Raw genomic sequence first — 72,089 nt, 5'->3', positions numbered from 1 at the left:
TACTTGTTTACTTTCTTATGTATGGTACAAAGTAATTAATAATATCCAATCGGTGACCAAAGTTTTTAGAATACCGATTCACCACCCCCCGCCCCCCCCCCCCCCCCCTCAATATTCCCTATTTTTGACAAACCCTTAATCAAAGGGAAAACCTTGATGGGAATGGTACCCTCAAGATGATGTACTAATATAAATATTCCTTGTTAGAGGATAGACTCTATTAGGATTTTATTACAACATTTAGTACATATGAGTCCATGTTAGGAGACTTTGAATCCTTATAAGGAGATTCTGACCCTATTAGGAGTTGTGCCAACCTTATTAGGAGTTGTGGAAGATAGCTGGACCCACTACCCAAACAACTTCAAGGTTAAGATCAAAGAACTGACTCTCCAAATGATCTCTATATTATTCCTTCTATAATAATATAACTAAAAAATACTTCCTTCCTCTATCTCTATACTATCAACTAGACTTCTACTTCTTCAGATCTTGTAACCAGATCTCATACTGCACATTCAATGATCACTTACATGCATTCAGTAAGAATTCTACACCTTCTTCTTCAAGATACATTACAAATATGATAAAAAAAACTTTCCTTTAGACTATATCTTCATAATAATTCCTTGAGTCGGCCTTGAGGCTTTCCCAATTAATTAAAATAAGATAATTATTTAATTACAATAACATTGTCAGCTCACAGTCTATACCAAACTTCACATGTCTAAAACCACATCTTGTGCACACACTGGAATCATCACATGATTTTCCTCGATCATTGTGTAACTACACATCTCTTCATTACATCTTAGATAGATAGCGATAGATCATCATAACTCTATTTTCCAATGCTTTGCCTCTGCACTAATTCCAATAAATCAAATATAACTTTTGTATACCATCAACTTAGACATAGTCCTCTTAACCACATCATTAGGACAACCTCACAAACATGTCCTCCATTATGCATCATCTAAAACTTCCTCATCTTCTACGCATCATAAGATTGTTGGCTACTATTCTTCTAGTCTTTACAAAATTACTGCTATGTTGACATCAACGACAAATGTAGTCATGAATGCAACATATCAATACTCTTCAATGCTTTGGATACTCTCACAATGTAGTATCATCATAATTCATGCTAACAATTTTACGTTGCTTAGTTGCTAGACCTGAACTGTTAGTTTTTATTTTTATGTTCTTAACTGGTGGGTTTTAGGAACCCTTGTAAAAAACCTATTTTAACTAATCAAAAACATTCATGCTAACAAAAATACCCCCATCCATATGGGATTTCATAGGTGTAGAATAATCATAAGGTCCTAGTTAGTGAAGAATGCCTAGTGATGTTCTAGATTGGAAGCTACCATGATGAGGAACTCTATGACATCATACTGATAGATGTATGTTATTTCTTGTTGGGATGGTCATGATAGTATAATAGGCATACAGTACATGATGGTCAAGAAAATTCCTATTCTCTAATGAAATATAGAGTTCATCACAAAGTCAAGCCCTTAATAAAGGAAGATGAAAAGGTATGCAGTAGTACTAGGATATGTCTTGTTGATGGAGGAAAATTTATTGATGACATGAAACATAAACATGTGTGTTATGCTCTAATTTTTATAGTGGATAATGAAGGTGGTAGGGAAGTTCCGATAGAAGTATTAGTTCTATTTAGTGAGTATGGGGTTATCATATCTAATAATGTCCCAGAAGGTTTACCATCAATAAGGAAAATTGGTTATCAAATAGATTTAGTCCATGGAGTGAGTTTTCATAGCAAGTTTTCTCATAGGATTACCCCCACTAAGACTAGGGAGTTGAACAAACTAGTTCAAGGGTTGTTAAAGAAAATTTTGACTTAGGAAAACCTGAAACCATATGTAGTACCTATAGTACTAGAACCAAATAAGGATGGAAAGTGTAGGATGTGTACAGACTCTAGGGCTATAAACAAGATAACCATCAAATACTAATTTCCCTTGCCAAGGATGAATGATCTTATGGACTACTTGAGTGGAGCTCAGTACTTCACAAAGATAGACCTCAAGAGTGTCTATCACTAGATATAGATTAGAGATGGAGATGAATGGAAAATTTTCATTTAAGACCAAGGAAGGTCTATATGAGTGGTTATCCACACCCTTTGGACTGACCAATGCACCAAGCACCATCCTCATCTATGGTATATGTAGCTTAAAGCTCCTAGTGTAGCTTGTGGAAGTGATGATTGAACATGGTGATAGGCTCATGAAAATCCTTTTTAGCTATAATGAATTAATGATTTAAAGTAGTAGGATCCACATAAATCTTGAATTAATTTAGGAATTTTGTTACAAATTCCACACAGTTGGAGATGGATCCGTGTGATAAGTTCAAGTACCAATTGTATGAAAACTCTCCCAATGTACATGGAAATAGACAAAAAACCACATGTTGGTGTAAAATCTCCTTGTACTTACAAATTTCTTGAAAGGAAAGTGTAAAAAATTTCAAATTTTTTTGGTAGATCATGGAGCTGTCCAATAATTTTTGATGGAAAATATTGAGCATTGGTGAAGAAATTCATTACATGTGGAGGTGGTAGAGGTGGGTTATGGTTTGCCAGAGTGTCGGTAGAATTTTTTTATAAAGATTGCATAGCTGAACTATAGATATGTTGAAATGGATATCCTTGGAAAGAGTGGAACATAAGATGGAAGGGTGTGGAGCTCCCCAGATCATTTCAAGTTTTGTGAAAGTGGTCAATTTCTAAAAAATCTCCCTTATTTAGTGATGACCCTAGTACTTGTTCAAAATTTTAGAGAGATGATGACTCCAAATTCTACACCCTTACTTTTCTTTTTCACTCCTTCTAGTGCCACTTATATTGAGCATCATTTATACACAATAACAATGAAAAACTTTTGACACATATTTCTCTCTCAAAAGGATGATGAGAATCAACTGCCAAGTCCATCTAGGTTTCTTTTCAACCAATTGGATAAATCAAATAAAGATAAATGTTTCTCTTTACAAGTAGGCCTTTTGTGGTTCCATGAAAGCATCTATATAAGACAACATAATATTACAAGGTAATTCATTTTTTTTTTGGATTTTTTGATTTTATGATGAATGCAAATCTATCAATGCAACTAAAATATTTCCCTAACAACCTATTTCATAAATAATCAAAAAGAGAATAAGGGTAATGACAATGTAATAAAATTGTATAAAATAAACCTAAATGGGCATAATTTGTTCAATCACCTTGTGAATTAAATCATCAAGAAGATGATGAAAACCCACATAGCCTAGAGTAGTGCAACTAAAGCTTCAAAGATACAATCACCAAGGAATTTTTTTAGATGTATAATTTTTCAAATTTTATCAAATTGTGAGGCTACCTCTGATGTACACACAAATGAGACAAATTTACCTTAATGCATCGACAAAAAATCTTCTATTAAATTTGTCACAAATAAGTTACAATGATAGAAAACTCCAAAAATGATAATGATAAAAAACATTAATCACAATAAAATAATTGGTTCTTTCAAATTCGTAATTTTTGTTGTGCATAATTCATAAAAATGCACATACAAGTAGGAATAACAACCTCAACAAAGTGACCTATCCCATGATCCTAGACCCAAAAATAACTTAAATCACAAAAATAACAACCCAAAACCTATGAAACACTTGTTGCAAACTAATTTGAACTAATCTCAACAAGAAATTACAGCCTAGGACATAATGAGAAGCTAAGACTAGATGGATAATAATAGATGAATCAACATATCATAAGAAGGAATACATGTTGTTAATAAACAAAGACTTCTAAAAGGCTATGAACATAAAACAAAATGAGGTTTGTAATAATGGAGTCCCAAATGTCACAAATATGGAAGCTCAAGATTGTAGAGAATGGAAAAAATACATAATCTTGAAGGAAAAAATGACCAAAAAATAAGAAAAACACTTTTTATAGACCCTTTTGAGGATGATGTCACCTCTTAAAACCCTAACCTTAGAGTTTTAAATTGTAAAACTCTATCTAGGACTTATGCTTGAGGTAGAATATTGGAGATGTAAAGTTCTCAAACTTGTCAGACTTCAACAACTTCGACATTCCAAAAACTAACTATAACATGGAGAAAAACAAAATAAAGAAAACAAAAAATTCCTAGGAAATTACACATTAGATGTTCGGCAAGTTTGATCCTTGGGACTTCAAAAATAAAAAAGAGAAAACCCTAAACCTTCAGAGTTATTGGTGCTTTGAAGCTACAAAAAATTGAGAACTTTAAAAGTCTAAAAATAATCAAGACTTTGAAAAAAATAAGAAAAAAGGAAGAAAGGTTGGAAAACATGAACCCTAAGAACATGAAAGGCTCATAAGGGCTAGGAAGGGAAACCTAAGTCTAGACCCATCTATCAGGAACACTCAGAAGTGCACCCAATTTGACACATAAGGAAAGAAAAGGTAATTGAACCGAGAAGGACCAAAGATGTAGGAAGCAAAAAAGGGAGTCCCCATTTCAACAAATGATCAAAATGGGGCATGTGTTGTGAAACCATAACATAGATATATTACCCAACTCAAAAAATTTTAATTTTTAGTGTCAATTAGGATTTTAAGGCTTTAAATTAGTTTTGAATCTATGTTGGTTCAAATTTTTTCCCTTCATACACTATCTTAAGATTGAATCACAATGCCTAGGATGATGTAAAAATGAGAAATAATAGTTGAAGAGTCCTCTAGTAAGTAGATAAGCTTTCTCTAAATTTTTTGATTTACAACTCCCTCTTATCATAAAAGTGTTCTTTTGGGGGTGTTCTTTTAACTAGAAATAAGGAAAGTAAACTACCATCTGAGCACAACCATACCATAGGTACAAAAGAATAATCAAGCAATGCTTAGAATACAATGATTTGACACAAAGTTAAATTTAATTATATGACATCTTAAGAAAGAACATGGGGAATAGTTCATTCTGACATAGAACATAAATTTTCTATTGTGAAAATATTAGTAATCATTTTCATTAAGAAAGTATCATAAACCATTGTACATAATGTAAAGTTTAACTCATAGAAAAGGGAAAATATGGAAAATACACAAATTTGAACATATATATGTTTCCTTCTAATGTTGCTCAAAGAGAAATGCATGACAAAAAGTTTGATTTATTTCACTATCCAAAAATGACTACAATCCAAGGTTTTTTTATAGCTTTTTTTTTCATTTCCCAAAAGTAGGGGTGATCCCTTAAGTAGCCTCCCTAAGGCTTATATATAGAAAAAGAATAATAAATTAAATTAAATTATGAAAGTAATGGTCTTGAAAGTAATTGGTATCAAGAAATGAATTTAAAAATGGAAACAATTTCATCAACCCAAAAATTACTAATTACTAATATTTTATGCATCCTAAAATAGGAAAATCAAACAACTCTAATTTGTAGGATGTCTACAATCCTTTAATTCTATTAAAATAATAGATGAATATCAACAAGCTCTTCCTCTTCTTTTAAGATGAATATGTCTCTATACTATTCCACATGAATGGTCATTTCTTTCCATTTCACAGAATGTAAATAAGAAATGATGTCAAGATGGTCCAAATCAAGCCAATTTAAATTCAGTTACACCATGGGTGTAGGTTCATCCTTCAATTCTTCATAAGTAATATGAAGTCCTACTCTAGGTAAACATCTTTCATTATTACTAGAAAATAAATTAAACTAAAAAATGCCACCAATGTTATGTGTAAACAAGCTATAAAGTTCAGTTAATTTTGACAACATATGGTAATAATTAGTATTTAGAAAAAAAAATTTTCACCTTAGTAATTTCATTCCACCACACTTTAACATTCAAGAGGTTGTACTTTGTGAGATCTATTGCATAGAAATGTTAGCCTCATTTTTTGGTAAATTCATGTTGTTAGAATTTTTTTGTACTTTTCAAGAGGTAGGTAGTTGGGAGATGGTTGCCAATAGTTAGAACTCACACTCCCTTGACACCTCTATATATGTACATGTTAATGTGAGTACTATGGTTTTTATTGTTAAAGTACTTCTACTGTCATTTTTAAGATACATTGTAAGCATTGATTAGATTAATTAATTTTCATATGTGGGTTCTGTTATGTTGTATCTATTTTGTTACATTTACTTTACATTCTCATATTGTTAAACCTTACCCTATGGGGAAAATATTTGGTATCATTGTCTATATGAGTTTTGGAACAACATTAGGGTGCTACATGATATGAGAAATATAATGGGGCAACTAGTGAGTGAAGAAATCAATAACAATAATGAAGAAGGGTTTGAAGAATTGATTAAAGGAGAAAAATAATTTATTGTGGAGTGTACAAATGTACTACAAGTTTCCATTAAAATGTACATATTGAGGGAGGTGAGACTAGAGGAGGTTGTCAAGATCACAATGTCTAATTCACTAGGAACATTAATGAGGATGAATGGGTGGTGTAGTTTCCTACAACCATGGAGTGACCATATGTTGGTTCTCTAAGATACATAAGACAAAGGTATGCATATATGCTAAGTTGGAAAAAATATTTAAGAAAAAATTTAAATTACCTCAGGAAGATAATGAGATCATGGTTGAATCTTATATTGCAAATAAAGGGAAGAATGAGAGCATTAGAATGTATATTTGATGACTCAAGGAGTTTCTTGGAAAGATATAGAATCAACTGACAGATGGCCTAAACAAGTGCTACTTCTTGGAGTCGTTGAAAACCCCATTAAGAAGAAAATTGAAAATTATACCCTTAACATCATATGAGGATGTGTAAAACTAAGTGATATACATAGAAAGTGAAATAAAATATTGAGGAAGAAGAAGAATAGGTTGTTAGACAAGGATGATTCCTCTGGTGGAAGTGGTAGTGATGAAGACTCTATTAAAAAGGTTCAAGCACTCCAAAAGTATATACATTGTATGATGAAGAATTTTAAAGGCATGAAAGGGAGAAGCAATAAGAGTGATGGAGAATTATCATGCATAGACTGTAGAGAGGAGGATTAAAAAAAAGGTACATTCCGTAAGAAGGCCTTTTGCAACATTTTCCAAGTGATGAGATTTTCCACCAAGGAATTCCCATACAACATGAAAACAAGATGTGCACAAGTTATCTTCACACAAGAATAATTGGTGATGTCTAAAATAACAAAAACTTCTCAACAACAAGCCCATATAACAATATTTCTAGGCATATATTGGAAAAATCAACGTAGATGAATAAATAACAACAATTAAATTTGGATACAATATGATGCTAAGGATCAACCAATAATTTAGTGTCAAGCTTGAAATTAGTAAAGACACTTCCATTATTACCTGAAGTAGGAAACCCCACAACACTTGTGTCAACAGTGTAGTCCTAGCGATCATGAGGATACAAATTGTCCCAAGCCCAAAGTTAACCTACTAAAACATTTAGAGGTATAATGAAGAAAAAATGGGCAATAGTGATATATCATGTACAAGCCAAGAAATAAATATACCTAACCCCTTAAATAGAAATGGAGAGAGCATGAGAAGAAAAGGCCAACATTAAAAGGGAGATATGGGAGAAGAAAGGGAAATATATGACATCATGAGAACTTCAGTATGTACAAATCATAATGAAATATCATGAGGAAAGTTTTGCAAATGGAGTTCCTATGAAAATCAAGGACCTCCTTGAAACTAAATCATAGTTTAGGATTTCCATCCTAAGAATTGTGTATGTACCTTCTTGTATAAAAATTTAGTATCCCTTTGATAGACCCAATGTTACTAGAAGTAATTAGTAGGCAACACCCTATAGTGGTGGAGATGAAAATCTTAGGAACCATACTTACTAAAACCATTGTTAAATGCAGATCATAGTGAGTGTGCTACTTGAGAAAACTTGGAAAAAGCTCAAAAAAATTGATATTGTGGATGTGAACCTTTAATTTGGTGGGTGCCAAAAAGCATGACATCAAATTAGTAAGGACTCTGATGGTGAAATAGATAACTATTGGTAGACAACCCTTTGTTCTTGATTTCATAGTGATCCACTTGAAAATGAAAGGTTAAACTATTATCTTGGGTAGTGGTGAGTTTCATCATGATTTCGAATGATATTTTGATGGGGAAGTATATTAGCATTGCTGGAGACATGACTTAGTTTTTATTTCTTTCTTTCATGACTTAATGTCAACATACTTGTTATTCTATAAAGATTGGCAGAGTTACAAAGGAAATATGTTTGGCATAGTTCAAGGATTAAAGACAAAATTATATTTAATTGAGGATATGTTCAATAGTGTGTCTAGATACTATAGTTGTTAGTGTGTATGGAAATATGAAGAATGGTTCAGTTATGAGGATTTGACTAAAGGTAGCTTTCAGATAATGTTTCAAGAAAATATGTATTGTTGTTTTGATTCTATCTCCTCATAGCGATGGAATTAGATTAAAGAAACTGAGATAGAGGTTGAAGACATGTCAAAGATGCCTTGGTTAAGAGGGAATAATCATAAGATCATCATGTAAAAAGTTATGAAGACTATGGACTGACAATTTTCTTATAATCTTGAACAGATGTAAAATTGTAATATAATGTGTATTATAATATCTAAAGATTGTTCTATATTATTATTGTAAATTAGGAAAGCCTACAGTCTAATTCAATTATTTAGTTTAAGACTTAGTATAAAGGAAAGGATATTTCCTTGTGGTAGAGTGTGGTTTTTGATCAGTGTGATCATTTGTCAGTTATGGAAACTTGAAAGTGAGACCAATGTGGATAGTTATTGTATGGGTGAACCTAAATGTGAATTTATTTTTATTAGAGAAGAGATTGATTGATGTACTATGAGATTCAAAGGAATTGTATTGGCGAAGGAGTTACTAGTTAGTTAGTTCATAAATATTGGATATACATATCTAGAAGATTGTCTAGTGAAGACTATGTCTGAGGCTATTTGGGAAATGAGTTCAATTGTCCTCATTTTAACTCCTAATAGGGTTGTCACAACTCCTAAAAGGTTTGGAATCTCCAAATAATGACCCAAAGTCTTCGAACAAGGACTCATATGTACTTATCGTATTTCATTGAATCCTAACAGGGTATGTCCTTTAACAAAGAACTTTTATATTAGTACATCATCTAGTGGGCATCATTCCCACTGAGGTTTTCCCTATGATAAAGGGTTTCCATAGTTAACATATCTAGTGTAATTATGCATAATTATATTTCTATGGTTCATTCATCTACTATTTACATGTTTTAGAATTAATAAAGATATTGAGAGATGTTTTAGCTGCACAACTGATTCACCTCCCCCCACCCCCCCTCTTAGTTATCTTGGTGGTATTAGTTTCTAGCAATTGGTATCAAAGCATCAAGTATTTGATGGAAAATCTCAACAAATTAAGGAGATCCATGACATATTTCAAAAAAGAAGTCTGAAGTTTGATGGAGTTAACTATGATAGCTGAAAAGAAAAGATGAAGACACATATGCTATACATTGACCCCATATTTTGGTTGGTTTAAATAAATAAACAGACTACAACCAAAGAAGATAAGCTTTATGATTTATAAGAAGCTTAGAAATATCAATTCATGCAAAATATGCTTGCTAGAAAAACACTACTGGAAAACCTTCCTGAAATAGAACATGGAAAGGTAAACAATTTAAGACTTGCTAATGATATTTGGCTTACTTTATAAATAATATTTGAAGGTGATGATCATGCAAGAAAGCTTAGATTACATATTTGGGTATGTTCATTCCAAGATGCTAAGATATTGGAATATGAAGCTATAAGAGGTTATTTTTCTAGAATATAAGATATTATTATACTAATCAAAAATTGTGGAAGTGCAAAGATAAAAGATGAAGTTGTATGGAAAATATTGAAGACTTTGACACCTACTTATAAATAGATAGCACAGATGATTAAAAAAAGTATTCCTTGCAAACCTAACTTTACAAGAGATACTCTTCTTGCAAGATTACAAACATTAGAGATGTGGATGAAATAAAATTGAGAGTTTCCTAGAACAAAAGCTACTTTTAGTGTATAGAGAGATAGATATACATTGACAAGAAGTGCAAATACAAATGCAGATTATGCCAGTAGTAGCCAAGAAAAAAATGAAGAAGATGAGAAGATTAAAGAAGGTCTTTCCTTGCTTATGAAAAGAAGGTAAAAAATTCTTGTTCTTTGGGCATGTAAATAACTTGGTCATTATTCTTCTAGATGTCCTAAGTGAGTAAAGAATTTTAAGCCTAGAAAACCTTACAAGTCAAAAGTATCTAAGGATTATTTCTATGTTGATGAAGATGGTGAATTCTATTTTAAGATGAAAAATTTCTTAGAATATTTTCCTAATATTATGAAACCTACTAACATGATGTGCAAAGAACATATATTGGCAAATCAGAAGAAAATTTAATTTCTAAATGAGACATTTACTGCATTAGTGAAATTGGAGATTGTGCACACAGATCCAAGTGGTCCTATAAGAACAAGAACATTCTATCGTGAAAGGTATTTCATGCTTCTTATTGATGATTTCCCTACAATGATGTGGGTTGCATTTGTTAGAGATATATCTGAAGCTTTTGAGAAATTCAAGATATTTAAGAGTAGAGTTGAGATTGAATCTAGTTTGAAAATTAAAAGCTTGAGATCTATTAGATGAGGAGAATTCATTTCAAATGAGTCTAAAAATTTTTGCGAAGATAATGGTATAAAGAGGCAGCTTTCATCCCCTAATAAAATGGAGTAGAAGAAAGAAGGAACATATTAGTAACAAAGGCAACAAGAGAAACGATGTTTGAGAATAATGTATCACATATATTTTGGAGAGAATTAGTGACACAACAATATGCACTATGAACATAGTAAAAATTAGACAAGGCACTGGTAAGACACTTTATGAACTTAAGTTTGAACATACACCTTCTGTGAAGTACTTTAGAATCTTTGGAAGTAAATGCTCTATTAAAAGAGATGGTGATACTAGAAAGTTTTATTCAAGAAGTGATGAAGGAATGTTTCTTGGTTATTAATTAAAGAGAAAGATATACATATTTTTTAATCAAAGATCAAAGACTATTGTTGAAAGTGATAATGTAAGAGTTGATAGAAAGTTTAGAATTCAAGAAAGCATACTTGACTATGATTCTGATGGAGAGAATAATAAAAAAACTAACATTTAGAATATTGAGTAGGAATTGTTTTATGAATCTGACATTGATTTGTAGACTAAATTATAAGTACAAATACATAAATAATAACCTATATTTGAGCCTAGAGTAGACATTAGAATTGAACATGTGACATGTGACATAAATTTGGAAAAGAATCACCTAGTTGTATAGATAATTGGTAGTGTGAACAAAAGAGTTATGAAAAAGAACAAGGTAAGTGAAGAATTTTGTTTAATTTCTCAATTCAAGCCTAAGAATGTTGATGAAGCTTGTAAATATTATTATTGGATTAAATTCATGAAAGAAGAACTAGAACAAATTGACAGGAATAAAACATGGGAATTGGTTCCTAGACCTAAAGATAAGAATGTTGTTGGAACTAAATGGGTATCTGAAAACAAGATAAATGAAGAAGGTGAATTTGTGAGAAACAAAGCAAGATTGGTATGTAAGGATATTCACAACAAGAAATAATTTATTTTGAAGAAATGTTTACACCTATTACTAGATTAGAAGTGTGAATTTTTTTGGCATATATAGCTAACAAGAACTTTACGGTTTATCCAATGGATATAAAAATAACTTTTCTAGATCGAGAACTTGACGAAGAGGTATACATTGTAAAAATTGATTGTTTTCCTTTAAAAAATAAAGAGGATATGGTTTGCAAATTTAAAAAGACATTATATGGATTGAAATAAGTACCTAGAGCCTACTATGTAGGACAACACAAACATTTGACAAGTTTGGGATTTGTGAAAGGTAATGCTAAAAATAAATTGTATATGAGAAATAATGCTCATGGTTTACTGATTGTTGAATTATTTGTGGATGACATTATTTTGGACATAATGATGAGGTGTGTAAGATATTTTCAGACAAAATGAAGAAAGAATTTGAGATGAATATGATTGGAGAGATGAATTTTTTCTTGGGATTATAGATTTTACAGAGCTAAGATGAAATTTTCATATCGCAAGCTAAGTATCTTAAAGATTTTTTGAAAAGATTTGGATTGGAAAGTTTTAAATCTATTGGAGCACCTATGGTATTTGGTTGAAACTAGATCTAGAAAATATGAATCCCCTACTATCGAACATAAAAAGTACAAATCTATGATTGGTGGATTACACTATTTCACATGTACTAGAGCTAAAAACCATAAAACAATAGATAACATCAATGAGAGTCATCAAAAAATAGGACAAAATTGTACAATAATCCACATGAGAATCATGAAGTACTAACACAAAAAATTACATTAGAGAGGTACACTTAGACATGTGACACTGAGAAATGAGTTATACTTTCTACAATAACTTTAAAAAGATATTGATATGTAAATAAGCTCAATGAATTCAAAAAGAGGAAGATAATTGATGCAAGAGATAAAAATAATAATATTGACAGGGTGCACTATTAGTTCAACCTTAGTTTTTTATAGTTCTATCAATAATAAAGATATAAACCCATAAGTTGTTGATAAGATATACATAACCCGTCACACTTTAACCCGAATGATAATAGTTTTATCACATTGGCATTACATCTTCTCAATAAAAGGCCAATATTTATTGATACTAAAAAGATTTTCAAACACCTTATGATGTAATGAGTATGACACTTGAGAAATGGCCCTTCTTGTATTTTAAAAACCTTCTCATGAGATAATTTTTTATTAGCTCTTCATCAATGGGATGGAACCTGAATCTAGGAGGCATTTGTGCATCACCCTTATCATGATTGTAACTAAAGTTAAGGGCCTCCATTATTTGGATTGCAAAATTAGGTCACGGGGGGATAGAAAGGAGTTTGTGGGGCTATACCTGAGATAGATAAAAGATTATTTGGATTGCTTGCTACATGATCATATGATGTGCATGAGAAGGCCTAGGCCTAGTTATTATTTACAATCATAGTATAGTTTGCCTCTGCACAATATATAGTATGGTATAGTTAGTACTATTACTACTACCACCACTAATACTAACTAACCTAGCCTCTTGTTGCTATGCTAGCCACTAATGTGGTTGTATGTAAGCCACTTGTACTACACTATGTATATAAGACCCTTTCTTCCTTCTCCACTGAAAAAGATCACCATAGAGACATAGTTCACAAGGGTACAACAAGAGACAAATTATATATTCACTCATGAATCCTAAATAAATGAATGAATGAAAAACTAGGTGGGAGCATAAGTTATAATACAATCAATCAAAATTTAATAATTAATTTCCATTACATCCCCCCAACTCAACAAAGGATTCCATTATGTAGCCCCCTACTTTCTATTTATCATTGATTTTGGGTATGCAAAGAGGAGAGAGTGAAGAGCCTATGGTGTGAACACCATACTAAATTTGTGTACAACAAGGAACTACACTATTCAATGTCTGGTCATTCATGACTATTCATATTTTAACACACCTTCAAAAAATTCCATCTATTTCTCATCAAATACCACCCAGCTTTATAATTCAAAATCACACAAACTAAAATTTAAGGAAAAACATAATTAGGGTCAATGGATACTAAATAAATATATGAATGCCACAAATTGTACTACTTAAATGTGGGGTAGAAGCAAGGAGTTGGGTCTCAATTTCGTGGAAGTCTGTAGATTGAGATCATGCTCCTTTATAAATGGGTACCATTTTAGGCTCGGGCACCTAATCCTAAATTTAAAAAACGGGCACCCTTTTTTTTTAAATCGGGTACTCATTTTTTATTTTCAAAAAATGGCTACCCATCCTTGAAAATATAAAAAAATTGTATTTTTTAGAAATGGGTACCTTTTTCTGAAAAGTAAAAAATGGGTGCCCATTTTTGAAAAAAATGGATACCCATTTTTACTTTTAAAAAATAGGTACCCATTTCTAAAAATTTAAAATTTTGTTTTTTAGAGAGATTTTGTATGTTGATCTGACATTTTCAAAATGGGTACCCCTTTTTTGAATTTTAAATAATAGGTGCCCATTTCTTACAACATTGGGCGGGATTTTTTTTTGCCACCTCGAATTTTGGTTCGAGATATGCTTGGTGAGACTAAGCATATGCCTTGACCTCTTAAGATTTGGCTAAGGCATTGAACTGACAAATTCATGCCTTGCCATAATTTTTAGAGGGTCTTCCCAATCAAATTTTTTTTATGAAACAAAAACCCATTAGAACACTCATTGTCTTGATTTCAGAATATAAATTTTATAGTGCTATGAGTTTATTTACTATTTTTGCATTTTTTTTTAATGAAAGGTGGTAGCTAAATATAAAATAGTGAAGTTCACTAAAACTTTAATAACTTTTTATTTTATAATTTTTCTTAAATTAATTTATATGTCATCAATCTACATACAATTCTTTTGAGGTTAGAAAAAAGAATTTTTGGAAAAAGTAAAATTTTGATCAAATTATGGTGTCTATACACAAGAGGTTTTAAAATTTACTTTTATAGCCAATTAATAATTAATAATAAAAAATTATTTAATAAAAAATTAAAGAAAAATATTGGCATCAATCTTAGGTGTATTAGGTAACTCCCTTTAAAATGATTTATGAAAATTCATTTATTTGTGTCAAATTATGGTGTCCCTACATGAGTGTGGTATGGTCTTGAAACTGGCATTTTGAAAAAGTGGTTTTTAAAGATCCATACCAAAAACAAAATCTATCATATGGGTACACAAATAAATTACATATTCAAAAACTAGATTGCGAACACTAAAATTTTTATTCTTGAAGTTTTTTTATATTCAATCTCTAAATGCCTCAAATTTTGACATCAATTGGTCCAAAAAATTTCAAAAATAGGAAAAACACTTCCACTTTTTGCCCAAAAGTGAGACCCAACTTCTTGCACTTACCCTATGTCAATAGTCAAAGTGTTCTTAGGGCGTATTTGATGATATTTTTGCACAAATTTATTGTTGTTTTAAGCAATTCCATTTTGATATGAAATTAGGTTTCAAGCTAAGCAATATCTTTTTCAAAACACCTAAATCAAGTTTTAAACAATTTCATTTTCAAATCACATAAATTAGGTTTCAAGTAATTTCATTTTCAAATCACATAAACTTGAGGTAGTGCACATCATGACCTAGATAATGTTGATGATATGTTGATTTGTAGCATTGAGTTGCTAACAGGAAAATTTTGTGCTCGAATCTCATGTTGAAATAGTGTCTTTTGCACGTGATCGACTGTGAAAATGATTTGTTGTTTGGCTTTTTTTTTGAATTCCCCATTATTGTCTAACATCCAAAAAAAAACACCCTAGGTAGTCATAAATCTGATGACATCAAGGTGCATTATAAAAAAAAATACCAATTTCAAAAAATGTGCCCCCTTCGTCGAAAGGTAATATAAAAAAATAGGGTTAAATGTAGTAGTGGATAGTAAATTTAATCAATTTACTTCCATAACTCATCCTATATCAACAATCAACCATAAAATCTTATTAATCAAGGTCAATAAATTAATCAATTCTCTTATCTTAATTAATTAAGTTAAAGTTCAAAATTCCATATCTAGAGTAATCAATCAAAAGGATAATTAAATAAATTGTGCTATTTGAACACTCACCACTAAAGGACAAAGAAGTTAACTCCTTCCAATGAAGCTTGATCAAATGGATGACTTGAAGACTTAATCACAATTGTCTCTCAAGGATACAACTTAACCATTCAAATCCAATCCAATTCTACAAAAACAACTCAAACAAAGCTCCTTTAATAAATATAGCTCATTGTCTGGAAATAATGTTAAACTCATCCTAGAACCCATATTTGTATCTTGAGATAAGTTTAGTGTTATTTATGCATTTCAAAATCTATCTCATTGTATTTTTTTATCATATAATCAAGCATGTAGAAGCTAAATTCTTATCATTGTAGTTTCAATCTTGCATCTCAATTCATTGCTAGAATCATGTTAATGAACCTAATTTGCATTCATTTAGTTCCAATATCTTGAAATCTTCCATCTCATAAGTGTCTAGTCATTGATCTATGCACAATTTTGAGAGAAAAATTCATGAATATATTTTAAAATTTTATTATTAGAAAGCACTAAGTTAGTTTTGACTGGTAAATTTGATTCTTTTCCATTTTTGAACATAATGATTTAGTGAAGTTTTTGTGGTTCTAGAACAACAAAGAATTTTCACACACACAAAAGGAGTGGGTGATTTTTGAAATTTCAAGCCATCCTACATTTGACTACTAGGAATGACAAGCCCAATATCTCAATAAGACTTCTTCACTCTCAATGGATCACATGAAACTAGAACTATGAAACCCTATTGGGGAGTCTCTTGGTTTTAGACTGTGTAGAAAGATCAATTTCTCGACTATATGGTGAACTTGAAATCTTTTGGTTCTTATCAATGCCACATATTAGATCTAAACCCAAGTTGTAAGCCAAATCAAAAGTTTTCATATTTCCTAAATTGGATCAAGAACTAAGCATGGTCTAGAAACTTATCTTGAAATATTACATAACCTTCATTGTTCAAGTGATTTGAGAACAATTTTCAACTTCTTATGATCCTAAACGTTTGAACCATTTTAGAGGGAGATTTTCCTTTGCCCAAACTTGGAACTATATACAGACATACATAAAACACTTTTACTTGACCTATTTCTGTAAATGAATAATTTGGGTTGAAGGATTACAAGTGAAAACAACTAAAGCCAATACATATATGTGCACAAATTAATCATCATAAATGAGATAGAAATGGAATCTAAAAGTTTTAGAATCATCCATTTTCAAATATGGGATGGATAATAATCCAATAGATGGAAAGTGAAAAAAAGGGCCTTACTAATTGCTCAAAGAAACAAATTCTGATCACTATATGGAGAAAAGTGTCAAATAAAGTGGGAACGGTTCATTCCATGGTGACATTTTTATTGTTTGAGAAGTCTTTGGATTTGTTTTGATGAATAGTCCCTTTTTATTAATGTAAATATAAAGTTACTTATTCACAAAAAGGGCTAGGGATACAAGATCACCCAACAAAATTCCATTTGGCATCGAGATTGAAAAACTATAAACTATTCATATAAAAATAGGCTTAAAAGCCCTTAGGTTGTAAGAATTGTGTAGCCAAGGGAGGAGGATTATAAAAAATATCAAAATATAAGTGGGTCGGGAAGAGACCACCCATCATCAACAACTTCATTTTAATTTTATTTTTCCTCACTCTTGGGATGGTAAATGGCCAAGGCTAGGCAAGTGAATGATGATTTAGATGAAGTGCCCTCAGGCCATCTAATGCCACCACCAAGGGTGGACTAACCAGCAATAGGAATAAGAAGAGAAACTAGAGAAACGTGGGACTAACCAGAGCCATGTCACAATAGAGAAGTCAAGCAGTGATGACAACCATCTTTCCCATCACCAAGAGAGCAACAAGGAACTTGGGACCAAGGAGTCTGTGAGTGGCGAGCAAATGAACTATGACCATAATAATGACCACAGGGAAAATTATGGTCCACATAAATAAAATATGGTGACACTTTGACCACTATACATATGATGTTACTTCAGTGATTCAATTATAATTTCCATAATTTAGCCAATAGGCTATTAACTAGGAAGATCACTGCCTAAAAACTATTACATCATCATCAAAAAGGTTCAATAGTAGAGATGTTCAAAATGAAAAAAAATACCGATGAAAGGAGGTGTCACTATGTTGGATGTAGCTATTGTAGAGAAATGATTCAGACACTCCCATCATAGAAACATGATGTTTCCATAGGTGGTGCAACCGATAAATTATGAAAAAGTGAATTTTAATCCATGGAAGGAAGGTCATTGAAGTAGATCTAAAACTTTGCAACATGAAATCTCACGTTTGCATATTTCTTCTAATATCTATTGTGATTAATTGAGTGACAAGGAGTGTGTTTTCCTTGGAAGAACAACCTAGATATGCAATCAGTAGTTTATCACATTTAAATAGGATTTCCATGACCTAATGCTATCTTTTAGTTTTGATTTTGTGCCCAATAATATTCTCTTTTGCATTATACAGCAGATTAAATTTAAGTTATTCTAAATTTTAAATAAACTAGCATTGGAGAGAGAAAATTGAGAAATGAAACCTACCGAAAACTAGAATTGTTGGCATAGCTAGGTCTCCATTGACAATTGCCTCTAGTCATAGATAAAACTTCTCCATCCTTTCTTTTCTTAGTTGTAGAATCCCTTGTAGCTATCTAAAATAATAGAGATAAATTTTTGGGCAAAAAAGTGATCTTCAAGAATAAAATACTTGTTCCCATTTTCAACAAGGCCCTGTTTGGTTGGTGAAGATGAATTTGTTTCATAACCAAGTTATCTCATAACTAGGTTTTCAAAAACTCGGCTATGCATTTTAGGAAGATAGTTGGACTATTTGGTTGACACAAAAGATGAATATACAAATCCATATTCTGCATTTGGTTGCCAATTTTGAAATTGGAATTGGAACGAAATATGACTGGGAATATCTTTTTCTTGCATTTGGTTGTTCATTTTCGAATTGGAATTGGAATCTGAAGTGAATTTTTTTAATCTTATATTATTAGTGAAATACAAATATTATAATGAGTAAAGTATTAATATTTAATTTAATATTTATGATTACTAATTTATTTATAATTAGACTACATTATTATTATTTTTAATTCTTGAATATTCATGTTTTATTTTATAAATAAAGAATAAATAAAATGATTATTATTTTTAATTTTAATTCTATTTATTAGAAAAGTAAAGTAAAAAAGGTCATACTTCCAATCATTTGTACAAAGTTATAAACTATCCCATAGTTGGGAATTGTGATCATATATATTTATATATTTTTGGAAAATTATATAAGATGAATTTATCGTCAATTTTTTTTTCAACTTTTTTGCCCATTCAAACTTCATTTGAACTTCATAGTTGTCAAATTCTAACTCAAACCTTGTGACTTAGTTGTTAAATATGAGAACACAAGGAAATCCACACTCTATACCATTATTCCCCACATTCCATGAGAAACCCTCTCATGTTGCTCATTCTTCCCATTACTGTTTGTATTGTTAGCTGGTCAATCTTGCATATATAACCTGTGTATAGATCAAACAAATACCAACATTCAAATAATAATGTCATCAACATATGTTCAAATTATGTGATCCAAATATGTTTAAATTAGGTATGTGATGAATAATTCAATGTTACATATGTACCATAAGATAGAAGATAGAAAAACAATATCCATGATCTGAATGGTGGTGTAAAAACACATCATTAAATATAAAAACATTGAAAAATATATGCTCTATACCCTTATGCCCCACATTCAGCAAGCAACCCTTGTACGCTGCTCAATCTTCCCATTACTGTCTATATTGTTAGATGGTCAATCTTGCATATACGAACTAGACATGCTTGAGAAATTAAAACCTGATTATTTTTTAATGGAATAGACCAAGGAGTAGCATCAAAAATATTGATCATTTACGAACATGCATAGTAAACAATCATCATATAGCTCATTTTTTATCAGCATGTGTGGTCTCACAATATCAACAAATTAGGAGAAATAAAAAAAATACAAAAGAAAGACACTTTGTCAATACCATTGACAATCTTGTCAGGAAGCACATACATAGGAAACCAAATTAGGGAAAAAAGAGAATAAAAAAAAATCCAAGCAAATTAGGAATATAAATATAACATGGGACAAAATCATGAACTGTACAATCATCTACAAAAAATCCTCAATACTTTTGATGATTTTGTTAGCAAGAACATACATAGGAAATCAAATAGGGACAAAAAGACAAGAAAAAAAAAATATGCAAGCAAATTAGGACTATAGATATAACATAGGACAAAATCATGAATTGTACAATCATCTACCAAATCACATTTCTATCAGCATATGCTCTCAAGTTCTACAATTGAGCATTCATCATTTGCTACTCCTCGTGTATTCGATAAATCCTAGATCCCTTGGATGTTAACAATAAAACTGATTGTTGTTGTTATTCGATAGACAAACAAAAAAATGTTATAACTTGGTAAATGTAGAGTGTGATTTACTTTTAACTGATCTTAAAACATTAATAGTGATTAATTTGCAAACATAAGAGAAATAACATGAACACATGAGACACCAAGATTTGACGTGGAAATCCAATATGGAAAAAACCACCAATATAACTAGTTACTATTTTCACTCTTCTGAAGTAAGCCCTATTAGGAGCCAACCTAGTTAAAGGTTACAAAACACATTGTTAGGTGTGACCTTGTTGGAAGATTTGATCACCCTGTAAGGAGTGCCCTTGCAAGAGGTCTTAAAACAATTCAATGGAACTATCACCTTGTTAGAGGATTTACAATTGGTTGTTAAACCATCTAGATTGTCAAGTTGGCTTAGTTACAAATTACAATAGCCAATAATCATTACCATAGTTGGCTAGAAAAAATACTTAAAATAATTAGGCTTCTTATGTCAAAACAACAAAATCTTTCATTGGCCAACCTTGCTTGGTAAACACTGGTTCTGAGATGATTTCCTATGTTAACCAACAGAAGCTTGATTAACACTACAAACTTGCAAAATCCTTTGGCAATCGAATGAACTCAGTGAACATTGACTCTGTCCAACTTTCCTTCACTAACCATGAGAACTTAGTTAACACTAATTCTTGTTAGAATTATTTCAACACCCGAGTGAGCTGTGTAGAAACTATCTTCGTAGAGTAATCTTTTTGGAATGCTCGGTAGACAAGTAAAAGTATCTTGCTGACCAAGTGAGCTCAGTAAGCACTAATTGAAAATTGATATGACATTTGTGTAACATCAAAGACAACACACAATTAGACAATTGTATCCAACAATCTCCCTCTTTAGCATTGATAGCAAAACAACATGTCATAGCACAATGAAATTTGAGAACTAGACTTTCTCTAATAGAAATTTTCTCCCTCTTATATTTGTATCAAAAACTTCTTTTCTTTCATGCAGTAATCTCCCTCTATGAAGGAATTACATAACTTCTTTGATACTATACTTCTCTCTTTAAAAAATTTTTAGAAAGATATGATAGTAAACTTCTCCCTCTTTGACAACACATGCCAAAGACAACACATATAAAATTAGTATCAATGGACCTTGAGTACTGATTCATATGCAATATTTTCTTATGGTGCATCAACTAATTGATCATCAACTTGGTTCTTGTTGATGCATCACTAAAACTTTATTTAGTGAGCTTCAGATAGGGGAATGACCCCTAACTTGCCTCTTAGATACAGGGATGCATCCTTAGGTAATGGCTTGGTGAATATGTCTACAATCTATTCTTTTCTGTGAACATATTCCAATCTAATTTCTTTATCCTTCACCAATTCTTTGACAAAATGATATTTTATAGCAATGTGCTTAGTTTTGGAATGCATCACTAGGTTCTTTGATATCCTAATTGTGTTGGTGTTATCACATTACATAACAACTGGTTCTTTGATCTCAACTTTCATGCCTTCCAACAACTATTTAAACTAAACAATTTTAGAATAGTTTACTACTACTACAACATATTCTGCTTCTACTGTAGATTGGGATGTGTAGTTTTTCTTTTTTCTTGTCCAAGATGTGAACTTTTTACCAAGAAAGAATGCTCCACCACTTTTACGCTTTCTGTTATCAAGATTTCTTGCCTAATCAACATCAATGAATACCTTTAGGTCTAAGTTTCCTCCAAGTTTGTACCATAAGCCATAGTCTTCAGTATCTTTTAGATATCTCAAAATTCTTTCGATTACCATCATATGATTTTCTCTAGGTTTAGCTGAAAATCTTGCCACTATCCCAACTGCTAAAGTAATAACAGGCCTTGTATGAACTACATACTATAATCTTCCAATCATTGATCTATATAAGGTTTGATCTACCTCTTTTGAATCATTTTCTTTGGTAAGCTTTAGTCTAGTACACATGGGGGTTCCAACTAGTTTAGAATCTTCCATTCCAAATTTCTTGAGTATCTCCTTGATATACTTAGATTGAGTAATGTAGATACCATTCTTTCTTTGTTGTATTTGAAGTCTAACAAAGAATTTTATCTCGCCAAACGTGGACATTTCAAACTCTTAGTTCATTTGTTTTGAAAATTCTTTGCATAGATCATCATTTCCTATAAATAGAGTGTCATCCACAAATATTTCTACTAATACAATTTTGTTATTTGGTCCTTCCTTGATGTACAAACTACTATTATCATTAGTTCTCTAAAAACAATTCTGTATAAGGTAGTTGTGCAACCTCTCATACCATGCTCTAGGAGCTTATTTTAGACCATATAATGCTTTGTGTAATTTGTAGACCATGTCTCTTCTGTCTGGATCAACAAAATGTTCTGGTTGCTCAGTGTAGACTTCTTCATCAAGATACCATTGAGAAATGTAGATTTAACATCCATCTGATATACTTTAAATCTTCTATGAGCAACATATGCAAGTAGAGTCCTAACACCTTCTAATTTTGCAACAGGAGAAAAAGTCTCACCATAATCAATTCCTTCTTCTTGAGAATATCATTTACACACCAGTCTTGCTTTGTTTCTTGATACTTGTCCATCTTCATTTAGCTTATTTCTGAATACCCATTTTGTAAATCACATTTTTATCTTTAGGCCTAGGAACAAGAGTCCAAGTTTTGTTCTTCTCTATTTTTTCTATTTCTTCATTCATAGCCCCAATCCAACTTTCATTTTTCAATGCATCTTTAACATTTCTAGGTTCAAAATCAACAAGAAAACATGTACCTTTTAGCTTACTTCTTGTCATAGTACCTTCTGATTTATCTCTAATAATCTAATCAGGTGCATGATGCCTTCTGACATACTTGGCCAATACAGGTTCTCTTCCTTTTGAATTAATTGTACTATCTTCATTTTAAATTTCAACTTCAGGCTCTAGTTGCTCAGACTCAGTAGGCATTGGCTTGATAGATTCAAAATCTGACTTGAGTCCGTGTGACTCGGTTTGAACTTCTTCCAAATTGGTAACTGAGGAAGACTTAGAAGTAGAAGTCTCCTTATTGATAGATATATCTGTATATGTGAAAATGTGGGCTATGCTAACACACACACTTCAACATGGTCCTTATTTGTGGATTCATCCCGAAATGAACATTGGATTATTCATTTGAAAATCAGTTGGCAAGGCAACCTATTTCCTTCTATCTAAAGGGAATTGCTTGTTAGATATCCTCAGATTTGAGGTGTTAAGAAACCAGACCTTCTAAGAATGAAGGATTTAAAAGAAAATGTGACTAATCTATATGATATGCAAGTAATCTAGATGAAGTGCAAGCAATTAATCTAAGAAATAGAAGACATTAATCTAAATGTATGCATTGTTATTTTAAATGAGAATTTAAATGAAATAACAATATGAAAGCTAGAAAGTTGAGTACTCAATTTGACAGCAATTCAATACTTATTCAAATTCCAGCCTCTATAATGAGAAAATGAGGATCTCTTAAATAGACTTTCCTAAAATCCATCAACGGTTGAGATTGATTTCAATCAACGGTCAAGATTGAAGATGAAGTTCAATCATAAAGGAAGATTCCAAAATCAAAGGGAGTTAACTAGCTCAGATCTGAGTGTAAGAGTCAGTCAACTCAGATAGACTTCAGTGTAAAACCAAGCAATCTGGGTCACTTCTAATTTGATTAGCAGTGAACTAGGAATTTCCTTTTTGAACTGAAGAGAGATTTTGGAGAGATATTTAATTTAATAAAATGAGATATGCTCTCATAATTACCTTTTTCATTTAATTAAATAATTCTATTTAATTAATTAGAGGCACTTTTCTTATTTAATTAAATAACTTCATTTAATTAATTAGGAATGACTTCCCATTTAATTAAATAACTTTGTTTAATTAATTAGAAGTAAGTTCTCCATTTAATTAAATAATTTTGTTTAATTAATTAAAATAGGCATATTTATTAAATTAAATAAATTTAATTCTATAGTACATTAGCCTTAGGATATAATTTAATTTAATTAAAGTATAAATACTTAATAATTAAATTAAATATTAATCAATAGGTTTAATGTGACTAATATGAGTAAATACTATAGGAATTAAATAATAAGCATGATGAATGCAGATTAAGGTTTTTGGCATCTGACAATTAAGTCAAGTAGCGAGTAGCAGAATAAGAATTTTCCTAGTGACATAGGACTTAAGATTGATCAAAAATAGACCAGAATTGGTATCATGGCAATGAGCCAATTTTGGGGCATTACATTTTGCCCCTCTTTGAATGAATGTGGGAGCAGTACGTTCAATTCAAAGAAAAAATCAGAAAGTGTGATGCGAAGATGAGATTGCTTTCGAAGTCGATGACACGGAGACCAATTGATAAGCTTTTAGGGACCATCTCTAGAACAGAGCTTAATCCTAAGGGATCCAAGTAGAGAACTTAGATACCTAAGATTGATAGCATTTTAAAAACTATCTCCAGAACAGAGCGTATTCTTTAAGGATCCAGATAGAACATCTAGATACCTGAAATTGATAAGTATTAAAAGGTTTCTTTAGAACGAAGTTTGGCCTTTAAGGATCCAGGTAGAACACCTTGATACCTGAGATTGAAAGCATTTAGAAGACTATCTCTAGAATGGAGCATAACCTTCAAGGATCTAGATTGAACACCTAGATACTCGAGATTGAAAGCATTTAGAAGATTATCTCCAGAACGGAGCTTAACCTTCAAGGATCTAGATAGAACAACTAGATACCTAAAATTGATAAGCATTTAGAAGATTATCTCCAGAACAGAGCTTAACCTTCAAGGATCCAGATAGAACACCTAGATACCTAAAATTGATAACCATTTAGAAGACTATCTCTAGAACGGAGCTTAACCTTCAAAGATCCAGATAGAACACCTAGATACCTGAAATTGATAAACATTTAGAAGATTATCTCTAGAATGAAGCTTAACCTTCAAGGATCTAGATAGAACATCTAGATACCTGAGATTGATAAGAGATAGCAAGATTGAATTATGAGTCATAGAATCATCCCCAGAATGAAGCTTGATCCTCAGGAATCAAGGTTTAGACTATCCCAATACCTATTCATCGAACTCTAAGAAGAGTTGTTATAAGATTGATCAGTTGACGAAAAGATAAGATAGATAGCAAAGATGCCAGATAGAAGGGAGCAAGATGCCCTGAGTGATGAGATGTCCCAAGTGACGAGGACATAAGATGGGAACAAGATGCCTTGTACAATAAGTATTCAATGATGTAATCATCATGCCCTCTTGGGAGCAAAATTGAAAGATGACACACCAAAAATATGATGTGAAGCAGTATTAGAAGAGATATAGAAGAAATTAGAGACTAAATAGAATGTAGAAGAGATCAAATTGATCAAAAGAAAAGAGAAGAGATCAGAACGATCTAAAGAAAATTTAGAGTTGTTATGTAATGATTGCGGGGTCTAAAAGACCAAGTTTGACCAAAAGTTGACCAGATTTAGCCACAGTTGGCTTGAGTTGACTATTTTCAAAATGGATTTTGAAAAGATGGAGAATGTAGAGTTGAAAGGATGCCAAGAATCACAAAGTATTAGAAAGATTTGGGCTGCGCAAGCGTTCGATCGCATCAGTCTCTAAAATTTTAAAACACAATTTTGAGGCTCTTAGGTGTGTCAAATTTCAAATTTGATCCCAAAAATGGATTTAGAATGGTCAAATTAGCCAGAGGTGTGATTTTTGCGCAAATCTGAGCACTTTGAAAAATTTGGTCAATAGCTATATAAGAGCCCCAAGGGGTCATTTTCAATTCATTTGTGTTTTTTTGTCTTCTATTGACTTGAGCTATGAGAGAGACATGGTAGTGAACCTGAGATATCATCAATTTGAGTGCTCTAGATGACATAGCTAGCCAGCAGACTGCAAACCACCGGTGAGTCATTGATTTCGTTCCTTTGTACTTTTGCTTTCACATATTTTGATGTCATTTATTGCATTTTTAGCATGTTTTAGGATTGTCCAATTAGTCTTCACGCGAGACCTATCTCTTTTCGCGCAAAGATCTTCTTTCTTCGCTTGAAGAAATAGGGTGTGTTGTTTCTTCGCACGCAGCAAGGAGGATCTTCGCGCGGGAGACACTATGTCTCGCGTGAAGAATGAGATTCTTCGCACGAGGCAATTCATTTCTTGTGCGAACAGCTCTTTTCTCATGCGGGCAGCTCTTTTTTCATGCAATGATGTGATTCTTTGAATGAAGAAATAATATTTTCTAGAAAAACTGTGAGAACTTTTCGCAAGATTTCATGAACTTCACACGAAATCTCGTGATAGTCATGTTTAAAAGTTTTATTTTTGCACTCAAAATTTGCATTTTAATTTGTTTTGGTACATCATTTCGACTTGATACTGATTGTTTTGTATGTCACTTGTTCTTGTGCATGTAGGAGGTCTTTGGTGACATTGTATTCAGATCGCATTACCCACCATATAGGAAGTTATTGCGTAGTCTTGGTGATGCTGATTGGGCACACATTGCCTGATTGGGTTTGTCTTCTTTGTGCCAAATTCCAGCCGTGATGGTGAATCACAACCTTCTCACTGCATTGGTAGATAATTTCCATTTGGAGACGAACACATTTCATTTGCTGATGGATGAGATGAAAATCACCCCAGAGGATATATGGAGGATCCTGAGGATCTCATTTCATAGTGCCTAGGTCATCTATGATATAGTGCCCCGAGTAGGGACAGAGGCACTATTTATTATTTTTGAGAGAGAGCTATCGAGGGGCAGGGCCTGGGATGAGCTGATGCACACCTATGGACTGAGGCATAGGCTGGCATCTGTGCTAGCTATATTTTTGAGCTATTTCTTATGTCCTAACAAAGGACAACATAGTTTGGAGTGCGGGTGGGGAGTCATGCTCTGCAGGATGCTAGAGGCACTAGAGATCTTTGGGTGGGGTTAGTGCATGTTGGCCCCTATTTTCCATGAGATTCATGAGGTCATCTTCCACGAGAAGAAGACCATCGTAGCTGGAGTATATGTGTTACAAATCTGGGCCTGGGAGCATCTTTTCGTATGCAGGCCAAATTTTGAGGATGCCAAAGAGCCCATGGAGCTGTATATATGCAGAGGTCGAGGGCACATTACCCAGGTCCACTTGGGTAAGACTGAGCATTGGAGGATGCATCTTGATGACCTGGTCTTCATTGTATGGCAACGATGGCGAGAGATAGAGGACTGGGATGATGCCCCCAGAGAGCTCCCATGGATGTTTAGTTCTTGACCTCTGGCAGGCGGGACTACATCAGTTATTGAGAGATTTGTGATATCACAAGTGTGGCAGCAGTATGGTCATCCCCAAGACATTTTGCATGAGTACTACGCCTATGCCAGGTTGCAAAAGGATATTGAGAGGGTATGGCCACCATGGATGCATCCTGGGCGATCCATGATAGATATTTGCAGCCTATTTGCAGTTTAGTGGGAATGCCTATCAAAGGTAGTAGATGCTGGGATGACGCCTACATATCAGGCATTTTTGATCAGCCATCTATTCCCATGTTTTATAGATCCATTGGGGATGGTAGGGCAGGGACAAAGGCAAGTTCCCTAGTAGCATTAGGCATAGTCACAGTCGGTAGGTCAGCCACGGGTCCAGCATCGGGTACAGCAAATGCCAATTCCCCCATGTCAGATGGGATCAAACCTAGGTTCTAGGGGTAGTGGGATTGGATAGAGTCAGCACCATAGACAGAGGAAAAGGAAGGATGCCCCTCAATAGGAGGCTCCATAGCAGTAGGAGGCACCACCACAATGGTAGGAATCAGAGATGCTAGATGAGGATATGTCAGATCAGCCGATAGGTGGGGTGTAGGACACTATACGACGATATCTAGAGCAGATCCGTCAGGCCTCCTAGCAGTTGGGGGACCTATAGATTTTAGTGGTAGTCTAAGATGCATAGTTGGTGGAGAGATAGTGAGAGGTAGACCGATTGAGAGAGAGTGTGAAGACTGTAGAGCAAAGATTAGAGCTGGCGCAAGATGAGATTCGTTTCCAATCAGCTCGGGTAGCATACTATTATGTTGCATATATGAGTGTCGTACCTAATGAGATACTTTTGGTTTAGCACTTTTCTCAGTATGCCCAAGAGTCTAGAGGTGCACGACCTCCTATCAGACTAGATATATCACCACCACCGCCACCTGCTACTCCTACTCCTCTTGGAGGCGATGGTACAGGATAGAGTTAGACGCTCTGTGCTTGATCTCTGATTTTGATCCCTAACTATGTATCGATTGGTGTGTCAGTACCACATGCATCATTTTTGATCAATTGTGCTCAGGTAGCACCCATTTTTGTACTGAGCCATTCTTTTGAGATATATACATATGAGATTTTGAGCTGAGTATCCCTGTGTACATGTCATTGTTTGTTTTGCTTTACCTTGATGTGCATGAGATGTCAATATGATGATTATGAGATGTATTTTGTACTTTAATATGAATGCATATGTATTCTGATGTGATGTGATTATGAGCATGTAGAGTAGATATTATGAGTATATGGATGTAATGCATTTGGAAACTGATTCACATCTCATGTAGTGTTGAGTGTTTTTGCTTGGCAGTGACAGGTAATCCATTGAGGAGCGTGAATCAATGGACCAAATGCTTGTGCAGCCATGGAGGAACCTCATACATGTGGAGATACCCCCAATCCTTCATCACAAAGGGTAGGAATAGAATGGCCATCGAATTGCGTGCTTATGCAAGTGAAGAATGTAATGCAAGATTATGTTAAATGCAACCCTAGGTCTAGTTACCAAGCCTTAATATTTAATCATCACCAGATATAGAACAAAACTCGTAGGTCATACAATTCCCATTGATATTGCAATCATGGAAATATGAATATAACATACATTATTGGTTTGTCAGGATTGAATGTAAGCATTCGAGGCACAAGAAGCCAGAATGACCAGAACATTTGTCCCTTTTAATATAGCAAGTTAATATAAGCATCAGAGCATAAATGCTGGGATGACCTGAACATTGCTTGCATGATAGGCACACCAAACACATGGTAGATCCCTCTTATGCTAAGTATTTAGTATTTATTCTATCTGCAATGACCTTTGCATTCGTAACCTGAGAAAGAAGTGTGTTAGATATACTCGCAGTGACCCGTATGTTCAATTAGTAGGACGAGTATCAATATTTACTGTAGCATGAAGAGTTCACTCCAACAAACAAGGAGAAGAACTAATTTTATTGACGTATTCATATAAAAGGAGTCAAGGTACACCTAGCCATCCAATGCAAGATGGAGGCTCTTATAGTGGACACCCCTCTTAGAGGAATATGTCAACTTATTGGAACTAAACCATAGACAGAAAGCAAAGAAAAGATCATGCCCTTAGTCATTACTTCTTTAGTCAAATATGACATCATCAAGTTGCTCGAGGAGACATGATAAATAAAAACAAAACAAACAAAGAAAAATGCTCAGCATATTCAAACAAGTATGTCATTTTTGAGTTCAATGTTTTGGGATTCATGTCAAGTGTTAGTGTCCAGAACATGTTTGAAAGAAATCTCTTCAGTAGGGTGACGACAGTGGGAAAACACAATCAAAATGATTGGTGACTGAGGTCAAAGAGGAATCTTCATGATGAAGATCCTACGAAGGACTAAGTGACAGTACATAGACATAGCCAGGATGATTGGTGATTGACACAAGAGAGATCTTCCATAAAGGAATCTGGAGACATGACCCAAAAAACAGTAGGCAGACACAGCTGAAACAACTGGTGACTGTTGTGAAAGAGATTTTATAAGGATAATCTTGAAAAGAGTGACACGAGCGATAGTAGGTAGACGTAGTGAGGACCACTGGTGACTGTTACAAAGGAGATTCTATGAGGAGAATCTCAAAAATAGTGACACTAGCAACAATAGGCAAACACAGTGAGAACCATTGGTGACTGTTGTGAAGGAGATTCTATGAGGAGAATCTCAAAAATAGTGACACTAGTGATAGTAGGCAAACACAATGAGGACCACTGGTGACTGTCACGAAGGAGATTCTATGAGGAGAATCTGAAAAATAGTGACACTAAGGGGGAATGCCCCCAAGTTGTGACAAGACTCAATCCATGGATACATGAGCAAAAAGTAGGAAAAGTAGGAAAGAAAAAGCATGAAAGTGACTGTACAGAATAGCCAGAAGATGCACTACACGATGGAGCATTGGGAACAAGAGGCGCCTATTTACCAAGTTTTCACTTCTTGGTAGGATTTTCTTTTTTTGCTACCATGATGCCTATTTCCAAGTTTTCACCAATGGCACTTTTCTTGTTTTTCAATTTTTTTGTATTTTTCTCTTTTTGATTTTTTTTTGCATTTTTGAGATTTTTCAAATTTTTTTAGTGTTACCAAGGCGCCTATTGCTAGGTTTTCACCAAGGTAACAATTTTTCAGGACTTTTTCTGATTTTTAGATTTTTTTCAAGACATATAGATATGTACAGAGAGCTTGTTGAGATTAAATCAATTGTAAAACCGCTTCAGGTGGAGAGTCACTAGTAAATTTAGGCCTAATTTGTGACATGAAAAGGTCTCAATTTTGACAAGAGTAGGTCACTAAAGTGACCAAAGTCATTGTCGCACAGATTTGGTTAATTTTTTGCCACATTCATTTCACATCAAAATTTCAATTACATAAACGTGGATTTACCGACACAAATTTTGTCGATTTCTCTAGTCAACCTAAATTGTTATTTTCTCAATTCTGACGTAAACTTGCCCAATTTTTCATTAGAATTTTGACCACAAACCCTTAGCTTTCGACACTGATGCTATACTCGCGATGTCAAAGGTGCCAGTTTGGTGTCTCAATTGCGACGAATATTTCTCGCAATTGAGACCAACATGTGTTGCAATTGAGACGTGTTGTCCCATTTTTTTTGAAAGCTTTGCTCTTATAGGAGTGTTCAAAACTACACAAAACTTGATTATAAAGCATAATTGCTTGATGCATGAGACTCAAGGTATCATGCACATTTCTACCTCCACCCCATTGTTTCATTCATCAAATGATTTATTTGATGACAAAACAATGGGAAGGAGGAAGAAATGTGCACAATATCCTATTTCCACCAAGCAATTATGCTTTACAACTCAAATTTTTTAGAGTTTAGAAGGCTCCTATGAGAGCAAAGGCTTTGCAATAATTGGCACAATGCGTCTAAATTTTGGTTCCTACAGGGAAGAATAAAATTAGGAAATAATTATTTATTAGGAATGAAAGCCAATAATTTCATCTATTTTTCAAACAGATAAACGTGATAAAAAAACTTACAGTCCCAATCACATCATCATAAGAGCACATATATAACTATAACTATAACTGTCTAAAACCAACATAATTTACAAATATCCACTATTCAAATATTATCCCTTGATATTTTCTTTAATAATGCTCCAATGCCTTAGGGCATTCAGTTATAAACTTCAAAATTAATGCTATCAAGTTAGATGTCATTTCATAGCCACCAAGGATAAGGTCCATAATAAGATTCAATATCTCTTAATCCATAATGTATATTAATGCTATCAAGTTAGTTGTTATATTAATAAGATTCAATATCTCTTCATCAATATACCTCTAGTTCTTGATGGAGACGTGCTCCAATCAATAGGAAACGTCATCATGAAGCAGGAGGTGAGGTTGAAGGATTTTATGGAGGCATTCAAAAGTTAATTACAAGGAAGAGATTTTAGCCTGGAAGAAGTTGTGGCCAAAAGAATCGCTAGAATGATTGATTGTTACATTAGAATTATCTTCATTTAACATTAAAGCTGCATGCATATTGGAATGGCTGACATCATCATTAAGTGCATTTGATGATAGCACATTTGTTTAGGATATACATAGAGAATGTCAAGAGTGTTGTTGACAACTTTTGTATTTCTTTTGGCTTTAACATTGATGACCATGTTCCAACTGTTTTGGGCTAATATTTGCTTCACAAATGGCTGATATGAATCTTGTGCCAATAGAATGACTTTTGTTGAAGTTAACCATAATGTATACATATATTTGTAATCATTATAGTTAGGATGACAACTATTGTAGTTCACTTGCCCATTGAAGAGTTGATTTTTTTATGACGGCACAGTAAAATATTCTAAACCATAGATTGCTTATCCTAAAAATCTTTCATCATCCTCTGAAATTGATCAATAATAATGCAATATATTGTAGTATTAACTATTCAAATTATTCCTACAAATGAGGAACTTAATATAATTTGATTGAGCAACCTTACATTTTTTACATCGCCATTTTGTATTATACCTCAAACAAAAAAATGATGGTGTCATGTGATCAAGATAGAAAAAATCTCTATGGAATGTACAAACCTTGGCACTAAACTTCTTCTCCATCTACAAGGCATTCAATGCTGGAGAAAGAACCTTGTATCTACTCCACAAATAATGTGCTTACTAAAGTTGTTGTGGCAGAAAGTTCTCATAGGTTAGTTCTAATCAGCTCTTGTGAATAATATGTGAAAACATCAATACAGCCAAGGCACTAATTTTACCCCATTTTCCTCATGTATGAGAGCCTTGAAGAGAAGCTCGGATAAAAATACATTAGTTGTATGGATTAACTTAACAGTAGCAAAACTGAAGAGAAAAATTGTTGGCAGTGAACTACTTAAGCTGCAAATACAAGAAAAAGACTGGTCGCAATGTATGGGCTATCCTAAGTGGCAGAAATGGTCATAGTACAGTGAAGTTCACAGTTTCAATTAATCTAATTTGTAATTAAAAAGAAATTTCACTGTATGAAAATATGAGGGCTTCTTTTACAAACTTTTTTTCATTTATAAGAATTTTAAGAAACTTTTTTTGTCAAATTTTAAACCAAAAGGATTGCATTGAGCTAATGTTTGAAACTCTACCAAGAGGAAATTGAACTAAGGCATCCAAATCTTAACACACTATATTATAACAATTTCATAGTTAAGAGTTGTGCTTGTAGACAACATCCAAATCTTATCTGGTGGGTGCCTCTCATATTAAATTTTAAAATTATTTTTTTCTAGTTCAACATGGAATGGCCTTTCATGTTGGTTAGTCTACTAACCCTTACTCATCTCATCTAGGTCATATCATATCTTGATAAAGGCTAGTTTGCAACAATTTAACTTCTAATAGCTAGTTTGTAAAAGTAGCTAAAATAACTTGTTAGTAATACAATTATCTTCATAAGGAGGTCTAATTTGCATTCTCAGTACAACACTCACCCAAATATGCTTTCAAAAGGTATTTAAACAAGAATTAGATCTTGAAAAAATTAGATATGAAAGTGGAAATGATAATAAGGTCATGTACTTCTTCTTCATCTCATTTGCGCTTGTTTTCCTTAACCTTTTCGTGAAGATTTGCAATGTACTTATCAAATATCTCCCGACAGAAGCTTTCGTCACTAATTGCCCTGAATATTCATATCCAATATGTTTATAGCTACTACTAGTGTAAGGTACATGATAACTACCTTTAATTACTCACAATAAGATTAATTCCTGATAGTGGCTCTTTTACCTGTATGCTTCCGCATCTTTGAGAAAAGTTCTGCAATCCTCCCATTTTGAGGAAGCAAAAATTTCCTGAAATGGAAAAACAATATATAACTAATTTATCATTACATAGATAGAAATTCGTTTATGATAAGAATAGAAATTCATTCATATTCAAGATTTTTAATGTACAAAACTCTGTGAAATTTTACTCCAGGTGTAAAAGTAGTAGAGGAAAAAGAGACTGGATTAGAAGGATTTTTTCCAAAATGAATAATGTAAACCTTTAGAGAATAAAGCAAAGCCATGAAATCATCTGCCAACCTTTCCCTCCTTTTTTCTTCTTTCTCTTCCTTTTCCTTTACTTGTTCAATCACTTCTTCAAACACAAGCTGCAAGCAGTACACAGGATGTCAGTAAGACCTAACAAAATCATATATCCCAAAATAACTTGCATTACTTTCAACATTTGCAATTGTTTCAGTTTAACCTAATAAAAATCCATTATCCACTAATGAGAACAGACTAATTCATTTGTGATAGCGATTCACTTCCAGAAACTACTTACCAGTGCAAATGAGTCAAAACATAATATAGCTGATGCAATGATCCAATCACTTAGGAACCAAAGTCATATGGAACATAAGGATAAGATCCTTGTTTGTATAAATAGTAGTTACTAGGAACATAACAATATGTGAAAAAATTGTTCAAAGGAAAATACCAAATACTTTTATTGTGAAGTCTTTTGTAGCTGAGACAAAAAAATCTAGAAATGTAACCAGAACAAACCTTAAGATTTGTTTCAGATGCAGCAGCCAAATCATATAGTTCCCCAATGGAGGCTTTGAACTTGTCAAGAGTCCATGCTGATGTTACTACCAGCTGGAATCATTACATCAAAAAGATTACAATATATTTTACATCCAATGGAAAATCTTAAAGCACAAAAGGCACACCTTTCCTGACTCCGTAGCATCTTTTATGTTTGATTTGTCCTCCTGGTACTACCAAAGATACATATTCAAAAAATGGTTACATCAAAGGAATCAAACATACATTGCCTTGAGTAATAATGATTGCAAGCTTGATTGTGAAAGTGCAATTAAATCCTGCAATCAAATCATTAAAATATATGCAACTTTCTTACCTACTTTTTCATCCCTTCTGCAACATCTTCAAACAAATCCTTGGGTGGTGAACCTAATGTATTTGAAGCAGGCTCTTTGCTTTATGATCGTCCAGTTCTTTGCTTTATCATTGAACTAGAGGATCATAAAGCAAAGAGCCTGCTTCAAATGAAGTGTATCTTTGTTGTAAGCAAGCCAGTTGGTTTATGATCCTCTAGCAATCTTCGAAATTCATCTCAGTTTTTACGTTCTTTTTGGCGCAGTTCTTCCTGCATTTAAAAATATTCAAGTCATTCCAATATACAAAAATAAGATAGATGAAAACTATGGAAGCACACTACTCTCTCATTCTAGATAACCTTTTGAATCATTTGTATTTCTTCCTCCTCCAAATTAGATATAACACATCAAAATTTTAGGATGTTCTCAGGTCATTAGGTATGACAGCTTTTGGAAAGATAAGATGCCCGTAACCGAAGCCATTATCCACATAATGACAGCAAACTATTCATCAATCAAGATAAAAACCAAACAGCTTTCCAAACACAGGCATTTCAAAGCTATGCCATCTCCAGTGTGCCTTCCAAATTCGAGTACAAGAATATGGGTTCTAAGATTACACCAAAAGCAGGTCCAAAGAGAAAGTAAGATAAATTCGCAGGTTAACATGTGTATTCAACACAAGATCACAATTTCCTACAGGCAAGACTTTAAGATAGAAAAAAAAGAATGTGAATTTGAGATTTGGTGGGATACCTTGCAAAGTCATTACAATTTCAGAGATTCTTGACTTCAGAATTCATAAAAGAAATGGAATAATGTTTTAAGGAAGATCAATTGGGGTTATAAAACCCAAGCATGAAATTGAGGAATAGGACAAAGAATGAAATGTCATTAGTTTATCAATCTAATTTCATGTTCATGTTTTCTACTCACCATAACCTTCCCAAAATGGTAATAAGTACTTAGTGGTATCCCCAAAACAAGCACCATGCCTGAAAACAAACAAGACTTTTAAACACTTGTTTGTTGACAAGAAGCCTTAAATCATCAATCATTTATGAGATGTTAATCACTCACGCTTTATGAAATGTTAAGCTTTTAGACCATCACGACATCTAATGTAGATAAAACATATATTTCCCACCCAAAGATTTATCAGAGAAAACTGCTGAAACTTAAGCACAAATGACATCCCCTTAAGCAGGGCATGCAAATCTCACAAGTTGTGTAAACCAGATAAAGAAGACTCCAAATGCAATTTTGGAATGCTTTACAAATACCTGAATTTCCCAATGACCAGGAATAGATTAGGGATATAAAATCATGTTTATAGGACCTGTTAGAGGTCATCCCTTCCAAATTGCTAGTCGCTAATAGTTAAGACAAAATAAGAAATCTCTTCCAAGCAAAGTGGAGGAAAGAAAAAAAATAGGGATCCCTTCATATTTGATTAAGTTGAATTTGAGATAGGGTTAATCCTCCAAATGATAGTCGATCAACCAGTTAATGAGGCTGTCTTATCTTACACTAGACATGAGCAGTTATCGAATGCAATTGAATAATCTTTTATTAAATGCAATAAATCATTGCCAAAGAAATGAGTTTAAGTCTCAATAATAGTTTTATGGAGGATTCCTAGAATCAAATCTCAAAATGACACCCACTTCTGAATGTCACATACCTTAACTTATACCAAAAGATTCTTGATATAAAGAATAATGCTAGAGGAGTCTTATACAAATCTTGTGGAAAAGATTAACTAGCAGTTAGGGATGTATGTGTGGATGACAAGATAAGTCTCAACTACATGACTAACTCAAGGGCTACAAGACTTCATAATAATAGATAATTATCTCATAATAAAGTCAGATAGTTTTGGAAGGTATGAGCAATTGTTATCCAATTTGTCTAATGTCTAGGATGCACCAATATACAATTAACTTTTATACACCAAATTTATACATTGGGTGCTTCCTATTTCAATAAATGACCCACTCTTCCTACCCATCTCAAATATTATAATGTGAGCAAATGCCGAAAACTCACCTTGGTTGAGTGACTTTTCCACCCTTTTGATTCTCTCCACTGTTGAAAGAACTAAAATATATCAACAAATTAAGTGTTAGTGAAAATACTTGAACAAATGAAAGGGAAAAGTTAACAAATTTTGTACAATCTAAGGGATTTATTGTGAATTAATTAGACTTCGAGATCATTTGATTTCTAACATATGATAATAGATCACACTATTGAAACATTGATATAACAAGCATACAATATATTGAAAAATAACAACAAAAAGAATTACATATTGTAAAAACAATAATATGTACTAGAGATGCAAGGGGTGAGGACACCATCTCCTATCACCATACAAGTCCTCACAAGGGCTAGTATTAACAAACATCTCTTAACAAAGTTACTTTGTTCAAGAGCTTCCTTTATCCTAATGGCTCTATTGGGTTGTCTACCTGCAACTTCAAGTGTATATGAGGAGAGTTTCCTATCTTCTTCCTGGTGATTAGGTATCATGCTAACATTTGCATGGTGGAAAATCAAAGAATAAAGAGCAAATGTTCCACTTGCAAAAGAAACCGTCCCTTTAAACTTAGAACACATGTTTTCACATCAAAAAGATCAAACTTTGACCTAAAAACAAAGTGAAACTAGAGCTGTTATAATCTTACCATCTCCATTATCATTGGCCCACAATACAATGAAGACATATTTGATGAGGGGCAAAAGAGTGAGAGAATATATGATCAAAGACAAAGCCCCAAGAATGTCATCAGGATGTTTGATGCCAACAGGAAAAGTACTCACATACACATAAAGTGGTGATGTTCCTATGTCCCCATAAACCACACCAATACTCTAAAACACCAATTGCACAATTGCAGCCATGCTCAACATCTGAGAAACAGGATTTTTCATAAAGCGATGTTAGAATAGTTACTAAAATGGTAAAAAATTATGTTTTTATAGTAAAAGAATACTTTAACTTAAGAGAAAAAAACTATACAATATTAAAACATGATATCATGCTTTAAAAACTAAAAAGGTACATGTAACGAAGAACTTCGTTTCGACTTGCTAATTGGTTGTCACTATTAACTATAAGCTTATCTTTAAAGTTTGAGCTTCACTTGGTTTTGAGAATAGTTAAATATTCTCTACTTAACAGGGCCATCCACGTGAAGGTGGAAGCTCATTTGGCCCCTCCCCCCCCCCCCCCCAACATCACTCTAAATTCCCCATTAACATTTAATAACATTCAATTCATCCATTTTTGAAATAGAACATTCAATCATTATAATCACATTATAACATTCATTAACACATAAAATTCATAAACACACAACATTCATGAATAATTCATTAACACGCAACATTCAAGAGTAAGTCATTCATGAATAATTCATTAACACAATATTCATTAACAATATTCAAGAGCAAGTCATTCATGAATAATCATATCTTTTTTTCTTTCTTGCCGTTTCTTTTTTTCATAAAATTTCTAAGAGGAATAGCAATGTCCTCGTCATCCCCATTAACATTTAATAACATTCAATTCTGTCATGTCCCCTTTTCAAATAATTAAAAAAATAATAATCTTTGCTAAGACAGGCAGGCCCAAGAAAGTGAAGTTTCAGAAAAAGGGAGTTAATCTTTGGAAACCGTTGGACTAATAAATGATAATTATTATTAAAATATGTTTCATTAACCTCTCTTGGACATGAGTTACAGTTATGCCCTTTTTAAAGAGGTTTGGAGGCATTTTGGGGGAATTCCAGAACTTGATTTTTGGCTCATTCTTTGTTATTCTTCAGAGGCTGCCAAACCTGTGGAGAAGGAGACCCAAGAACGGGAGTTCGCAGGTTTCCAGGGAGACCCAAGAACGGGAGTTTGCAGGTTTCCAGGAAGGCTAAGGACTGGAGTTTGAAGCCATTCCATGTGCATGCTCATACAGAGTTTGCCTTTGTGCTGAACAGTGCAGATTTGTGAGTTTTCGGGTGTATTTTTGTAAGAGTTTGGTGTTTCCGGTTGAGTATTTCATATCAGTTTTGGTTGCTGTTGTATTTTATACTTTAAGCTGTTAAAATAGAGCTGAATATATATATTGGGACGTGATTAAACTTCTGAGATAGATTATTAGTGTTCTTGTGGTGTTTTCGGGCATATTTTGTGCTATTTCGGGAGCCCGATGAGCATAGTTTTGGTCCTACATTTTCTAGCTGTTGTGTAAAGGCTATACAGATCTGGAAATGTCAATTTGTAGGCTGTTATGCTGCTGAAAGTTCTGTAAAAATTTCCATTTTCAGATTCATTAATAATTTGTGAAGTTGTGAAGCTTTTAGCACTATTTTCAACATACCCGATTTGGGGTTTCTTGAGGAATTTGGTGGATCTTTGGGATATTAGCTGTTTGATTTTAAAGATCTGATTAGAGGTTGGAAATATCATGAAAAATCAGAAAAGGGACATTTCAGTGGTATCAGAGCCATGATCTTGCCAGCCTGAGGGTTTGTAGAAGTTGCAGGTCAGTTTTGACAACTACCCAGATCTTGCATGTCAGTTTTGACAACTACCCAGATCTTGAATGTCATAATTTGGTGGTTGCATGTTGCTTCTAATCAGTTGCATTTCCAAATCTATGGTTTCATGCTACTTCTAATCATTTGCATGTTAGTTCTTGGTGAATTTGGTGGTTGTAGAAGTTTGCATGTCAGTTTTGACAACTACCCAGATTTTGCATGTTAGTTTTGACAACTACCCAGATCTTGCATGTCATAATTTGGTGGTTGCATGTTGCTTCTAATCAGTTGCATGTCCAAATCTATGGTTGCATGCTACTTCTAATCATTTGCATGTTAGTTCTTGGTACTTGAAGAAGTTATATCCTATTGGGGTTACACTCTACTTTATCCAGAATGGACAGGTATAGTACAGAGTCTCAGAGGGAACGATCTTGGACAATTGATAGCCAGAGTCAAAATAGTAGAAAGGATGGGTATTTAGACATTCAAGATAAACTTATGAAAATAAGCCATGACATGTCTAAACAGTTGGTTGAGCACCACCGTATAAATGACATGTTATCTGACCCAGCTAAGGTGGATAAGTTGACTAGATTTCTATTTGGCAGATTTTCTCACAGGACAGATGACACAATTCCCAAGAACTTGCATGAGGATTTTGAGAAACTAGCTGATAGCCAGGTAGAGGTCTCAGATTCTACTCTGCCACAGGAGGTGGTGGGAAAGGATATCACACAAATTGATAGTAACAGTCAACTTGATACTCAAATTGAGACAATTGTTTACAGGTCGTCAAAGGGTGATGCCACAGGTATTCAAGATGGTATAGTTACAACAGGCAGTGACTACAGTGTAGTGGGTTCAGATGATGATTATGAGGATGTTGTTGTGCAGGATGGTGAGATACCTGGTAGAGATGAGCAGACATTGAGCATTCATGACTTTGTTGAGAAAGAGTACCAAGCGCAGTTAGATGCTTCATCACATGAGGTTGAGGCAGGTAGTACTTCACATGATTTATCCCGCCAGCTGAAGGTGAGTGAAGATAGTATTGTGACTTCATTACCTCATCATGACAGGTATGTGGAGTTAGTTGGTATTGGTCATATTACCCAGGTGAGGAGTTTTCTTGAGTTACCAGTTGATTCTAGTTTACAGATATGGACTTGAGATTGTTATATTGGTGTTTGGGTTTCAGTTGACTGGAGATCTTTAACACTTTTTGGTAGCAGTGTTTGTTTGGGTGCTATCATGGATTTGATTAGCAGATTACACGGTGTTGTCTTTTCTTGTGCCAGTATCTTGTCTAATGTTGGTATTAGTTTTTATACACCGGTGTTGGGCTTTGTTCATATATCCAGTCGACCATACTTGTTGGAATGTGTTGATGATCTTTCATATTTGGCAGTGTGTACAGATGAGTCCCAGGATCATATTGGCATTGATGACACCCAAGAGGATGTAGTGGGCAATTTTGAAGACTTAGTTTCTTTGGGTACAGAAGAGTTGGACAACAGTGCTACGGTTTTTGATATTCTGTATGTTGATATGAGCTTTAGAGTTGATTCACATGACATGGATGGTAATACTCTAGAGACTAGTAACTTTGAGGATACTCCTTTAGACAGTACATCAAAGGATGTTTGTAGGAGATGGTCAAGCCAATGCCATCATGTGTCTAATCAGTTGAGAGTTAGTGACCGAGACATTGCTATCACTTGCCAACATTTTGATGCTGCTCGTCAGTTATTAGCAGTTTATGGATGGGGTTCTCCTACTAGTGATGAGCAGGAAGGAAGTTATCTTTCCTTGACAGAGATCCACTCTTTATGGGAGGCTATTCGGATTTTGAGACAGAATTATATGCAGTTGGTAGCTGATAGAGATTATCTTATGGAGTGGGGTAGTACAGCATATGATGCATTGTTGGCCAAGGAAGATGAGGTGAGTGAGCTTACTGAGCAGCTTGAGGTGACTTCTGAGATTCTTGAGAGTACACAGTTGGCTTTCAAGGAGTCACAGTTTCATTTGGCTAAGGTGACCATGGAGTTAGAGCGACTACAGTCTTTATCTAATTCTATACAGTCACAAGCTATGGTTTTTGGTGATTCGAGGATGTCTATGGCTGAGATTGTCAGAGACAGTGGAGATGGGGATGCATCCATCCTTGATACTAACATTGGCATATCAGGTTCATTCCCACTAGAGTCAGGTTTAGTTGAGTTGGGTATTGTAGCAGATTATTGTATGCCTGATAGGGTGGTGGCCTCTAGTACTAAAGGCACAGAGACTAGAGATGTGTCAAAGGTCATGTGTGATGTTGGTGAGTCGACAGTTGGCATGGTTCCTGCTAGTAATGCTACTCCCTTGGTGATATCTTTGGAGGTAGCAGTCAGTTCCAACATGGTTGATGATCAATTGCAGTTAGTTTCATCTAGATTACAGTCTGAGCCACTGACTGAGATTGGCGCATTCTATCGGTATTACACTGCGAGGTACGCTCATCAATTTACCTTTGATGACCATGTTGATGAGATTATGATACAGAGATGTACTTTGGTTCCTAGTGCTTATCATCAGTTATGGAATAGTTTGATGCCTCGAGATGAGAGTTGTGATGGGCACAACATGGCGACAGGTTCTGTAGTTGATAGCTTGATAATACATGACTTAGAGCAGGAGTTTTGGAGTGATGCTTCAGCAAGTGTTGTTATTGATTCTACTCCTTTGGCTATGACATCTCCTGACTTAGCTAGTGATCAGTCACAGTGGGTTGTATCACTTGTTCATGGTGAGCTATTGACTGAGGTTGGTTTTTTTAATCAACATTATATTGCAGGGTATGTACATCAGTTAACAATTGATCCTTATGCTGAGGAGTTGATGGCAGGAAAATTTGGTTTGGGTTCCATTTCTTGTTGTTTATCTTATGATGGCTTTTCACCATTAGGGATGCATGAGAGTTATGGTTATGAGACAGTGGCCAATAATCTACAGAGTTGTGTTGACTGCAGGAGTTGTATAGTGTGTGGATTCTCCATACTTGGTATAGTTTCATTTGAGAGCATTCACCATTGTTGCAGAGTTGGATTGTACATTCCATATAGGCTAGTGGAATGCATTGATGGTATTTACTATGTTGGTAGTCCACTTTACTTGGGTTTTGATATTCTAAGATTTTGTGTCTCATGGGTTTTTTACTGTGGTAATGGTGATTTTGGAGTTTGGTTGAGCTATAATTGCCAGTTTGATTATGGATTCCTCTTGGTCATATTGCAGAGGATCTTGCAGGAGTCTGTGTTAATTGGTAGTAGTATAGTTCATGACTACATTTGGGATCCAGGAGGATTGATTGGTTTATTGTTCAGCCATTGCTTGAGGACAAGCAATGTTTGGGAGGGGAGGACTTGTCATGTCCCCTTTTCAAATAATTAAAAAAATAATAATCTTTGCTAAGACAGGCAGGCCCAAGAAAGTGAAGTTTCAGAAAAAGGGAGTTAATCTTTGGAAACCGTTGGACTAATAAATGATAATTATTATTAAAATATGTTTCATTAACCTCTCTTGGACATGAGTTACAGTTATGCCCTTTTTAAAGAGGTTTGGAGGCATTTTGGGGGAATTCCAGAACTTGATTTTTGGCTCATTCTTTGTTATTCTTCAGAGGCTGCCAAACCTGTGGAGAAGGAGACCCAAGAACGGGAGTTCGCAGGTTTCCAGGGAGACCCAAGAACGGGAGTTTGCAGGTTTCCAGGAAGGCTAAGGACTGGAGTTTGAAGCCATTCCATGTGCATGCTCATACAGAGTTTGCCTTTGTGCTGAACAGTGCAAATTTGTGAGTTTTCGGGTGTATTTTTGTAAGAGTTTGGTGTTTCCGGTTGAGTATTTCATATCAGTTTTGGTTGCTGTTGTATTTTATACTTTAAGCTATTAAAATAGAGCTGAATATATATATTGGGACGTGATTAAACTTCTGAGATAGATTATTAGTGTTCTTGTGGTGTTTCCGGGCATATTTTGTGCTATTTCGGGAGCCCGATGAGCATAGTTTTGGTCCTACATTTTCGAGCTGTTGTGTAAAGGCTATACAGATCTAGAAATGTCAATTTGTAGGCTGTTATGCTGCTGAAAGTTCTGTAAAAATTTCCATTTTCAGATTCATTAATAATTTGTGAAGTTGTGAAGCTTTTAGCACTATTTTCAACATACCCGATTTGGGGTTTCTTGAGGAATTTGGTGGATCTTTGGGATATTAGCTGTTTGATTTTAAAGATCTGATTAGAGGTTGGAAATATCATGAAAAATCAGAAAAGGGACATTTCAAATTCATCCATTTTTGAAATATAACATTCAATCATTATAATCACATGATAACATTCATTAACACATAAAATTCATAAACACACAACATTCACGAATAATTCATTAACACAAAATTCATTAACATGCAACATTCAAGAGTAAGTCATTCATGAATAATTCATTAACACAATATTCATTAACAATATTCAAGATTAAGTCATTCATGAATAATCACATTTTTTTTTGCTTTCTTGCTGTTTCTTTTTTTCATAAAATTTCTAAGAGGAATATCAATGTCCTCGACAGGATCCCCCTCCTCTACTGGTTCTAACACATGTCTCCTCCTCATCCGTTCAGGAACACCATGAGGTCGCTACAATAACAAGTACTTCATGAGGTTAAATTCCCACCATTTTATATTAGTGAATTAAAAGTTTTTATTTAAGTAAAAGAACTATAAATCAAAAAATTAATTTAAAAGAACAAAACATAGATTTTCTTTACTTGAATGTGCCACATGATCTACCTGCTGATCAGTCTGAACGTCCTCTAGCACTTGTTCAGCACGACATGATTCTATATCCTCAACACAAAAAGGTTACACCAAGTTCAATTAAAGATGTTAAATTGTATTAATAATTACATAATTAGTTTTAAATAAGAAATGAGCACCTCCATCGACAGTACGATGCACATCAGGGGCTTCATGATGCTACATATGATCTGTGTCAGGATTAACAGGCTGCATTGCAATGTCATGCACATTATTATCAAATAAATTTTTTCTCAAGTATTCAATTTCTAATATATTTTTTGGCATATTTACCTATGCACATGATGTAGGAGACTGTTCGGTTGGGCCAATGGAAGCTTGCCGTAGGCATTCAGCCACCGCTGCATAGCCTCGCTTGAAGGCAATTGTTTTGTGTTCTTCTGTGGCCTCCAGATTAAAATCAACACCCTGCATTTTTTTATTAATTAACAAAATTATTTGCATTTTATAAATAATTTTTCTTTGCAATTCATTTATTGCTACTTACAACGCATGCTTTGATTTTCGAATATCCCCCAGAGCCAGGTTTGTGCTGCCCAACCTTTTCCAGCCTGACCTTTGTTGCCTTTGATGTGTCCTGCAACCTATGAAAAGTTTGAAATATGTTAGATGATATAAAGAGAATACTAGAATCATTGTGGAAACATTTACTTCACTTGGGTTTGATGTCTTTGGAGGAAAAAATGTGCCATATGTATGGGTTCAATTTCCTGGTCAAAATTCATCTGATATATTTACTGAGATCCTTGAGAAAGCACATATAGTTACAACTCCAGGAAGTGGGTTTGGACCCGCAGGTGAAGGTTTTATAAGGGGTCTTTGGTCACAGAGAGAACATATTAGAAGCTTCATTTGTCAACATATCTTATGTAGGATTTATGCCCAGATTGATATTGAGATTTATAAGCAATTGTGTCAACATATGAATTACACACCTTTCATCAATAGATAGATTAAATTGAAGGTGAAGGTTTTATAAGGGTGAGTGCCTTTGATCATAGAGAGAACATATTAGAAGCTTCATTTGTCAATATATCTTATGTAGGATTTATGCCCAGATTGAGATTGAGATTTATAAGCAATTGTGTCAGCATATGAATTACATACCTTTCATATTTACAATAACAAAATTTAAATAGCAAAATTGAGGATTATGCGTGGTAGTATGTTGGAGAAATAACTCCTATTTTAGGGATTTTGACAAAATAGCATAGCAAGAAATATTGAATTCAAAAGGATGAGAATGTGAAGGAACAAGAGGTGCAAGTGAAGGTTCAAATCACATGAAAAGGCATTTGTACACACTGTGAATTTTGTTGTACATTATGTTGTATTTTAAGAGTGCTCCCCCAAGGTAGATGTGTTAGGCTTGGTACTTTGTCTCTTTACTTCAATGATATATGTGTTTGAATTAGTCTACACACAAATAATTAACATGTTACCAAAGTTGATACGCCTTTTGTGAGCTTGCAAAGAGCTAAGTAACGGAAGAGAAAGATTGGGAGCAGGGTGATATCAAGAAAAATCTCTTAATGAGTTTCCATCTTTAGAGTTTCCATAGGAGAAAAAGCAGGGATTCCCTAAAAAGGATAATCTATTGGTTGTGTATAGACACATAATCAATGTGATCAAAGCTTCAACAGCAATGGAAAATACTAAAAAAGGAGAATGGATTTTAGATGTGGTGTAAATGGCATTCAACTATGAGTGTTGTGGCCTACCACCCAACTCATTTGTTCCCCAATACTATGAGAAGCAATCTCTTCAAAGATTTATGTAATGTTGTTTGGCTTCCTATAAATGCCTATGCAACCATCTAATTCAAGTAAAATATCAAAAATTCAGAGATAAAAGCTGTTTCTTTAAAAAGCCGCTATTCTGAATGACCCATTGACCATTTTTATCACTATCTGATATAAATGGTTAGTGATAAAAATGGTACTATGATCGGTTGGAGTTCCTTCACAAATGAGAATAAGTGGAATGTTATTCCTATACAAATCAAAACATTGAGCCAACTTTAATTTTATACAATAACCAATTAATATGAATGCAAACTATCATAAACCCATCAACAGATGTCAAAGCATAATGCAATAGACTGTTTGAAAGCAATTTCAAATGGAAATAGAAATGAAATGCACCCAAACAGATATTCCTAATCAGAAATTAGGAATCCATTAACCATTTCTCCAAACCACAAACATGGTAATATAAATAGAAAACCAAACTAAATGACAACACTCATTAGCCTTTTAGTTATTGAAATATAGGAAATTGTAAGATTTTAGACCCACCAAAACTCATTTCATTCAGCTAAATTCAATAATAATAAATATAATGACTTTTGTCCTTGAGTAAGTAGCATGGTAAAATGAATAGTATAAAAAAATGCACCTGATATAATATATAAGTATATGTGCAATTGAATTTAACCATTTTACGATCATGCGACGGTACCCAATACATTATTTTAAAGGCACATTGCAATGGTTTTCATAAATTAGTTAAAGATCCAACTTTCTCCTAAAACATATTAGTTCCTGCCGTAGGCAGGATACTAATGGAATCACATGGAACTCCTAAAAATTTCGGACGTGCCCTCAAAATTTCTACAACCAAATGCACCAGATCAGACGTTCCCTCATGCCAAGACGTGCCCTCATGCTAATGTTGATGGAGACCCTCGCTCCAATGTTGATGACCCTCGCGCCAATGTTGATGGAGACCCTTGCGCCAAAGCCAGATGAAAATGATCTGTAGCAGAGCCAATGTTGATGGAGACCCTCACTCGTGCCAAAGCCAAATGAACCTCGTGAAAAAGCCAAATGAAATTTTTTGCCCTTTTTTTTGTTTTATGCTTCCCTGTGTGTCACAATTTCGACAAAACTAATTGGTCGCAATTGCGACCAACACGGGCTAGTTATTAAAAAAAACAAAAATTTGCCCATTTAAAAAACTTAGTCACAATTTTTGGTCGCAAAATGACCTCAAATGCTTAAGTGAGTGTTGATAGTTTCTTTAAGAACATCTCCTTCAATTGTGGAAACATGATAGGTGCCAGATCCATATACTGCAGTAATGATGTATGGACCAAGCCAGTTTCATTCAAACTTTCCTTTTTGTACTCACTATTGTTGATTCTTGGGGTTCTCTCTCGGGACTAGATCACCCAACTAGAAGTCATGTTGCCTGACCCTCTGATTGTACTTTCATGCGATTCTTTCTTGATATGCTTGTAGATGATCACATGCCACTTTTCGTCATTCATCTAGTAACACAAGCTCTTGAAGCCTAGCTATCCTGTAGTCATCATCAGTGATAAGGCCCTTCATAGAGATTCTCAAGGTAGGAATCTTGACCTCTATTGGAAGCACGACATCTGCCCCATACACCAACACTAAAGGAGTTGTGCCCATTGGAGTTCTAATGCTTGTCCTATACACCCACAAGGCTAGATTGATCTAAAGATGCCAGTCTCTCCCCGATTTGCAAACTGTGCGATGAAGAATTTTGAGGATCACCTTATTGGATGCCTCAACCTGGCCATTACCCTAGGGGTAATAAATGGAAGACCAATGTTGTGTGATTTTGAATTTCTTACATAGTTCCTTGAGGTCTTTATTCTTGATTTGTCCCTGATTGTCAGTAATGATTGAGGACGGTACACCATATCTACAAATGATGTAGTTTGTGATGAAAAGTGCTACAGTTTTTCCATTAGCAACTGTGAGAGGTACTACCTCTACCCATTTCATGAAATAATTTGTAGCCATGATGATGAACCTATGTCCATTAGAGGAGGTTGGGTGAATCTACCCTACCAATTCGAAGGCCCATTGTTGAAATGGCCATGTTTTAGTAGAGGGAATCAACTCTTTGGCTAGAGCATGAATGAGATTCCCATGTAGCTAACACTGCTTGCAGGACCTAGCATACTTGATAGCTTCTTGCTCCATTTTAGGCTAGTAGTAAACAACACGAAGGAGTTTGCGAGCTAGTGTTAGGCCATTGGAATGAGATCCGCAAATGCCCTCATGAACATCAATTAGTGTATGTTTGGACTTTTCAAGTTCTAAATACCTAAGGAGTGTTCCATCAAGACCTCTCCTATACAGATCGTCAGTAATAATAACATAATGTGAAGCATTACGAATTAGGTAACGTTTCTCATTTTAGGTCAAACCTTCCAGAATGGTTTGATTACGAAGGTAGGAATAGATGTGATGGTAGCGGGATGATTCTTGTCCTATAATAGAATAGATCATCCTAGAATCAAGGGTGTCATGGGTTGGGTAGTGTAACGCTTCCACCAAGAACTCATGTTGGAGATCATTTTCAAGCATTTGTAGCAGGTAGGCCAGAGTGGCCATGGCATCAGCCACTTTATTATCTGCTTGTGGAACTTGTTGGAAGGTGATGTGTGCAAAATACATCTTTAAGTCATCAACCATGCACTTGTAAGGAATTAATTTCTCATCCTTTGTTTGGTACACATCATTAACCTAGTTGATAACAAGCTAAGAGTCACCAAAGATATCTAACTGATCCACTCTCCATTCAGCTGCAATTTTCATGTCGTTGATCAAAGCCTCATATTCAGCAATGTTGTTTGTACAAGGAAACAAAATCTTGTATTCTTTGGGCAGTGATTATCTCTATGGTGTAATGAAGAGTAATCCAGCACCTGGTCCTTGTTGTGTGAAGGACCCATCAAAGAACATAACCCATGTATGATGTGTGAGTGTCAGAATTGACTCATCTTGGAAATCAATGTTCATTTGTAGAAGACTTTGTATGGGTGCCTCGGCCAGCTAGTCTGCAATTTCCTATCCCTTCATAGCCTTGTGTTCAACGTATTGGATGTCAAAGTCACTAAGTATCATAACCCATTTAGCAATCTTCTTGTGAGAGCTGCCTTGCTGAGCAAGTACTTTAGTGGATCGATTTTAGCCACAAGATGTGTAGTGTGGGCAAGCATGTAGTGTCTCAACTTTTGGGAAGCAAAGACAACTACCAAGCAAGCTTTCTCAATAATGATTTAGTTCTTCTCATAAGAGACCAGTGTTCGGCTCAAGTAGTAAATGGATCTTTCTTTGTTTTCATTGTCTTCCTGAGCCAACAGGATTCCCAAAGATGTTTTAGTGGCTAAAATGTATAAAAGAAAAGGCTTCCCATGAATAGGAGGCATAATAATTGGATGATTGACAAGATATTGTTTGATCTATGTTAAGCTTTTCTCACAATCCTGGCTCTAATTGAATTTCACACCCTTATGTAAGGTCTTTGTGAAAGGTTGTGATCTATCTGCCAATTGTGAAATAAACCTATGAATAGATTGAAGCCTTCCTTGTAGTCCTCTCATCTGACTGATGTTTTGAGGTGGTGGCATGGTCTTAATTGCTTGTACTTTCTCCAGATCTACTTCAATTCCTTTTGCAGAGATGATGTATCCTAGCAGCTTTCCTGATGTGACACCAAATGCACATTTCTTAGGATTGAGCCGAAGATTGAACTTTTCCATATGATCTAGGATGGGACCCAAATCTTGCAAATGAGTATTGCATTTAGCACTTTTGACCAAGGTATCATCAACGTAGTCCTCCATGGTTCTATGCATCATGTCATTGAAAACTGTAGTAATAGTTTGTTGATATGTGGCACCAGTATTCTTCAAACCAAATGGCATCACATTCCAACAAAAGGTTCCCAATGCACATGTGAAAGTTGTTTTCTCCTGGTCTTCTGGCACAATTTTTATCTAATTGTATCCAGAAAAACCATCCATAAGTGAGTACATCTCATAGCTAGCCGTCATGTCCACAATCATATCAATATTAGGGAGCGGAAAGTTGTCTTTAGGACAAGCCAAGTTAAGATCACGAAAGTCTGTACAAACCGTGATAGATTTATCGTGCTCAGAAACTAGAACAATATTGGATATCCATTCAACATAATCAATTGCATGAATGAAACCAGCTTTTAGAAGTTTTTCCAATTTTACTTTGTCGAGCAATACAACATGAGGGTGCATTTTTCGAAGCTTCTATTTAACTGGTTTGATGCCTGGTGCAATGGAAAAATGATGCATGATAAGATCAGGATCCAATCCTAGTATGTCAGAGTATGTCCGAGCAAAATTTATTTTATTTTCTTTGAAGATGGCAATGAATTGTTCCTTCTCTTCAAGTGACAGTGACTATGCCAGATGTATCAGATGAGGATGTTCTTTTGTGCCCATATTAATTGGTTGTGTTGGCTCTATTAATACTGATGATCTCTCCTGGAAGTGACTAGGAAGGACATCAAATATCTCATCCGTGGGTGCCTCAGAGAGGTTTTCACACTTGGATATGTCTTTTCTTTTTACTTTTTTGGGATCCAACACTGCCACAATGTGGTTTTCACCATCGGACCTCTTACATTTTTTCTTTTTAATTGTGTGACTGAGATATTTGATGTCAGCCTCAGTCATGTAAATACTCTTCTCATTGGTGGAAGACATTACAAGTTTGATAGTGTTAAGGTAACAAGCGAGAGCATAGTAATTTTGGAACATGGGGACTTTGTTAGATGCATTGGGGTTCCAGTCTATAAGCACAGGATGTGTGAGTGAGAGAGTAGTGGCTGATTCAATTACGTTCATAGTATATTCATTAAGTGCATGGACCAGCAATTCGAGACCTATGGTAACTTCATCCACAGGTGTGCTCAAATGCCTCGAAGTATGAATGTTAGTAATTGATGACTCTAAGACACTAGTTGGATCAGACCCTCGTGACCTAACCCTAGACGTTTCACCCACTTAGAATTGGTTTTCATAGACATGCACTTAGTCAATGTCTTTATTAGTAGTAGCTTCTAAAAGAGATTCAAATTCATATTCATGAGAATCGGTGCTAAATGGTGAGAGACTATAGAACTCCCCAACAGTGATAGGGACATACTCTCCTTCAGCCTCTGGGTTATTACACAAATACTCAATACGGCATCACTGACTAGATTCTTCCTTTTCTGAATAATATTTGAGTTGTTTAGTATCGTCCTCAGAAGAGTCACTAGTATCATCCATAGTGCTAACAGGTGGCACAAAGTCATCTGGCTCAACAAAGAATTTAGCGAGATCATAAGGAATAGGATGAGGATAGGAATCCTCATCATCAGATTCTTCCTCTTGAGTATCTAACTCAGCTTGTGACTTTTTTTTAGGAAAACTCTCAAGTATGATTATGAATTTGTTTGATCCCAAATGGAAATGGACCTTCTTAAACCCTAGGCTAGTTGTATCACTGTTGCTTTGAGCTTTTCCTTTCATAGGATCAATTAGGTCATTATTATTGCACCCAATAGGGCCAGTTCCCTTGTAACCAAAATGTTTCATAAGCCTAAGACTAGGCCAATATTTCTTAGGAGTAATTTCCTAAGCTTGTTTTGTTAGGTCCACTAGAGCCTCTTCTCTATAAAGCCATGCAGTAATGGCTTTGTTTTTGCTTTTATCTTCTAAGGGAACTATAGCCTTGACAAAAGCACCATTATACTTGGTCTGAGGTGTCAGCACGAACGAATTCTTTGCCTCTGAGGGTCTACCATAATGTTGAGGAGACTCTAGGAGAGATGTCAATGACAGCATTGGTTCAATGTGATACTCTCTCATGCTAGTTTCTTTCAGTTTGAATGATTGCTCAATTTGTTTCGACTTATTATCATGATAATCAGTGGACTCATGATTAGCAGGGACGAAAGTTTCAACATCTTTGAGCATATTGTAGGTATAGCTAGTAGTGGTAGGGATAGTAACTTCAAAGCCATGAAATGGGAACTTGATGCATTGGTGGTATGTGGACAGTACAGCATGCATCTTGTGTATCCATGGCCATCCCAACAAAATGTTGTAAGCCAAGGGAATGTCAAGCACCTGACAGGTGACATCCCTCTCTACAGGACCGACACAAATGGGTAAAACCACAAGGCCTAGAGACTTTCATTCCACTTCGTCATACGCTTTGATAGTGATCTTTTTTCGAGGATTGATAGAGTCCTCAAAATAATTCAATTTTCTAAGAAGAGCAGGAAAGACAATATCTAGGCCAGCGCCATTATCATTGAGTACCCGATGAACACGTGTCTAGTGGATGGTAACCTTAATGTGTAGAGGCTGATTGTGTGGGTGACTCAGCGAGTTGTCATCTTCCTTAGAGAAGGTCATAAGATAAGGTGAGGTCAAGTGACCCACCATAGATTAGAATCGCTCAAGATCAAGATCTTAAGGAACATTTTTCTTAGTGAGGGCTTTGTCCAGAATCTTCTTGTGAGCAGGCGAGATTTTAAGCAGCTCAAAGATGGAAATTTGAGAATTAGTTCATTTTAATTGATCAAGAACACTATAACTGGTTGCTATCAAGTTCATTGTGGGTTTTGCACCTTTATTGGATGGACTAGCAAGGGCTTTGTCTTTGTGTTGTTCAAGATTTGAAATGGGAGGCGCAGGGCCTTTGAACACCAACTTGGCACGAGAGCACAGTGATAGCATTAGCACAGTGTTGCGAAGACATATTATCCATTGCATTAGAAGTAGGGCCCCTCAAGAAAAATGGTGTCTTGAGTTTGTCGTTGTCTTGTTTCCCCTTAATGGTAATAATGTTGCAATATTCAGAATCCACAAGTTCAACCATATTAATGACATTGTCATCATTTGAATATGTATAGTTGACCTTGTTTTAGGGTTGTGGTTGCGAAGTCTCTCCTTTTTCATAAGCTGGGAAAGGTTCTTTGAATGCCTTGTGGTCTGATTTTTTGTTATGTCCATCTACCACAAGGTCACCAGCATCAGTCATGTCTTGGAATTTATGGCACAAATTTATACAATTGCTAGTTTTGTGTCCCTTGTTTTGGTGATACTCACAGAATGAGGTCTTGTTCCACCATGGCAGACGTGGTTGTAGATCATAGGGACGAGGGTTATCCATTGGTGAAATAAGCTTGTGTTGTAGCAATGTTTTGTAAACCACATCCAAAGGTTCTCCCAAGGGTGTATACTCTCTCTTGGGGCATGTTGTCCAAGATTTTCTTGGTTTGCTTCCAGATGCTTTGTTGTCGAGAGGAGGTTTCTCAGCATTTTTGGCTTCTTTGAGGTAGTCTGTGAGATTAAATGCCACTTTCGCAAGTTTGGGTGTGACATTTTCAACAACTTCATCATGTACAATTTCTCTGTTCTTGAAATATGTTTGGTTTTATCCCTGTTGGAAGTGGAACTTTGTTTTATGTCTCTCTGAAGAGTGAGTTCACCTTTCTTGACCATAAATTCCTCAATACGGATAGCCTGTGTAATCATGTCTTCAAAGGTATATGGACCTTGAAGTTGGACTTTGTATCTAAAATTAGGTAGGAGGTTATCAGTGAAAATGTCAAGCTTCTCCGTGTTCAGAATTTTGTGAGAATACTTAGTGTATAGTTGTCTCCACCATTAGAGGAATGTGAGAAAAGGCTCACCAACATTCTATTTAAGGTTGCATAGATCTCGAATATTGACAGGATGTTGAATGTTATGAGAATATTGCTGAACAAAGAGATTGGCAATTTTGTCAAACATCTTAATACCAGGAGGTAAATGTGAGAACCACTCCAAAGCCTAACCACCTAGGCTTTTAGGGAATAAATGCATGAGGTAGGTTTGATCATGTATAAACTCCATAGACAAAGTTCCAAATTCTTGCAAGTGATCTTGGGGATCAATAGTACCAAAGTACTTGTCATATTTGGGTAGCTCTACACCTCGTGGGAAAGGCGGCATGTTTATGCTTTTGTCATATGGAAATGGACAAAGAGCATCCAATGTGTATGTCTTTGTGGGTTTATCTTTCTCATGCATCATCTGAGCCAATTGGTCTTGCATAATTTTCAGTTCTTTTTGGAGTTTAGAAGTCTCAGTTTCTTCTTCGGGTGTGATAATGGTTTCCACATTGAAATGAGAAGGTAACTTTGCTCCCTCTTGGGCAAGTTTGAGAAAGTAGTTTTTTTCTCTTTGTTGAGTAGGACTCCCATGACCTTTTGGAAGTTTTTTTCTCTTCATCATTTTTCTATGTGTTCAGGGAGTATTTCCACCTCTTCCTATTTCTCATCAATGTCATAGTCTTTCTCTTTCTCTTTGTCATTCCTAGGTGGTTCTTGATGTCGACTATGACTACTATGTTTAGGTTCATGATTAGTCATTATAGGAATGTGTTCAATTTTAGTGTGTCATGTTTCAAAAGGTCCTCTAAAAAAAGGATCAAACATCATGTTTGGTAATGAAGGACCTCTACCTATCTCAATATCCTCTTGGTACAAAGGATTCCTAATTTGTTGCAGGTTTATGGATAATTTTTGCTGAACTCAAGATGACCTGATAGGCGAGGGAGATCATGAAGATTTCTCAGTAGTCAAACTAGATACAGATTGTGTAATGAAAGGTAAGCAACCTTTGTTGTGATTATGAACCCTAGCACGACCACATCTAAGTCTAAGAGGATAAAACACATTGCCACTTTTGGTTATGAAAGTCATAGACAAGGACAAGAAGCTAGAACCTAGACAAGGACTACACTAAGACTGAGTCTCAAAAAGGCCAAGATAATAGCAAGAATGCTATACACTAAGGTGACACAAAGTGTGACAAGCATTAAGAAATAGCTAGAGATTATGACCAATGCGACACAAAGTGTGACAAGCATTAAGAAACAAAGACAAAAGGTAACTTAAGAGATGAGACCAGTCAAAGTACAAGACACAAGTCTTTGGCTAAGAAAAGTGTCACTATTTCAGGACTGTTTGTAGATAGAGAGTGATAAAAGGATGCAAAAAAAGATAGCGTACAGGCTGCAAATAGGTAAAATAGACCCAAATTGGTAATGCTGACACAAAGTCTCACGCGAGAAACCTTTACAAGTCGCGCGAAGATCAACGACAGTGGTTTAATTTTGTGTGAAGAAGTTCATAGGGTCATGTGAAGACTGACAACAAGAGTTTAATTTCACGTGAGGACAAAATGACTTCGTGTGAGGAAAAAATGATTTCATGCGAGACCCAAATGATTTTGTGCCAGAAGGCAGATCAATTTTACAATAGTGACTGAATTTGACAAGGTTTCTAGACTATTCGAACAGATTGGGAAGATTTTTGAGACAAGTTCAATTGGCTAGATAGCAAGATTGACCTCACAAGATGTTTGGACAATATTTCAAGTTTTTAATTTTTTAATTCAAGCAAAGTGTTCAAAGAAGACAATGAGAAGCAAGCAGTAGTCGAAAATAGTCCTACTGAGGACAACACAACTCAACAGGATAGGGGAGTCTTGACTTTTGTTTGTTGTAAAAGGGGTTTGGACTTTGTTGGTGACTCGATAACAAACACGCTTTAATCCCTAAAAAGAAAAATTGGCAAAGAAGGCAAAACCTTTGTCCCACATCTTATGCACATGCGTGTACCTCACACAACTGTGTCACCCCCTAGAGGGCACCCATGTTTTTGGTATATTCAAAGGACTCAATAGTATACACTGAATGAGCGCCCTTATGGTAGGGGATGAGCATGTATACCACCTTCAAACATCTAGTAGCATGCCTATCGTGAGTTCTATAAGAGAGATTCTTCTCCCTCCTTGCAAAAAGATTATGCCTCCTTTTAGAGGTGGACCGGGTAGCTTCTAACTAAGAGGTTTTTACTTGGCTTCCATTCGAATTAATCCTCGGTGGCTCCGCAAGTGAAGTTGAAGCCAGTAGCCCACACCAGCATCTAAAAGTGCACACTACTTGCTTAACAAGCTAGTGGTCAATACCAACCAGTGCACAGACAAAGCCTTCCCTTGATATGTGATATCAAGAATCAAGGGGAAGAAATTAATCCAACTTTGGAGTCTTTCACTCTACAAAGAATCTTGATTATAGTGAGTTGGAATCTCTGGCAAAAGGAGTGTGCTCACTTGGGTCATTCTTGAAGGTTGGATCACTCTGGAAAGCCCTCTAAAGGATACACATGGACTAGTGGTTTAGATCTAAGGGTCCGAGTTTCTGATTTCCCTCAAGGGGAAAGAGCATAATCCTCTACCTTATTTCCTCGCCCAAACACGCAAGACAAGTTAATTACCAACTTGGCTTAATCAATCCAAACTCACTCTTCCTTAAAGATTTTGATTCCCTAAAAGGAAATCATTGTCTTATCATAGAAGAGAATAAGCATTGGAGAACCACCAAGTTGTTTGTCTTCTTCGAAATGTCGTCTTTCGAAAGCATCTAGGTTTCTAATTCACTCTTGGTCATGACCTCCAAGAAGTGAAGAGCATATTCCCCTATTCTTCTATCTCGTACCCTAGGAAGTTCACAAGCTCCTAATTAGACTCGTTTTGAAAACAAAAAAAGAAGACACACATTGTTTTGTAGGTTTGAAATATGATCTTTGACAAGTGTGTCCTTGACAGCGTCCTGCAAGCATACCGTCAGTCTATTTTCGAGTGGGTTTTGAAAGGAATCTTCGACAATACATCCTATAAATAATAGTTAAGCTACAAGAAATCTAGAGAAACAGATCAAGACAAGCACATTAGTGAAATCAGAAAAGCTGAAGATCAAAAATTGCTCAAAAATAAAGTTGTTACAAGATCTCACGCGAGATCTCTGATATAGCCACTCAAAATTGTTTTAGGCTCGCTCAAAATTTTGTTACAGCCCACATGAAGAAACAAGTGCCACGTGAAATTTTGCACACTTAGGCACTTTCTCGTGTGACCTAGAGAGAATCTTTGTGTGAAGATTTTGAATCCTCATGCAAAAATAAATAGTCTCGTGCGAAGATTCCTAAATCTGTACGGAATCGTACAGACAGAGAACCTAAAATTTGATTTTAAAATGTAGAGAAGCCCTGAGAATTTGATTTTCTCAGGCCCCATGGTGGGTGCCAGAAATGCATATGTGAAAATGTGAGATATGCTAACACACACACTTCAACATGGTCCTTATTTGCGGATTCATCCCAGAATGAACATTGGATTGTTCATCCGAAAATCAGTCGGCAAGGTGACCTATTGGCTTCTATCTAAAGGGAATTGCTTGTTAGATATCCTCATATTTGAGGTGTTAAGCAACCAAACCCTCTAAGAACGAAGGATTTAAAAGAAAATGTGACTAATCTATATGATATGCAAGTAATCTAGATGAAGTGCAAGCAATTAATCTAAGAAATAGAAGGCATTAATCTAAATGTATGCATTGTTATTTTAAATGAGAATTTAAATGCAATAACAATATGAAAGCTAGAAAGTTGAGTACTCAATTTGACAGCAATTCAATAGTTATTCAAATTCCAGCCTCTATAATGAGAAAATGAGGATCTCTTAAATAGACTTTCCTGAAATCCATCAACGGTTGAGATCAATTTCAATCAACGGTCAGGATTGAAGATGAAGTTTAGTCATAAAGGAAGATTCCCAAATCAAAGGGAGTTAACTAGCTCAGATCTGAGTGTAAGAGTCAGTCAACTCAGATAGAATTCAGTGTAAAAGCAAGCGATCTAGGTCACTTCTAATTTGATCAACAGTGAACTAGGAATTTCCTTTTTGAACTAAAGAGAGATTTTGGAGAGATATTTAATTTAATAAAATGAGATATGCTTTCATAATTACCTTTTTCATTTAATTAAATAATTCTATTTAATTAATTAGAGGCACTTTTCTTATTTAATTAAATAACTTCATTTAATTAATTAGGAATGACTTCCCATTTAATTAAATAACTTTGTTTAATTAATTAGATGTAAGTTCTCCATTTAATTAAATAATTTTGTTTAATTAATTAAAATAGGAATATTTATTAAATTAAATAAATTTAATTCCATAGTACATTATCCTTAGGATATAATTTAATTTAATTAAAGTATAAATACTTAATAATTAAATTAAATATTAATCAATAGGTTTAATGTGACTAATATGAGTAAATACTATAGGAATTAAAAAATAAGCATGATGAATGTAGATTAGGGTTTTTTGCATTTGATAACTAAGTCAAGTAGCGAATAGCAGAATAAGAATTTGCCTAGTGACATAGGACTTAAGATTGATCAGAAATAGACTAGAATTAGTATCATGACAATGAGCCAATTTTGGTGTATTACAATATCTAGCAATGTATCAGATTCGATGTAAACAACTATTCTAAAATATTTTGGTTCCTTTTTGCTTTCTTCTTCAGTCTTTTATGCAAACTCATCAATTCTCACATGTACACTTTCTATGATTTTATGAGTAGACAAATTCAAACATCTATATGCCTCACTTCTGAGGGAATATCCTAAGAATATACCTTCATCACCTTTCACATGAAACTTTCCTTTTCTAAATTCTTTCAATATATAACATTTACTTCCAAATACTTTCAAGTAACTTACATTGGGTTTGTAGCCTTACCATAATCCATAAGGAGTTTTATATGAGTCCTTCTTCAACTATACTTGGTTTAAAGTATGAACTGCAGTGTAGATGGCTTCCTTCTAGTATTTGATACCAACGTTCTTTTCAATCATTAGAATCCTTGCACAATCCATGATAGATCTATTTCTTCTTTCAACTATTCCATTCTACTTGGGAGTACTAGGGGCTGATACTTGTCTTTTAATTCCTCTTTCAATACAAAAGTTATTGAATTCGTTGGAGATGAATTCACCACCTCTATTTGATCTTGAGCATTTCAATCTTTTTCCTATTTCCTTCTCTATTCTTGCTAGATACCATTTGAATTTCTCAAATGCTTCTGACTTCTCTCTAAGATACATAATAGTCATCATTCTTGAATAGTCATCAACAAAAAGAATAAAGAATTTTTCTCCACCATAGCTTTCTATTACAATGGGTCCACATAGGTTAGTATGCACAATTTCCAAGACATCTTTAGACTGATAGTTTTTACTTTTAAAACTAGTCTTTCCCATTTTGCCAATCTGACATTTTTTGCATAAACCAACATTGGATTTCTTCAAACTAGGAATACCTCTAACTTTTTTGAATTTTCTTATCTTGACCATATTATCAAAGTTTACATGACATAATCTTTTGTGCCATAACCAACTTTCTTCCATTTGAGCAATAAAACATGAACAACCACCAAGATCAAGATAAAATAGGTTACCTCTTGTTTGTTTTCTTGATCCAATCATATTGACTTTGTCATCCAGTAGTCTTGCCTTGCCATGCATGAATTCCACCTTGAATCCAATTTTGACTAGTTGCATCACACTTAGCCGATTATGTTTTAGTCCTTCAACCCAATAAGCATTGTCACATATAAGTTCTTTGGTTAATGAGATTTAGCCTTTCCCTTTTATGCAACAAGGTTCATTGTTTCCAAACCTTACACTACCACCATAATAGTCTTTGAAGTTTTAAAACTTTGTTTTGTCTCCAATCATATGATGTGAACATCCATTGTCTATGATCTGTGTGTCATTCTGACTGACATGAGAGATAAGTGTCATCTTATCTTCTTCTTCATCAGATTCATCTTTCACAGCAAAGTATACTATTTCATCTTCACTTTATTAAAATATTTAGCCATAAAACAAGTCTTCTTACCTTTGTCTTTGAATGATTTGTGATTTTTGAAATCCTTCTTGCCATTGCACTTGTGACTTTTCTTCTCAACTTTTCTTTCTTTGTTTGGGCACCTGGTAGCAATATGACCAATTTCTTCACATGAAAAATAAATTAGGGGAACTTTACCTTTGTATTTTCCTCTACCTCTAGAATATTTCCTTACAAGTAAAGCTTCAACAACTTCAAAATCACTATCAGAACTTTCTTCTAATTCTTCTTCACTTTTTGACTTAATGTCTTTTGTTTCTTTTCCTTTCTCCTTAAGTGAAAGTTTGGCCTCAAATGCAGATTCAATATTCTTTGATGTTGGAACATAATTGTCATAGTTGTCTAGCTCAAAAGTTGTCAATCTTCCTACTAAAGTATCCAAAGTTATCTTGTGATTTTTCTCACACCTCTTTTCTTGAATAGAAAATACTCTAATTGCATATATAGGAATCAATGTTCTGAGAACTTTACTTACAATAGTTTCTTCCTTGATTTCTCCTCCAAAAGCTTTGATTGTACTGACACTCACTTTGATTCTTTCCACATACTTGGAAACATTTTCATCTTCTATCATTCTCATTTGATTAAACTGTCCTTGAAGGCTTTTTGCTTTGCCTTTCCTTACATTTTCATCACCACCATAGATGTCCTTTAACTTGTTCCATATATCAAAAGCAGTTTTGTAGTCCTTGATCTCATCAAATTCATTATAGCTAAGAGCAAATGCAATATCAATCATCATGGTGTTATGGTTCTTTTTCTCAGCAATATCTCCAATAGATAGTGTACCAGTAAGAGTTGTGTATTCTTCATCAAGGTATTTCAAGCCTGAATCACTAATGGAAGCTAGATGAAGTCTCATGAGTCTGTACCATGCTAAAAAGTTGTCTCTATTAAGCTTTGGAATTTTTCTCTTGTAAGACATCCTAATCTTTAGCTTAGGTCCTTGAAACATTTCCTGCAAGCACCAAAAGCTCTGATACCAATTGTTTGAAATATAGGAGTAACTAAGAGGGGGGTGCTGAATCAGTTAGCACTAAAATAAATCTCAGATCCCTTGGATGTTAACAATAAAACTAATTTTTGTTGTTATTTGGTAAACACAGAAAAATGTTGTAACTCAATAAATGCAGAGTGTGATTTACTTTTAACTGATCTTAAAAAATTAACAGTGATTAATTTACAAACATAAGAGAAATAACATAAACACATGAGACACTAGGATTTAACGTGGAAACCCAATATGGGAAAAACCACCAATGTAACTAGTTACTATTTTCACTTTTTTGAAGTGAGCCCTATTAGGAGCCAACCTAGTTAAAAGGCTACAAACACACTGTTAGGTGTGACCTTGTTAGAGGATTTGATCACCCTATAAGGAGTGGCTTTGCAAGAGGTCTTTAAACGATTCAATGAAACTATCAATTTTTTAGAGGATTAACAACTGGCTATTAAACCAACTTTGTTAAGAGATTTTAGATCACTGCTACAATGGTAAGAAAGTAACAATGAAATGAAATGATTGTGATGCAACTGAATTGCTAATTATATATCTCTATTCTGCTTCATACTAGATCCTTCTTTATCAAATAAAGCTTTTCTACTCCACAAGGATACCTCCTTATCCTTCAAGTTCACTCTCACTCTTACTTTCTTAATTCAATTAGCATACTTGCACACACACACTAAAATATCAACTTGACCTTTCATTTATACCATCCAAATTGTTAATTCAACTCAATTACAAATTACAATAGCCAATAATCATTACCATAGTCAGCTAGAAACAATACTTAAAATAATTAAGCTTCTTATGTCAAAACAAAAAAATCCTTCATTGGTCGATCGTGCTTGGTAAACATTTGTTCTTAGATGATTTCCTGTGTTAACCAATAGAAGCTTGGTTAACACTATGAACTTGCAAAATCCTTTGGCAACTAAATGAACTCGGTGAACACTAACTCTATCCAACTTTCCTTCGCTAACCATGAGAACTTGGTTAACATTGATGTTAGATTGTGGTGATTGATCAGGAAATTACTATACATACTTCATAAATAGTGGGGTTTGGGGCATCGGCCCAAAATTTTTTTTTTTGGGAAGTAGCCGACATGGTAGCCGACATATTATGGCCGACATATGGCCGACATGTTATAACCCTAAAGCGGTTTAATACTTGTATAAAAAGGGCTTACGGTTGGGTATTTTTCATATGTGGTGATACAAAATTGGTTCTTGCGGCAGTATTGAGCTATAAGGGATTACAGATTGTAATCCGGTTGTAATCACTAGATTGTAATAAGATCGGACTTGCTGTTTGGTGGACGTAGCCCAGGGATTGGGTGAACCACATTAAATCTTGGTGCCTTGTGTTCATTTCTGTGTGTTCTATTATTTTTTGTTATTGGTTATATTTGCATGTAGTTTTTATTTCTGTCCGTGGTTTATCCTAACAATTGATTCCTACCAGAATTCGTTCGATGCTCGATTGAGCTTGGTAGACACTATCTTTGCAGAGTAATCTTTTAGGAATGCTTGGTAGACAAGGAAAACTATCTTGCTGACCAAGTGAGTTTGATAAGTAGTGAATGAAAAATGATATGACATTTGTGTAACATCAAAGACAACACACAATTAGATAATAATATCCAACACACTAATGTCTTCTAGTATAGTGTTGTGAGAGATCAATGGAATACCATTAATCAAAGAAAATCATGCCAATGAAATGAACAACTAAAATATGGATATATCAAGTATGTATAGATCCATGCAAAACCATTTAACATACATATGAGGTCATAAACTATGTAGAGATCAGTGCAATACCATTAAACATAGCCAACTCATAAATTATGTATGGATGTTCATCCTATATTTATGTAGTATACATGGTGGATCAATGAAAATCATGGCTTTTATCTATACATACTTGACCTATACATAGTTTATTACAAAACTTCTATTTCCATCTACTATTTTCTTAGCAAAATAGTCAATATATTCTATAAATGTTTGTTTCAAATATATTTATCAAAAAAATCAATATATGTTGTAACAATTTGTTTAGAATCTGTTTAGTAAAATAGTCAATATGTGCTCACTAATGAGTTCCAGTATAGTGCTATAAGAGATCAATGCAATACCATTAATCAAAGTGAATTATGCCAATGAAATGAACAACTAAACTATGGATATATCAAGTAGGTATAGATAAATGCAAAACCATTCAACATAGGAAACTCACAAATTGGAATTACTTCAGATGTCAATCATACCAATGCCAACGAAATGAACAATTGAACTATGTATTCATCAATGTCAATCATGCCATGCCAGTGAAATGAACAACTAAACTATGGATATATCAAGTATGTATAGATCCATACAAAACCATTAAACATAGGAAACTCATTAACTAAAATTACTTTAGATGCCAATCATGCCAATGCCAATGCCATGAAGAACTAAACTATGTAACAGTTTCTTGCCAGTAATTAGTTCCATTTTAGTGGTGTGAGAGATCAATGCAATACCATTAAATAAATCTAAGTGGTAAACTATGTATGGATCAAATATGTATAGATCAATGGCAATCATGGCTTTTATCTATACATAGTTTACCTATACATAGTTTATCATGGTTATATTTCTATCTACTGTCTACTTAGCAAAAATGTCAATATATGCTATAACAGTTTGAACAAATAAACTATGGATATATCAAGTATGTATAGATGCATGAAAAACCATTCAACATAGGAAACTCATAAATTTGAATTAATTCATATGTCAATGATACCAATGCCAATGAAATGAGCAACTAAACTATGTAACAGTTTCTTGCCAGTTCGCTTAGAAAAATAGTCAAAATGTGCTCAGCAATGAGTTCCAGTATAGTGTTGTGAGAGATCCAATGACAATAAAATGAACAACTAAACTATGTCTTGATCATTTCCAATCATGCCAATGAAATGAATAAAAAAAACTATTTACTGATCAATGCCAATAATGCTAATGAAATGAACAACTAAACTATGTATTGATCAATGCCAAACATTAAACAGAGGCAACTCATAAACTGATCCATGCAAAACAATTAAATAGAGGCAAGTCATAAATGGGATTTACTTCAGATTCCAATCATACCAATGCCAATTAAATAGTCAAAATGTGCTCAGTAATGAGTTCCAATATAGTGTTGTGAGATCAATATAGTTTCAGTTTAGTTCTATTAGATATCAATGCAAAACCATTGAATAGAGCAATCATGTAGCATATGTCATTGCAATCTAGTCCACTATCTCTACCTCATCCATCATCAAGAACCATTTAGCTCTTTCACATTGAAGCATGAAGATATCATTTGCTTTCATGAAAATTGCTTGACTCAATTCAGGGATAGGTTTGAGAGTAGTATATGCGGCACTCAAAACATTATCCTTTTTAGATTTATCCACTTTTACAATCTGAGGCTTACCAAGGCCATCTTTCAATTCCTTCATAGTTTTGCATATCACATCCAATGATGCAGACAGAGTTGTCTTCTTCCTCTTTCCCCTCCTTGATGATGATGGTGGAGGAGTCCCTCTACCACTTGCACTCGACTAATTGGAATGATATACTTCTTCATCAAAATTTGGTTCGCTATCAAGAGGTGTACCACAATTGGTATCATCCTCATCAAGAACATGGAATGCATCATTCATAAGGTGCCCTTCTTAACCATCAAGAGGCATTGTAGTTGTGAACTCTTCAGCAATGCCATTGTCAACAATTATAGCCAACTCATTGAAATATTTGAAAGGTGGCCTCTTATACATTTTTGCATTTTTGAGTTCTCTCCTCTACATGTAAGCATTAATAGATGGATTAGGTTGTTAGTTTTTCATTACTAAAATAAGAAGGGAAAATTTCTTCAATCAAAAGAGTACAAAGATCATCCTACCTTCAAAAGCTCATCCCACACAGAATCCTTAGCATCCACAGTTTCAGTTTCTTCATTCCAAGCTAACCCACTTGTATTTTTCAAGTCCTTCATTACTCTATATCCTACTTTCCATGTTTTCAGCTTATTCTTAAAATGAACTCGTGATAGATTCAAGTTCATACCTTCATTGAATTTTCTCTCTATGGTAGTCCATGCTTATTGTTTAAAACCACCTTCACCTTTTCATCCGAGATGAACTTGTTCAAGGAGCAAGTCTAGAAACTTGTGTTCCATCAATTTTGTCCACACTTTCTTCTTTGAAGAAGAAGATTTGTTGCTCGCAGTGAGGGATCCATCTATATCACTTAATGTAATGGGAGAACACATCTAGTTCACATGATCAAATCCATCCATGCTCATCATGATCTCAATATATGACATTGTGCACTCCTTCCTGTATTTCATTTAAATTTGAAGGTGATAAACTTTAAATATCAATTTGTGATACATTGTAATGGAATGAGGCTAACATATTGAATAGGTAAATATATTACAATTTAAAGTAATCATACGATTGAAATTGAAAGTTACTACTCTTTAAATTTAAATGGAATTTAGTAAGGAGTAACATCAAAAAATAGGATTTTCAGTGAATTTGTTGTTCTCTTGTTACTAGTGGGCTTATGATCTTCATCATTTGGTACTCCTTGTTGTATTTCATTTAAAATTGAGGATGATAAAATTTAAATATCATTTTTTAATACATCCTAATGTAATGAGGCTATCATTTAATAGACTTGAAAGTATTTAACTAAAGATGATAAAGATTATTCAATTATAGTATGTGATAGTTTAAGTGGTTTTGAGGCAGTGGATAGGAGGTATAGTTGGGAGACATTTAAGCTACTCCTATCATATGATACACATCATCAGCCTGCTATACCAGTCAATTTAAACTTTTCCAAATCATCAGATACTATAAATTTAATTGTAACTATGGTGGTGGATGGAAGATTTGTCCACAAAATATCATTTACAGAGGCTTGGTGTGCAAGTTGCAATAATTGATGATAAAACATCAGCATCAACAAACCTACCAACAAGACAAAATAGTGATATCAATGGAAGGTAAATAGTTGTGAGCCTCATTATGAAGCATGTTATTGTACTTTCTCAATGTGCTTTCTTACATTTAAAACAATGTAATCTACATTTCAAGTTTGATTGTGTATAACAGATATGATCAAGAGTTTTTGTACATAAAGAGGGTGTGAAATTGAAAGTTAATGCTCTTTTTATTTAATTGGAATGTAGCAAGGACTGATATCAGAATAACAAAATCACACACCATCATTGTATATGCATACATCAATTTAATCTTATAAAGCACATTGCCTTCTAATAAATCATTTATTCTCGGGATCTATAATCGTCCCACATCCTACTTGCTATATCTTCTCAAAATTGGGCCCACTCATTTCTATCCTCTTGAGTCAACCCATATGTCTCAAGCAGTGGTACCTCTATCCCATCATGATTATCTTCCTCTTCAATAGCTACTTTCAATGGAAGGCCATCATCTATTGTAATGAAATTGTGAAGTCTGCAACATGCTAAAACTATATAGGATTGTGTCATGATATCATAAGGTGTTGCATGTCTTAAGATTGGAAAATGCTACTTCAGAATACCAAATGTATGTTCTATTTCATTTTTAAGAGAGGAGTGTCGATGGTTGAACAACTCATGTGCAGAGTTTATTGGGTTATCTCTTGACCACTCTTTCAAGTGGTAGCATGTACACCAATAAGGAGTGAGAAATCTAGGTGCATTTGGATATCTAGCATCCACTAGATAAATTTTTCCTACATAAAAAAAGTGTATTGTCCATACTTGAAACATTTAGCATACCCTTGAGTATATTGAAATGTGATGTGGCTTACCAGTGGGAACTACAAGTGGATCTGATCTGGACAGAGCCAAGGCTAAAACATGGCTATCTATAGCATAGCCTTCCCAACCAACAAGGCAATACCAAAACTTACAATCAAAGGAGCAGACACCCATAACATTTTGTAACAGGTTCCCTTTTCTATCATGATATTTACCCTATATGTCGACATCAACTCACACTAGAATATGGGCTTCGTCAATAGCTCCAATGCAATCCTATGGGATATGATACACTAATCAAATATATGCTCAAGTAATAATAAGACAAGGACAATAATCTAGACAATAAACTTGTAACAATGTGTGATTTACCTTGAAGAAAAGTTCAAAATGATCCTTCCCACTAATTTTGGGAGGAGTTCCTAGACTAGGTGGTATGAAGTAATCCCTGTGAAGGGCTAAGACAGTTGTCAACAATTTGTGGAAGTACCAACTTAATGTCTCTCCTGAGTGCCCAAAGTTATGGGAAATCTTGTAATTCCTTAGATTGTTCCCAAGGGTGTGGAGGAACATCACTAGTTGTTCCTCTAACTTCAAGTGGATCATATCTCTCAAGCTTCCTTTTAGCCTCAGAATATGAGATAGAGAAAAGAAGGTTGCCCTACTCATTTGAATTTGATCATGACAATCCATCTCATTTGAATGAATAATGTCTCTACAAAAGGAATTCCCTTTTCTTATTCGTTTACCCATTTGATTGCCTTCTTGGGCTACCAATACTTTGGCTATGCCAACAAAAGAAAATAGAACTGTGAGAATGTGGGTGTATGTGTTCTTCCTAACTGTGTGTCCTTGAACCTCTATACTATCCATAGGATCCATCAGTGGCCTGAAATGTGGACAATTTAAACACTATCAATTATGAGATATCAACTATCACCTATAGAGATACAACACAATTATTTGCTAGCCTCATTGCATTAAGAAGTCAATTATTTATTCAAATACATCAAGGAGTACCAACGACTGAGGATCATAAGCCCATAATGAAAAAATTACAATAATGTGTCATTCTACTCCATGTGATATATCTATACCAATGAAAGCATAATATTGATTCCATTTTTCTATATGTATACACACATGTATGTGTGTGTATGTCCACACACATGTATGTATGCATGTACGTACACACACACATATATGTATGTATGTATGTACATACATACACACACATGTATGCATGTACGTATGTGTGTATAGACATATAAATTTTTAGACACATATTATATGTATGTACACACACATAGATAAATGTACAAACACATATGTATGTATGTACACATGTACAAATTATAACCTCAAATTGGGTTTTTATGAATGTGTTTTAATAAACCATCAAGTTCGCCAAAACTAAGGCTCATCTTTTAGAAGATGAAAAGGGGCATTGTTGGCATGTGGGAATAGGGTTTCTTTCTACATTGATCTATAAATAGTTTATGACCTCATAAATTATGTATAGTTGATGTATACATAGTTTAGATGCTAATTTTATTGGCATGATTTGCATTGATCTCATTACTAAGCACATATTTACTATTTTTCTAAGTAGATTCGAAACAAATTGCTACAAAATATATTAATTATTTTGCTAAGTAGATAGCAGATACAAATAGAAACTATGTATAGGTCAACTAAGTATAGATAAAAGCTATGATTGTCATTGATCTGCCATGTATACAATATACTGCATAAATATAGGATAGATTTAGTACCCACCCTTTCCCAAGCAAAACTGAAACATGTGAATAGGGTCATAGGCATAAACACTTATAGCTAGGGACATCCATACATAGTTTATGACTGGGTTGTGTTTAATGGATTTGCAATGATCTATACATAGTTTATGATTTGGCTATGTTTAATGGAATTGCAATGATCTATACATAGTTTTTGACCTCATAAATTGTGTTTTCATGAACTATGTATAGATCAAATCCAAGATTGGCATTCATCTATACATAGTTTACGGCATCATAAACTATGTATAGATAAAAGCCCTGATTGCCATTGATCTATACATAGTTGATCCATATAGAGTTTACGACTTGGCTCTATTTAATGGTATTGCATTCATCTCTCACAACACTATACTAGAACTCATTACTGGTAAGAAATCATTACATAGTTTAGTTGTTCATTTCATTGGCATTGATCTTTCACAACACCATACTAGAACTCATTAGTGATCACATATTGATTATTTTGCTAAACAAATTCAAAACAAGTAGTTACAACATATATTACTTGTTTTGCTAAGAAGATAGAAGATAGAAATAGAACCATGAAAAACTATCTATAGGTAATCAAAGGTAATGGCGTGAGCACATACTAGAACTCATTACTAAGCATATATTAACTATTTTTCTAAGTAGACCTCCAACAAACTGTTATCATTTTCAACTGATATATGTCTTCAATGTAAAGAAAAACCCAAAATGCATAGTCAACCTTAGATTGAATGAACAAAAAAATCCCAAAATGCAAATGTTGGTGGGGGAAGAGAATCGTGCATGTAGAGATTGGTGGGAGAAGAGAGTTGTTTTCAAAGTTGCCACCACCGTCCAAAGTGAAGAAACCCCAGCCATAACCACAACCACGACAAATGCCACAATCACAACAAATGCCACAACAACAGTCATAGCCACATAAAATGCCACAACCATAGCCATAGAAAATGCCACAATAATAGCCACAAAAAACTCACTAGAAACCCTCATCTTCTAAAAACTTGACACAACAACAATAGCGGCACCAATTCCCAAATGTAGTTTTGATCCTCCAAAAACCTAAGGTAGATTCTATGGACTAGATGGTTTATTCAAACTCAGTCATAAAAACCCAAATTTAGGTTTTCATTTCAACTTCCACTTATTTGTTGGAAGATGTTTCTTCCATTTTTGAAGCAAAATTGGAAGAAGAAAGTAGAAACTAGGTTCTACATTTAATGATCCAAAAACCCCTTTTTTCCTTCATAACTAGGTTTTGGTCCTCGAAACCCTATTCTAGCCCTCTTTTCCATACAACCAAATGGGGCCCAATAGAATATTCCATTTTCAACTATAGAAGAAAGATTCTAGATGAATTTTTGATGCAGGAGCATCCTAGGTGTAAGAACAATCATGCATCAACCAAAAATATTTCATTTCAATTGTTTGAATAAGGGTTGTCTTAATGTAGAGTTATTATCTATGGAGGCTTGCTACTAAGTAAGTTAGTCATACAAGCTTGAAATATCCTAATTTCAAAGGGGGATATTCATCTTGGATATATTAGCCTACCAATTGAAGCTTAGTGTCATATCATGAGTATTCATGGATTTATTGTGGATTTTTGGTGTGCAATTTTGGTATAAAAACTTCAAGCTCACTGTTGAAGGCCTAAATGTGCCTAGATGAGGCTTGAAAACTTGATAGATGGGCACTTGCACAAATCTAAGCACGTAGATCAAAAGTTGAGATTTCTAAAAAGTGGTTATAATAGCCAATCAGAGCAACAGTTCAAGAGTTATGGCCTTCCAAAGTTGGACCAACCAAAACTTCTAAAATAAATGTCAAAAATGTATTTGGTCAACTGTATATGTATTGTTAGGGTTTTTCGGCCCTAGGTATTAAGTTTGAGTGTCTAGAACCTTTCCAAACAACATAAAATTGCCTATTTAAGAAATACTTGAACAATGTCTAGGACAACTCTGGGTGATAGTTCACAACTTTGTCTTGCAAATAATTGTAATGAAGGTGCCCATGCAGGTTAGCATATTGTAATTCCACATTTGTGGCGATAATAAGAGGTCCATCTTTTGTTCTCAGAAGTTGTTGTTGTTTCTTCATTTTTGTTATGTGCTTATGGTATTAAGGGGAGCACACTTCATCAGTTTTGGTTAAAATAGCCAAAATTATATCAATGATTGTGAATGGAGAGTAGATGGGGTATAGTCTTACAGTATGTGGATAGGATGAGTCAATAATGACAACTAGTAATTTTTGGTGGCCTTTTATTTTATTACCATATATGCAAAGCATGCTTGGCTTGCAGAGGCACACTAGATTTTGGATGAAATGCCCATAACAAATGTCCTGGACTACAAATATCATAGCTCATTCAAGGGAAAGCCTATTTGAAGAAACCCTTGAATCATATAAATTAATGCAATGCAAAGGGTTTGAACCAAATTAGTTTACATTTTCCAATGTTCTTCTTGCTTGTAATGATTTAGGGCCATTTGTTTGCTAGCATAGGAATTAAAGATCAGAATTGAAAATTGGGGGAATGGGGAATGGGAATGGAAAATATGTATTCTAGTCCCATTTGGTTCACTTGGAATTTTCTTGGGAATATGTTAATTCCTTCTTTGGTTGTACATAATTGGAATTGGAATAAGGTTAAGTTTATATTTTTAATTTTTTTCTTTAATTTTCTTTATATTTTTTATTATTTTGATTAATTATTTAAATAATTTTTTTAAAAATAATGGTTTTTTATTTATTTATTTTTATTGATTATAGTTAATGAGGAAACTCAAAATTTCCAACTTTTTAAAAATAGATCGATAAACTATATGTTGTACAAAATAAATAATCATGAAACTGGTAAAATATATTTATCATATATATAGAAAATCATATTAAAAATGTGTCCACAATCATAATTAAGTCATCCACAATCACTAAAATTTGTCCACCATCAAGTATACAAAGTCATAAATTTACATCTCCAATATTTGTCTTTTAACCATATTTACGCATTTGGTCCCAAACCACCATAACCAATACTTCAACTACAATAATTAGAACACAAATAACACATCGTTCAAACATGATTTTGACTTTTTCCATGGAAGCAATCTCCCTAGCAATAGTCTCTCAAAAGTTGCATAACTTACAACCGTTCTTTTCATCTTCTATATAGTTAGATATGATTGATGTAGATGGGTCAGTGTTAGCCCACCGAAAGTAATTGCAGCCATTGACCCCCTACATTGCAAAACTACATAAGTGCTTGCCACAATAATTTATTATATAAAAAATAAAAATAAAAAAATAGTCAAGACCTTTCGACTCTTTGGATAACATAAAAATTTATGCCCAAGATTACGCTCTATGCATGAGGTCTTCATTAATACATTGTCAATGCCACACTCACACAATGCCAAACTATCCAAAGCCATCAACCCTATATAAATAAACAACAAATATTAGTAGAGAAAATGAACCAAG

This window comes from Cupressus sempervirens, chromosome 4 (genome assembly GCF_028749045.1).
Source record: "Cupressus sempervirens isolate cs-2001-9-10 chromosome 4, ASM2874904v1, whole genome shotgun sequence".
Taxonomy (NCBI): domain Eukaryota; kingdom Viridiplantae; phylum Streptophyta; class Pinopsida; order Cupressales; family Cupressaceae; genus Cupressus; species Cupressus sempervirens.
The sequence above is the reverse complement of the archived record's forward strand: the minus strand, read 5'-3'. Positions refer to the sequence as shown.